Source organism: Oncorhynchus nerka, linkage group LG20 (assembly GCF_034236695.1).
Source record: "Oncorhynchus nerka isolate Pitt River linkage group LG20, Oner_Uvic_2.0, whole genome shotgun sequence".
NCBI classification, from domain to species: Eukaryota; Metazoa; Chordata; class Actinopteri; order Salmoniformes; family Salmonidae; genus Oncorhynchus; species Oncorhynchus nerka.
In genome coordinates this window covers 81,096,254-81,168,342 of record NC_088415.1, presented here as the reverse complement: position 1 = coordinate 81,168,342, position 72,089 = coordinate 81,096,254, and the positions used below count along the sequence as shown (strand labels likewise).

General features: G+C 42.3%; 3 protein-coding genes across 4 annotated transcripts; all 3 read left to right on the top strand.

Moving 5' to 3' along the window:
• The first annotated feature begins 8,216 nt into the window (after positions 1-8,216).
• nmnat3 (nicotinamide nucleotide adenylyltransferase 3) lies at positions 8,217-17,007 on the top strand. Its single transcript, XM_029624035.2, has 5 exons — positions 8,217-8,281; positions 9,612-9,757; positions 10,727-10,910; positions 12,541-12,626; positions 15,784-17,007. Exons 2-5 carry the CDS (start codon positions 9,649-9,651, stop codon positions 16,197-16,199), a joined length of 795 nt encoding a protein of 264 aa, XP_029479895.1. The 5' UTR covers positions 8,217-8,281; positions 9,612-9,648; the 3' UTR covers positions 16,200-17,007.
• A 20,875-nt stretch (positions 17,008-37,882) lies between these two features.
• LOC115103232 (retinol-binding protein 1-like) lies at positions 37,883-42,352 on the top strand. The gene is made up of 4 exons (XM_029624036.2): positions 37,883-38,164; positions 38,642-38,820; positions 40,717-40,818; positions 41,644-42,352. Exons 1-4 carry the CDS (start codon positions 38,092-38,094, stop codon positions 41,692-41,694), a joined length of 405 nt encoding a protein of 134 aa, XP_029479896.1. The 5' UTR covers positions 37,883-38,091; the 3' UTR covers positions 41,695-42,352.
• Positions 42,353-50,989: 8,637 nt separating this feature from the next.
• On the top strand, positions 50,990-68,636 carry LOC115103230 (coatomer subunit beta'). 2 transcript variants are annotated; one of them, XM_029624034.2, is made up of 21 exons: positions 50,990-51,098; positions 57,429-57,566; positions 57,685-57,771; positions 57,920-58,046; positions 58,167-58,315; positions 58,439-58,585; positions 58,921-59,020; positions 59,216-59,358; positions 59,593-59,792; positions 60,101-60,211; positions 60,381-60,469; positions 60,687-60,793; positions 61,014-61,157; positions 61,266-61,396; positions 63,310-63,517; positions 63,755-63,865; positions 64,208-64,422; positions 67,071-67,347; positions 67,544-67,627; positions 67,894-68,058; positions 68,217-68,636. In XM_029624034.2, the coding sequence occupies exons 1-21, from the start codon at positions 51,096-51,098 to the stop codon at positions 68,310-68,312; spliced, it is 2,832 nt and encodes a 943-aa protein (XP_029479894.1). In that variant the 5' UTR covers positions 50,990-51,095; the 3' UTR covers positions 68,313-68,636. The 2 variants fall into 2 exon arrangements, with proteins under 2 accessions (XP_029479894.1, XP_029479892.1); XM_029624032.2 differs by having other exon boundaries at positions 67,891-68,058.
• The last annotated feature ends 3,453 nt before the right edge of the window (positions 68,637-72,089 follow it).

The following is a 72,089-nucleotide window of genomic DNA, read 5'->3' as shown; positions in this document are numbered from 1 at the left end:
TCACCTGTTAATATCAGTAGACATGTATACCTCTTTAAAAGGATTATGTATACTGTAACTTGAGCATTTAATACATAATATGGCAGTAACTGTTTTACCTGCTTTTTGTACTTTATCTTTTACTACCATCAAATGCAAAGGCCCTTGTCTTTCATCCCCATAGTCCCATGTGGTTGCCCCATTATGTATGTTTAGGCGGTTATAGGTTGCAGCTACGCCTGTCTCTGTTATGGAAGTCTATAATTAATTCAAGTTTTTTTATCGTATGAGGGCAATCTGTTCAAGTGAAGGCTTTGGCAGGGAGATCTCTTTGTGTTCCATATGCTGCAGTAAATGTATTCCATTGAATTATTGTTAATCTCCTCTCCTGTGTTTTCTTTTTCTCTATATATATTTCATACTGTTTCGTTTGGATATTCAGCACCATGGACAGCGTTCTGAGTTTGGTTGCAATTCATCATATTCTCCACAGGGGGTCAGATCTAAGTCATTTTAAAAAAAACTAAAAGCTCAATGGCAAATACAAGGGGTTAAGCAGTAAAAGGGAAAAACGATTTAATTTGTCCATAATTATTGATGAGAATGTCTCTGTATATATTTCATTCACAGTGAACTTCCAGCTTGTAGTTCAGCAAAAATAATTGTAATAACAACTTGTAAAGGATATTGTTATAACAACTTACATTGCACTTTAATGATATTGCTAGTGTGTGTGTGTGTGTGTGTAAGATAATAAGAAACCTTCCATTCTTCCTGTAGGTTGCACAGCTATGTTTAAAAAAACGTTTTTTATAATGCACGAGTAACTGAGATCAGAGGAGACCTGAAGGAGACTGCCGCTATGACAGCTGTAACCCAGTGTGTGTGTGTGTGTGTGTGTGTGCGCGAGTGAGAGTACGAGTACACATGAGAGAGAGAGAGAGACAGAGACAGAGGAGAGATGCAGGAAGAGAGAGAGGTCATGATCAGATGAGCTCCCGTATTTTTCAGCATATTCTTAAAAAATATAAAGTTAGAGTTAGATAAACTTGGATCTCGATACCACAACAGAACAGTCCACACCAGACCCTGACCATAGTGTCGACATCACAGCAGAACAGACAAATGAAGAACCCCAAGCCCAGGGGATCTCACCCCCTCTGAGCACCCCCTGTCAGCCACCCTGATAGCCCTCCTGACAACCCACCCACACCCACTGAGGACATACACAAGACACAGATTGTACTCCTTATGGACTCAAATGGGAAATATAAACAAGAAAAAAAACTTTCCCAAACACAGTATGTCTAAACTCTGGTCTCCAAACACCCAGCGCGCCCTAGACCTTCTGTCTGAGGACCAACTAGGTTCACCCAGCGCGCCCTAGACCTTCTGTCTGAGGACCAACTAGGTTCACCTAGCCACATAATAATGCACACAGGCACCAATGACCTGAGAACACAGCAGGAAAGGGTGGCCACAGCACTGAAGAGAGTGATTGAAAAGCTTATTCTAATGCACAACTGGTTATCTCCATCTTGCTACCACAAAAAGACTTCCACCCTGCTACCACACAGCGGGTAAACGCAAGTATTTCCCGTGACTGTGCCTCAAAACCAAATACTTTCATGGCCCACCACTCCACCCTGGACTTGAACAGCCTATGACCAGGTCCACGCAGCAGTGCCCACCTTTGCCCGGACTCTAAAGAACATCTCTCTCAAACGCAGCCCCAACACTTTACACAGGAGCAACAGATCAATAGACACCCCGCCCAGACCAACAAGACACTCTCCCAGACCTGCAGGGACACACCCCCCCCCCCCCCCAGGCCGTGAGTGGTCAAACAGGCCAAACCCCCAATCTTACACTAGCCCAAGCCAATAGCATGTACCAGATGCTCAGCAGGCTCTGCTCACACTTACTGGCCTGAGGCCAAACCACCAACTACATTGGACACTTTATGGAATACAAAGTTTTCACTATCTCATCCTGGAATATCCAAGGCCTGGGGTTATCTGCCTTTGGCCTAAAGAGCAGGAACCTGGACTTCATCAAAGAAATCGGAAATACAGACATTGTCATCCTACAAGAAACCTGGTATAGAGGAGACGGGCCCACTGGTTGTCCCACTCACAGAGAGCTGGTAGTCCCATCCACCAAACTACCAGGTGTGAAACAGGGAAGGGACTCAGGGGGTATGCTAATTTGGTATAGAGCAGACCTAACTCACTCCATTAAATTAATCAAAACAGGAACATTTTACATTTGGCTAGAAATTCAAAAGGAAATGATCTTAAAAGAGAAAAATGTCCTCCTGTGTGCTACCTATATCCCCCCCACTAGAATCCCCATACTTTAATGAAGACAGCTTCTCCATCTTGGAGGGGGAAATCAATCATTACCAAACCCAGGGACATGTACTAGTCTGTGGCTGTAACGGCTTTCTAATGGTGAAGGAGAGTCGGACCAAACTGCAGCGTGTCTATTGTGATTCATCTTTAATAAACAAACGTAACACACAACAAAACACTAACACTACAAAACGAACCGAAAACCGAAAACAGCCTATACAAGTGTCTACTAACCTCTAACCAGGACATCAAGACACACAGGACAATCACCCACAATACAACCAAAGAATATGGCTGCCTAAATATGGTTCCCAATCAGAGACAACGGTAAACACCTGCCTCTGATTGAGAACCACTTCAGACAGCCATAGACTCTCCTAGAACACCCCACTAAGCTACAATCCCACTATACACACATTCCAAAATCCCAAGACAAAACACACCACAATACAAAAACTCTATGCCACACCCTGGCCTGACCCAATACATGAAGAAAACACAAAATACTTAGACCAGGGCGTGACAGTGGCGACCTAAATGCCAGAACCGGACAATAAACTGACACTCTCAGCACACTGGGAGACAAACACCTTCCTGTTTGGTATTCCCCAAACACCTTCCTGGAGGCATTCCCTCCCCCATATGCCCCCTAAGCACAACTATGTCAACATAACCAACAAAAACGGGTCACAACTCCTGCAGCTCTGTTGCACGCTGGGTATGTACATAGTCAATGGTAGGCTTTGAGGGGACTCCAATGGTAGGTGCACCTATAGCTCATCTCTTAGCAGTAGTACTGTAGACTACATTATCACTGACCTCAACCCAGTGTCTCTCAGAGCGTTCACAGTCAACCCAATGACACCCGTATCAGACCACAGCAAAATCACATTCTACTTGAACAGAGCAACACTCAATCATGAGGCATTAAAGCCAAAGGAACTGAGTAATATTAAGAACGCTATAGATGGAAGGAATATAGTTTGGAAACCTACCAAAAAACTATTAGGCAACAACAAATTCAATCCCTTTTAGACAACTTCCTGGACAAAACATTCCACTGTAATAGTGAAGGTGTAAACTTGGCAGTAGAAAATCTTAACAGTATATTTGACCTCTCAGCTTCCCTATCAAATCTAAAAATCTCAAATAGAAAACCGAAGAAAATGAACAACAATGACAAATGGTTTGATGAAGAACGCAAAAATCTAAGAAAGAAATTGAGAAACCTGTCCAACCAAAAACATAGAGACCCGGAAAAACCTGAGCCTACGCCTTCACTATGGTGAATCCCCAAAACAATACAGAAATACACTACGGAAAAAGAAGGAACAACATGTCAGAAATCAGCTCAATGTAATTGAAGAATCCATAGACTCTAACCACTTCTGGGAAATTGGAAAGCACTAAACAAACATCAACACAAATAATTATCTATCCAAAATGGAGATGTATGGGTAAACCACTTCTCCAATCTTTTTGGCTCTATAACAAAGAACAAACAGCAAAAACATACATGATCAAATACAAATCTTAGAATCAACTATTAAAGACTACCAGAACCCACTGGATTCTCCAATTGCCTTGAATGAACTACAGGATAAAATAAAAACCCTCCAACCCAAAAAGGCATGTGGTGTTGATGGTATCCTCAATGAAATGATCAAATATACAGACAACAAATTCCAATTGGCTATACTAAAACTTTTTAACATCATCCTTAGCTCTGGCATCTTCCCAAATATTTGGAACCAAGGACTGATCATCCCAATCCACAAAAGTGGAGACAAATTTGACCCCAACAACTACCGTAGGATATGCATCAACAGGAACCTTGGGAAAATCCTCTGCATTATCATTAACAGCAGACTCGTACATTTCCTCAGTGAAAACAATGTACTGAGCAAATATCAAATTGGCTTTTTACCAAATTATTGTACGACAGACCACGTATTCACCGTGCACACCCTAATTGACAAACAAACAAACAAACCAAAACAAAGGCAAAGTCTTCTCATGCTTTGTTGATTTCAAAAAAGCCTTTGACTCAATTTGGCTTGAGGGTCTGCTATACAAATTGATAGAAAGTGGTGTTGGGGGAAAAACATGACATTATAAAATCCATGTACACAAAAAACAAGTGTGCGGTTAAAATAGGCAAAAAACACACATTTCTTCCCACAGGGCCGTGGGGTGAAACATGGATGCAGCTTAAGCCCCACCCTCTTCAACATATATATCAACAAATTGGCGAGGGCACTAGAAAAGTCTGCAGCACTCGGCCTCAACCTACTAGAATCTGAAGTCAAATGTCTACTGTTTGCTGATGATCTGGTGCTTCTGTCACCAACCAAGGAGGGCCTACAGCAGCACCTAGATCTTCTGCACAGATTCTGACAGGCCTGGGCCCTGACAGTAAATCTTAGTAATACTAAAATAATGGTGTTCTAAAAAAGGTCCAGTCGCCAGGACCACAATTACAAATTCCATCTAAACACCGTTGACCTAGAGCACACAAAAAAACTATACATACCTTGGCCTAAAAATCAGCGCCACAGGTCACTTCCACAAAGCTGTGAACGATCTGAGAGACAAGGCAAGAAGGGCCTTCTCTGCCATCAAAAGAAACATCAAATTTGAAATACAAATTAGGATCTGGCTAAAAATACTTAAATCAGTTATAGAACCCATTGCCCTTTATGGTTGTGAGGTCTGGGGCCCGCTCACCAATCAGGAATTCACTAAATGGGACCAAACACCAAATTGAGACTCTGCATGCAGATTTATGCAAAAAAATCCTCTGTGTACAACGTAGAACACCAAAGAATGCATGTATAGCAGAATTAGGCCGATACCCACTAATTATCAAAATCCAGAAAAGAGACGTTAAATTCTACAACCACCTAAAAGGAAGCGATTCCCAAACCTTCCATAACAAAGTCATCGTCTACAGAGAGATGAACCTGGTCCCCTAAGCAAGCTGGTCCTGGGGCTCTGTTCACAAACACAAACACACCCCACAGAGCCCCAGGACAGCAACACAATTAGAGCCAACCAAATCATGAGGAAACAAAAAGATAATTACTTGACACATTGGAAAGAATTAACAAAAAAACAGAGAAAACTAGAATGCTATTTGGCCCAAAACAGAGAGTACACAGTGGCAGAATACCTGACCACTGTGACTGATCCAAACTTAAGGAAAGCTTTGACTATGTACAGACAGTGAGCATAGCCTTGCTATTGAGAAAGGCCGCTGTAGGCAGACCTGGCTCTCAAGAGAAGACAGGCTATGTGCACACTGCCAACAAAATGAGGTGGAAACTGAGCTGCACTTCCTAACCTCCTGCCCAATGCATGACCATATTAGAGATATATATTTCCCTCAGATTACACAGATCCACAAAGAATTCAAAACAAACCCGATTTTGATAAACTCCCATATCTACTGGGTGAAATACCACAGTGTGCCATCACAGCAGCAAGATGTGTGACCTGTTGCCACAAGAAAAGGTCAACCAGTGAATACAACCCATTGTAAATACAACCCATATTTATGCTTATTTATTTTCCCTTTTGTACTTTAACCATTTGTACATTGTTACAACACTGTATATATACATAATGTGACATTTGTAATGTCTTTATTCTTTTGGAACTTCTGTGAGTGGAATGTTTACTGTTCATTTTTATTGTTTATTTCACTTTTGCATATTATCTACTTTTGCAATGTTAACATATGTTTCCCATGCCAAGAAAGCCCCTTGAATTGAGACAGAGAGAGAGACAGAGACAGAGACAGAGAGAGAGAGAGAGTGTATTTTTAGAATGTAGTATTTATTCGGATCCCCGTTAGCTGCTGTTAATGCAGCAGCTGCAGTGCCTTCAGAAAGTATTCACACCCCTTGACTTTTCCACATTTTGTTGTGTTACAGCCTGAATTTAAATTTGCTTAAATTTAGATTTTTTTTAGGTCATTGGCCTACACACAATACCTACACAAATACCTCATAATGTCAAAGTGGAATTATGTTTTTCCAAAACTATCCTAATTAATTAAAAATGTAATGCTGAAATGTCTTGGGTCTATAAGTATTCAACCCCTTTGATATGTCAAGCCTAAATAAGTTCAGGAGTAAAGATTTGTTTCACAAGTTACATAATAAATTGCACGGACTCACTCTGTGTGTAATAATAGTGTTTAACATGATTTTTGAATGACTACCCCATCTCTGTACCCCACACATACAATTCTCTGTAAGGTCCCTCAGGCATCCTTCTTCCTAACTCAGTTGCCAGAGAGGAATGAAACCACTCAAGGATTTCACCATGAAGCCAATGGTGACTTTAACATACAATAGTTACAGAGTTTAAAGGCTGTTGTAGGAGAAAACTGAGGATGGGTCAACAACATTGTATTCAGTCCACAATGAAGGACGACTGTACAGAATAAAAATATTCCACAACATGCACAATGTTTGCAACAACTCACTAAAGTAATGTGGCAAAGCAATTAACTTTTCGTCCTGAATACAAACTGTTATGTTTCGGACAAATCCAATACAACACATTACTGAGTACCACTGTCCATATTTTAAGCATAGTGGTAGCTGCATCATGTTTTGGTTATGCTTATAATCATTAAGGAGTGGGGAGTTTTTCAGGATGAAAAATAAACAGAATGGAGCTAAGCTCCGACAAAATCCTAGAGGAAAACTTGGCTCAGTCTGCTTTCCACCAGACACTGGGATGAGATTCACCTTTCAGCAGGACAATAACCTAAAACATAAGGCCAAATCTACACTGGAGTTGCTTACCAAGACAGTGAGAGTTAGAGTTTTGACTTAAATCTACTTGAAGATCTGAAAATGGTTGTCTAGCAATGATCATAACCAATTTGACAGAACTTGAAGAGTTTTGAAAAGAATAATGGGCAAATGTTGCACAATCCAGGTGTGCAAAGCTCTTGGAGACTTACCCAGAACGTCTCAGAGCTGTAATTGCTGCCAAAGGTGATTCTAGCATGTATTGACTCAGGGGTGTGAATAATTATGTAAATTTGGTATTTCTGTATTTAATTTTCAATAAATGTGCAAACATTTCTAAAATCATATTTTCACTTTGTCATTATGGGAATAGTTTTAGGGAGAAAAAAATACATGTAATCCATGTTGAATTCAGGCTGTAACACAACAAAATGTGGAATAAATCAAGGGGTATGAATACTTCCTGAAGGCACTGTACTCTTCCTGGGGTCCAAACAGGGTTCAAATAGTTACATCACACCAAAACACAACCAACAGCCTACATCATAAATAAAACAGTACATTATACAACACATTATTACTCTAATATTACAAATGTACTATGTAAAATAATGCAATACCACAACATTTCAATGTGTGTGTAAGAGTGTGTGTAAAAGTGTGTGTGCGTATGTGAGTGTGTTTGTGTGTCTGTGTATCTTTACGGTCCGCGTTGTGCCGTGAGGTGTTGTTTTATCTGTTTTTACTAATCTGATTTTAGTGCTCGCTTAAGTTACTTGATGTGGAAGACAGTTCCTTGCATGGCTCTATGTAGTACTGCATGTTTCCCAGTGTGTTCTGGACTTGGGGACTGTGAAGAGACCCCTGGTGCCATGTCTTGTGGGGTATGTATGGGTGTCTGAGCTTTGTGTCAGCTGTTTGAACAGAAACAAACACATTTTTACTTCCTTGATGTGTAGAACTTTGGCATTCAGTTTCATGTGAAGAACCCAAACCTCAAACACCTTGTGTTCTTTCGACATTAAAAAAAATAACATAACGTCAGTTCTCTATTTTTGCCACTAGTTGTCACTATCGTACCATACCACTACAGAACCTTTATACAACGTTTTTCCAAGCTGGGGAAGACAAAAAGTGTAACACAAGAACCTTACGCAAACAAAGTAGTACAAGTGGGAAAAGGTAACGATGTTATTGGTTGTAGCTACCATTGGCGTTAAAATATTTGAATGAATATGTCATTTCTTTGTATTATATAAGATAGCATAATCATAGTAAGACATTCGATGTGTGTATTATAGCTAGCCTGGTTACTGCTAGCTAGCCCGCTATCAATGTCAAATCACCTGTAGCCGCCTGATACATACCGCCAACTACCCTTTATATAAGGCGGACTAGGTAGCTACTAGTCTCGCGTTGCCATACCTCAAAGGTTCTCAACGATGCTGGGTAGCAAGAAAAGACTAGTTAGATGTTGAAAATAGTTTTGACTGTTATTGTAGCTGAATAATCAGTCGTGTTTTCCGGCATGTGCAGTTTAAATTAGAACAAATTAAAACTATCATAGAAGTTGTACGTGAGGGGTCTTCGGTGTAGCCTTGCGAGACTACCTGTAAAGTGCCTCGTCAATGTTTTTTGACGCGTTCGGTAGTATTCGTTGGAAAATGTACCTTGTATGTAGCTATGTCACACTCAGTGGTGTAAAGTACTTAAGTACAAATACTTTAAAGTACTAAAGTAGTTTTTGGGGGTATCTGTACTTTACTATTTATACTTCACTACATTCCTGACGAAAATATTGTACTTTTTACTCCACACATTTTTAGACCCAAAAGTACTTGTTACAATTTGAATGCTTAGTAGGACAGGAAAATAGTCAAATTCCCGCACTTATCAAGAGCACATTCCTGGTCATCCCTTCTGCCTTTGATCTGGCACACTCACTAAACAAACACAAATGCTTCATTTGTAAATTATGTCTGTTGGAGTGTGCCCCTGGCTATCTATAAAAAAAAAAAGATAATGGTAGTGTCTGGTTTTGCTTAATATAAGTAAATGGAAATTAGTTATACTTTTGCTTTTGATACTTAAGTATATTTTATCAATTACATTTACTTTATATATATTTAAAAACCAAATACTTTTTACTCAAGTAGTATTTTAGTTATTTTCTATTAAAGGTATCTTTTACTTTTACCCAAGTATGACAATCGGGTACTTTTTCCACCACTGGTCACACTCCAATTCAATATAGCTAAATGCTATATAGCCACTACCTCAATAAGCCAAATATCACATCATAGTTACCATGATTCATACCTCAAATTTTGTCCACACTGGTAAACCTCCTTAATGTCAATTTAAGCCCTTCAGTACTTTGACCACCTATGAGAGATAATCTGCATCAAGTATTCTGTTTATTCAGGCATTGCTACAGTATATTATCAGCATTGCTGGTGTTATTGAATACATTTCCCATTCATCTGTAATTCTGTGTTCTGCTGCTTTTCAGTGTTCTGTGGGGGTGACCATGGTTTGAGACAATAAAGATGTCTGCCCGCATTCCGCTGGTCCTCCTGGCCTGCGGCTCCTTCAACCCAATCACCAACCAGCACATGCGGCTGTTCGAGCTGGCCAGGGATCACCTGCACCAGACAGGTCGTGCACCATAGAGACCCTATATTAATTTGCTATGTTCGTGTTGCCTCCTAGACTTGTATTATGCACCTGTCTGTTTATTTCGTCAGTGTGATTACAGGACAGTGGAAGGTAGAAGTCCCCCAAAGGGTTTCTGTGAAGCTTTCACGAGCATTTACATTGTGATCAATTGTCATCTGTACAGATAGAGCTGTGCACACTACTTTACACCTTGTGCCTTGACATGAGCCTACACATTTAGTCTATTTATATAGACCAAATAAACAGTACTGCACTTCAGTTGGAATAAATAATGTTCTTATTTTCCCATGGACCCTGGGGGCATAAGATGTCAGCTGACCTGTGAGAATGTAAACATTGTACAGAATAAGCTGTATAGTATTAAATTGCGTGGTGACTAAAGCTTTGTTATATTTTCCCATGTTGTAGACTTGGGAAAATGGTGCAATAAGGAAGACAATATAGCCTTGAGGGGATTCAATTAGGTGTGTTTTGCACCGGGTGAAAGTTCATTGCATTCATTCTGGAACCGGGCTGCGTCCTGGGCTTGAGCCAGGTGCCCCGTTCAAAACACAAGGTGAAGTGGGCTCAAAACAAAAGTGACGTAAATTAAGCACGTCGAGTAATGAGTAGGATTCTGTGTTTTCACATGCAAAAGTGATTGCTTTAGATAAAGACGCTTTAGCTGCCTTCTCAATGAAAACTATTTTAACATTTTCAAACATATTTTTATGGAAAAGATATGTTGTATGTTTCTGGATGATGCACCGTGCTTCCTTGTTGACAACATGACCGAGCGGCGCAGATTACTGTTAGATTTGAGGAGGGCGCTCCTCAGTCACTGCTTTTGCCCGTTCACGTCACGGGCCATAGACCGGTGCCCCGTGACTCAGTATAATCCAATCTGCCCAATGTCAGAGAGTGGGGAGAATCAAGAGTCTCATCAACCAATGATTCACCCCTTTTCAGGTCAGTTCCAGGTGGTGGGCGGGATTGTGTCTCCGGTGAGTGACGGCTATGGCAAGCAGGGCCTGGTGTTGGCCAAGCACCGCATCGCTATGGCGAGGCTGGCACTGCAGAGTTCAGACTGGGTCTCCGTTGACGATTGGGAGAGCCAGCAGCCCGACTGGACAGAGACAGTGGTCACAATGAGGTGTGGAGTCACACATTTTCACAGTTTCAACCTTTAAACTAATTGATTAAGTAACTACTAGTAAATCACAGCCCCAAAATGGCTTCGTTTTGAGAAGTTTATTACTGCTTTGATGAGCAGTGAACTACAGTACACTAAAAATGTATGTTATTAGAGATTTTGTGGAATCAGCATTGCCTTGTGATGCCACTGGTCATGTGCACCACAGTCGTCACTGCAAGTTAGCCGCTGAGTGTAACCCTTTCATAACGTTAAGTGTTTTTGTTAAAAATAACACAATAGGATTCAGAGCTTTTATCTAAGATCTGATAGGTCAGGATTCCACCTCAAACATTAGTGTTTACAAGTGGTCAATACTAACCATGGTATCTTTTACTGGATGTTTTTTATTTCCAATAATAGGGTTTTACTTACAAAATCCTTCAATTCAGTTCCAATTTATTCATGAAATAATCACGTTGTAAAAATGTTTAATTCCCTTTGTAAAGCATCTCAGCATGCAGAAAGACTTAATTGAATCTGCCAGTCAGAGCTTCATCCTCCTTTTCAGCCAGACAGATCCCGTCTAGACCTGACATTAAAAATAACTTTGATAATCCTATCACAAATTATTTAGACAATCTCATTAAGGGCTTAGTTTGCATCCACACCCTGTATTAAAATGTCTCCCAACATGATGTCACATCATGCCTCAACTGTCCACGTTCATGATCAGAATTTCCCACTTCATCTGAAGACCGTTACAACTACATTTACATGACTGTTGTGGTCCATCAGATCCGATCACAATGCATGTACTCTATTCTACACGTGTCCATAAACATCCAATTCTACTGAATACGAACAACATCCAATAACATTGTAATACCAGGTGTACACTGGTCCGGTGCTGCTCCACACCAAATGTTCTTTGTGCCAGAAACCACATCAGATTTAAGACTGCGATGCCAGAGATTCCAGGGATATTGCGGCAACATGGGGCCCATACCAAGTCTGGGTCTTTCCTGGGGTCAGACCCCTTGCTGCTGGTTGAGTTTGTTGCTATTGTAACATGTTGCCATAGTGATTAAGTGGATGTGGGACACAGTTGCATTTGATATTGATCAACCAGTTGAAACTATACAGAAAGTTACCTCCACTTTACATGCGTGGGATATTGAGTGTTTATCTCCCACAATGGCACTCACTATTGATTTGATTTACAAGTCACATAAATGGACCAGCAACCTTTCATTTAGGGTTACACATAAACATGACATGCATTTAGTTATATGTACTCAACGACTATGTGCAGCCGTGCGAACGTAAACACACACACCCACCCACACACACAAACATAAATGCACACGCAGCTGAAGTGCTGTTCCCACTTGTGATGCATTATACAACCCTCTCCTTGTCCCCTCTGCTCTGACAAATTCCCTTGTTGAGCGAGCCGTCTGATTAAAGCCATCAAGTGGTCTGTTGTCCACATTGGAGCAGGGCTGTTGAAACCTATGGGATCACGTAACCCAAAACACAAATCTTCTAGAACATCTGTAAGAGGCTTTTGCTCTCAACAGCATATTCCTTTATTGGTTTTCTTTGCATTTGTCATATGTCATCTCCCTTTGCATTGTCCTGCTGGCAGGTACCATTATGGTCGGATACTGAAGCAGTACCAAGAGGGCACAGGGAAGGACAGTGGTCCAACCACAAACCCCCATCATCTCACAAGTAAGACCCTCCTTGACCTTGCACTCTGTAGCATAGGCCCATTCTAGCCCCTTCTCCTTTTATGTTCAAAGCTCTAAAAGGATTGGAGAGGTCAGAGGTCTGCAACGTGTGGCTCTGGAGATGCGTGCTGCTCTTTACCTGTCCCTTTGTGGGCCCATGGTGATCCAAGTAGTATTTTGAAGTTATCAATCAACTATAAAAGTAGTTGAAAGAACAAATCAAATTAGCTGTACTCACACTTGAACAACCACATGAGACGTATTTAACAACAGTTGAAATTGGCCTTCAACTCTCAACACAATTCTGTTTTATGGGAAGTGGACTGAAATGGAACTGGGCCTCTCTCTCTCGGCACCAGCTGAGCTGCAAATCAAATCAAATTGTATTAGTCACATGCACCCAATACAACAGGTGTAGTAGACCTTACTGAGAAATGCTTACTTACAAGCCCTTAACCAACAATGCAGTTCAAGAAAAAGAGTTAAGAAAATATTTATAAAATAAAGTTTAAAAAATAAAATAAAAATGAACACAATAAAAAAACAATAACGAGGCTCTATTCAGGGGGTACCGGTACCGATTGAAAGTGCGGGGGCACTGGTTAGTGGAGGTAATTTGTACATGTAGGTAGAGGTAAAGTGACTGCATAGATAATAAACAGCAATCATCCTCTATTAATTATAAACCTCCACCTTGGCACTGGTGTCCTTTACTCACTCGTTAAAAGCCTAGTTTCAATCTTATTAAGGTTGAAATATGTATAGGATCTGTTTTTTCCTCTTAAAGCAACTAAGTAATCCTTTATCCCCTTTACACATTCAGCTCTATGGAAGCAGCATGTTCATTAAAGCTGATGAGGGGGTTGGTGTGGCATGAACAGATCATTATGAAGGTTACAGGGTGGACCAGGGAAGACCGTGTAAATGGAGCCAGTCACACACACGCACGCCATTCCTATCAAAGGCTGGTGGATATATCAGAAAGAACTCTATCAGAATTTTCCTAATCCCAGAGTGCTGTAGCATCTTCTCCCCAAAGATGAGTGTTGGACATTATGTTGAAGTGTAGCAGGGAATAAAACATAAATGGTAAACCAATGCCTATCCCCCTCTTTTTTTTAAAGTGCAAACGCTGAAGAGGTGCAAGCGCTTCATAAACCTGGACAAAATGGAGGCAGAGCTCTAGAAGTTTAGGTAAGTCATGAGCAGCTTTCGGTCTGACCTGGAACTACATAAACCACACATGAAATGCATTAACTAATTGAGATACCACACATGAAATTCATTAACTAATTGAGATACCACATGGAATTCATTAACTAATTGAGATACCACATGAAATTCATTAACTAATTGAGATACCACATGGAATTCATTAACTAATTGAGATACCACATGAAATTCATTAACTAATTGAGATACCACATGGAATTCATTAACTAATTGAGATACCACACATGGAATTCATTAACTAATTGAGATACCACACATGGAATTCATTAACTAATTGAGATACCACATGGAATTCATTAACTAATTGAGATACCACACATGAAATGCATTAACTAATTGAGATACCACATGAAATTCATTAACTAATTGAGATACCACATGGAATTCATTAACTAATTGAGATACCACATGGAATTCATTAACTAATTGAGATACCACATGAAATTCATTAACTAATTGAAATACCACATGGAATTCATTAACTAATTGAGATACCACATGGAATTCATTAACTAATTGAGATACCACATGAAATTCATTAACTAATTGAGATACCACATGGAATTCATTAACTAATTGAGATACCACACATGGAATTCATTAACTAATTGAGATACCACACATGGAATTCATTAACTAATTGAGATACCACACATGGAATTCATTAACTAATTGAGATACCACATGAAATTCATTAACTAATTGAGATACCACATGAAATTCATTAACTAATTGAGATACCACATGGAATTCATTAACTAATTGAGATACCACACATGGAATTCATTAACTAATTGAGATACCACACATGGAATTCATTAACTAATTGAGATACCACACATGGAATTCATTAACTAATTGAGATACCACATGGAATTCATTAACTAATTGAGATACCACACATGGAATTCATTAACTAATTGAGATACCACACATGGAATTCATTAACTAATTGAGATACCACACATGGAATTCATTAACTAATTGAAATACCACATGGAATTCATTAACTAATTGAGATACCACATGGAATTCATTAACTAATTGAGATACCACACATGGAATTCATTTACTAATTGAGATACCACACATGGAATTCATTAACTAATTGAGATACCACATGAAATTCATTAACTAATTGAAATTAGTTACTGAGTTCCATGTGTGGTGTATGTAGTTCCAGGTTAAGACCGAAATCTGTAGTTCTCATGACAAACTAAACTTTTATATTAAACGGTTTATTTCTTTGTTCATTGTCAGTTTAATCATGAGACTGATCTACTCATGAACTGTCTGTCATTCCAGGGTTTGGTCAACACGTTGTCAATACATACATACAGGTTACCATGGTTTATCTGCACAAATCATGACTCCAAATCCCAAAATTCATGTCCTGTCACTTTTTTACAACTAGCTCTTACACAAAGAAGGGTAATGGATTTTCACAATCCCATATAGTGTGCCTGTGCTAAACGTGTGCACTGTGTTATTACACTGCAGTGCTAGCGAACGCAGATAAAGAGCATTAGCTTTTGTTCACGCGCACTTCGGATCGGAAGGTTTGTGCCACGGGAAATACAATATTGAATTAAATGGATTTAGGGATGTAATCCGAATGCTCAGTTATGTCGTACTTTGTTGGTGGTCAGCTGGCATGGGGTTACATCTGGTTAACACCTATATTTATGAAGAAAATGGCTCATTCTAGTGAGGGATGGATTATATGGTTTACCGCAGTAGAAAAAAAGAAATCAGCAAAACAAATGAATTAATAACTAACTCTCAGCAAACCAATTAAAACATTGGCTTTCATGTTTACTTCAACATAATGGCCACATCCAAGTCTCTTTTGGGTGGAGACCAGGGGAGACATCAGTGTAAAGGCCGCCATTCACCAACGCTTCCTTTTCTTGACCCTCTCTCAGGCTCCTCTCCCAGGCTGAAGCTGCTGTGCGGAGCTGACTTCCTGGACACCTTCAAGGTGCCGGGCCTGTGGCTGGATGACCACGTGGAGGAGGTGGCGGGCCGCTTCGGCCTGGTCTGTGTTAGCCGGGGGGGCCTGGAGCCCGAGCTCGCCGTGCACGAGTCGGAGACACTTTCACGCCATTGGCGAAACATCTTCCTAGTGCGCGAGTGGGTCCGCAACGAGACCAGCGCCACGGAGGTCCGGCGGGCCCTGAGACGAGGCCTCAGCGTCAAGTACCTCCTCCCAGATTCTGTCATCAAGTATATCCACCAGCACAACCTCTATACCGGGGATAGTGAGCTGAAGAATAAGGATGTGCTATTGAGGCCGCTTACCAAGCAGACAGAGATGCCTGTAAAAACTCTGGATGATTAACTGAGAGACTGCCATTGGCCTTCATTGATGGAAGCAAGCATATAATGTGCCAATAGCAGATACATCTACTGACTGCAAGAACAGGCCATGTGGCCCATAACTAGTTCACTTCTGTCATCTCAGTTGAATATGTGGCACACCACACGCACAATGTTTCTCCATCAGTGGGTGCCTTTTTTATAAGCAGATTTATACACATTTGTTAGTGTTGGCAAACTTGATGTAATAGCAAAGACATTTGTGCAGCAGTGCAGATGTCTAGAGAGACCAGATAAGAATTGTGATTGACGCAGTGGATTGTAGTAAGCTGGACTAGTTTAGGATGCTCCTAAACTATTGCTGACATGTAATCTGTTTTGGAAGAGATGCGATCATCACCCCCAACAGCCCGTAGATACAGTGCGCGTATGTGCTGGTTGGCTAGTCTACATGATCAGATTATTATGGATAAGAGCGAGAATATTTTTTGGGGCAAAAGGCAGTCAAGCATCGATCATCATGACGCCAGAATAATATTTATTGGAAATTACCATCAAGCTCATCACCGTGCACTTTCAACACCCTGTGAAGCTCATCATAACTAGCCTAATAAACTGTATGCTTTCTCGAGTCGTAGTGGGAGGACCACACACCACTCCAAGTTTACTTCGTTATGATGATGATATCACTATTGGCACATGAAGGCATTTCCTCCACATTCCTTGCGTAAATCATTTTGAGGATACAAAAAGATCCCACCCACCATGTCGAATGAACAAACTATTTGTCGGTATTCATAAAATTGTACCGAAATGTTCTGTTTCCATCACGGCTGTCATTACTTTTTTTTATACAGTATGACTTTACTCGCATGAAAACTGTGGATGGAAACGTGGTTTATGTTACCGATAGGCCAACACTTAGCACTGTTTTATATGGCCACTGTGCAAATGCATGTCAAGACTGGTTGGTCAGCTTAAAACACGGCTAGGCCTAATCGAATTAGCAGAGTTGTACAATTTATGGTGTCATTTTTTTTTTAAATGCACCCCCCGCCCCAACGTAAAAATATTTTCAATAATGTTTATGCCCACAAATAACAAATGTAGCAACCCTGTGTTTATAAACGTGGATATAGACTTTGACACTTCAGCATGCTTTTGTGGCACAGTCGATGCCACGCAGGTCTATGGGCCAGAAGGTTGAGGGTTCACCGAGAGGAACCACAGAGGAGCTCACTCTCCCTGCACGTTTTATCACTGGTAGGCCTAAAACATTCTTCCTCACCTCAAGTTCAACTGTCTGAGTCATTTGGAGCAACTGCCTTCATATCATAGGCTTGCAGTAGCTGAAGCTTAATAATAACCACATCAAACCTTCACAAAAGTTTGTAAACTTGAGTGTAATATCAAAAGTCAAGCCATTGTTTATAGGGAATATAAAGTAAGAACAGGCCATTATATTGCAGCAAACACCATAAGTTGGAACTTAATTTGGCCTAAGAAAATGTCTCAACTGAATGAAATACAACAATTGTGAACTGGTTTAAACCTTATTGCCGTAATTACCAAAAAAGGCAAGTGCATACTATACACAACATTTACAGAAATAGAATCATATATATCATATACAGACCTACATATAACCTAGCTTAAACTAAATATGGAGCACACAATTAAAAAGACTGATAAAATGTCATTTAGCCAATAAATGTCTCAACAGAATTAAACAAAACAGGTTTTGCGTATTTAAAATAAATAATAAAAAAGTGTTCTATTAATAAATAGGCTTACAATAATTTATATACAATAATAAGGACAAAACAAGTTATTAGAAATACATTTAAGTTTCAAATTGCATCCTACCTGAATAGGGAGTTGCCACAGTAGCCTCTATTTGGCCATGCCAACGTTCTTCTCATCTTCCACTACAATATTAAAACTAATATATTAAATTCCCCTTGTAGACTTTTCACTATAGGTGTACTCTTTTTCCTCTAACTTTTGTTTTACTTCAATGAAAAAGCCATCTATCTTCACAATCAACAGTGGCCGCACACAGTCTACATATCAATACATACACAAACTATCTAGGTCAAATAGGGGAGAGGCGTTGCTTAATCTGTTTTTTGAATCCAGGTTTGCTGTTCATTTGAGCAATATGAGATGGAACAGAGTTCCATGCAATAATGGCTCTACATAAATCTGTACGCTTTCTTGAATTTGTTCTGGATTTGGGGACTGTAAAAAGACCCCTGGTGGCATGTCTGGTGGGGTAAGTGTGTGTGTGTGTCAGAGCTGTGTGTAAATGGACTATGCAAACCATTTGGGATTTTCAACACGTTCATGTTTTTTTAATAAAAAGAAGTGATGCAGTCAGTCTCTCCTCAACTCTTAGCCAAGAGAGACTGGCATGCATAGAATTTATATCAGCCCTCTGATTACAATGAAGAGCAAGACATGCAGCTCTGTTCTGGGCCAGCTGCAGCTTAACTAACATTCTCAACTAACATCAAGGCGGTGGCCCGTTCCTGTAGGTTCATGCTCTACAACATCCGCAGAGTACGACCCTGCCTCACACAGGAAGCGGCGCAGGTCCTAATCCAGGCACTTGTCATCTCCCGTCTGGATTACTGCAACTCGCTGTTGGCTGGGCTCCCTGCCTGTGCCATTAAACCCCTACAACTCATCCAGAACGCCGCAGCCCGTCTGGTGTTCAACCTTCCCAAGTTCTCTCACGTCACCCCGCTCCTCCGCTCTCTCCACTGGCTTCCAGTTGAAGCTCGCATCCGCTACAAGACCATGGTGCTTGCCTACGGAGCTGTGAGGGGAACGGCACCTCAGTACCGCCAGGCTCTGATCAGGCCCTACACCCAAACAAGGGCACTGCGTTCATCCACCTCTGGCCTGCTCGCCTCCCTACCACTGAGGAAGTACAGTTCCCGCTCAGCCCAGTCAAAACTGTTCGCTGCTCTGGCCCCCCAATGGTGGAACAAACTCCCTCACGACGCCAGGACAGCGGAGTCAATCACCACCTTCCGGAGACACCTGAAACCCCACCTCTTTAAGGAATACCTAGGATAGGATAAAGTACTCCCTCTCACCCCCCTTAAAAGATTTAGATGCACTACTGTTCCACTGGATGTCATAAGGTGAATGCACCAATTTGTAAGTCGCTCTGGATAAGAGCGTCTGCTAAATGACTTAAATGTAAATGTAAAACTGCTCCAGCTCCTTCAAATCAAATGTATTTGTCACATACACATGGTTAGCAGATGTTAATGCAAGTGTTTCTGAAATGCTTGTGCTTCTAGTTCCAACCATGCAGTAATATCTAACAAGTAATCTAACCTAACAATTCCACAACAACTACCTTATACAGACGTGTAAAGGAATGAATACGAATATGTACATAAAAATATATAAATGAGTGATGGCCGAACGGCATAGGCAAGATGCAGTAGATGGTATAGCGTACAGTATATACATATGAGATGAGTAATGTAGGGTGTAAACATTATATAAAGTGGCTAGTGATAAATTGATTACATCAAGTTTAGTTGAGTCAGTATGTTGGCAGCAGCCACTCAATGTTAGTGATGGCTGTTTAACAGTCTGATGGCCTTGAGATAGAAGCTGTTTTTCAGTCTCTCGGTCCCTGCTTTGATGCACCTATACTGACCTCGCCTTCTGGATGATAGCGGGGTGAACAGGCAGGAGCTTGGGTGGTTCTTGTCCTTGATGATCTTTTTGGCCTTCCTGTGACATCGGGTGGTGTAGGTGTCCTGGAGGGCAGGTAGTTTGACCCTGGTGATGCTCTCTGGAGAGACCTGCGGCTGCGGGCGGTGCAGTTGCCATACCAGGTGGTGATACAGCCCGACAGGATGCTCTGAATTGTGCATCTGTACAAGTTTGTGAGGGTTTTAAGTGCCATGCCGAATGTCTTCAGCCTCCTGAGGTTGAAGAAGCGCTGTTGCGCCTTCTTCACCACACTGTCTGTGTAGGTGGGCTATTTCAGTTTGTCAGTGATGTGTATGCCGAGGAACTTGAAATGTTCCACATTCTCCACTGTGGTCCCGTCAATATGGATAGGGGGTGTTCCCCCTGCTGTTTTCTGAAGTCCACCATCTATTTCTTTGTTTTGTTGATGTTGGGTGAGGTTATTTTCCTGGCACCACATTCCCAGGGCCCTCACCTCCTCCCTGTAGGCCATCTCATCATTGTTGGTAATCAGGCCTTCTACTGTTGTGTCGTCTAACAAACTTGATGATTGAGTTGGAGCCGGGCATGGGTGTACAGGGAGTACAGGAGGGGAATGAGCACGCACCATTGTGGGGCCCCTGTGTTGAGGATCAGCGATGTGGTGGTGTTGTTTCCTACCTTCATCACTTGGGGGCGGCCCATCAGGAAGTCCAGGACCCAGTTGCACAGGGCGGGGTTCAGACCCAGGGCCCCGAGCTTAATGATGAGCTTGGAGGGTACTATGGTGTTGAATGCTGAGCGATAGTCCATGAACATCATTCTTACATAGGTATTCCTCTTGTCCAGATGGGATAAGGCAGTGTGCAGTGCAATGGCGATTGCATCGTCTGTGGATCTATTGGGGCAAATTGAAGTGGGTCTAGGGTGTCAGGTAAGATAGAGGTGATATGATCCTTGACTAGTCTCTCAAAGCACTTCATAATGACAGATGGTCATTTAATTCAGTTACCTTTAATTTCTTGGGTACAGGAACAATGGGGAAAGTCTTGAAGCATGTGGGGACAGCAGACTGGGATAGGGAGAGATTGAATATGTACATAAACACTCCAACCAGCTGGTCTGCGCATGCTCTGAGTACTCCGCTAGGGATGCTGCTTTGACCGCCAGTCTTGCAAGGGTTAACATGCTTAAATATCTTACACACGTCGGCCACGGAGAAGGAGAGCCCACAGTCCTTGGTAGCCGGCTGCATCGGGGGCACTGTGTTATCCTCAAAGCGGGTGAAGGTGTTTAGCTTGTCCGGAAGCAAGACATCGGTGTCCGCGACGTAGCTGGTTTCCCCTTTGTAGTCCGTGATTGTCTGTAGACCCTGCCACATATGTCTCTTGTCTGACCCGTTGAATTGCGACTCCACTTTGTCTCTATACTGACGTTTTTCCTGTTTGATTGCCTTACAGAGGGAATAACTACACTGTTTGTAATCGGCTATATTCCCAGTCACCTTGCCAAGGTTAAATGCGGTGGTTAGCGCTTTTAATTTTGTGTGAATGATGCCATCTATCCACGGTTTCTGGTTAGGGTAAGGTTTTAATAGTCACAGTTGGTACAACTTCTTCTATCAACTTCTTGATAAACTCAGTCACCATATCAGTGCATTCATCAATGTTATTCTCAGAGCCTACCCGGAACATACCCCAGTCCACGTGATCAAAACAATCTTGAAGCGTGGATTCCGATTGGTCAGACCAGCGTTGAACAGTCCTTAGCACGGGTACTTACGGTTTGAGTTTCTGCCTATAGGAAGGGAGGAGCAAAATGGAGTCATGATCAGATTTGCCGAAGAAAGGGGGGGGGACTTGTAGGCATCCCAGAAGTTGGAGTAGCAGTGGTCGAGTGTTTTAGCATCAAAAGGACTTGAGTTCATGTATGTTATCACAAACACACCATGAGTGGTTAATCATGAAACATACACCCCCGCCCTGCTTCTTCCCAAGAAATATATATATTCCTGTTTGCGCGATGAACTGAGAACCCAACTGGCTGTACGGACAGACAGTATATCCCTAGAGAAGCATGTTTCTGTGAAACAGAGTATGTTACAATCCCTGATGGTTCCCTGGAAATCCTCGCCTTGAGCTCGTCAACTTCATTATTCAGAGACTGGGCTAATAACATAAGAAATAACACATAAAAAAATGAAATACTGCAAAGTTGATTTGGAGCTAGAAGCACGGCCGCCCTTATCTGTGTGCAACATTTTCATATACAGTGGGGAGAACAAGTATTACAAAGCATGTAGAGGTCTGTAATTTTTATCATAGGTACACTTCAACTGTGAAAGATGGAATCTAAAACAAAAATCCAGAAAATCACATTGTATGATTTTTAAGTAATTCATTTAAATTTTATTGCATGACATAAGTATTTGATACATCAGAAAAGCAGAACATAATATTTGGTACAGAAACCTTTGCAATTACAGAGTCATACGTTTCCTGTAGTTCTTGACCAGGTTTGCACACACTGCAGCAGGGATTTGGGCCCACTCCTCCATACAGACCTTCTCCAGATCCTTCAGGTTTTGGGGCTGTCGCTGGGCAATACGGACGTTCAGCTCCCTCCACAGATTTTCTATTGGGTTCAGGTCTGGAGACTGTCTAGGCCACTCCAGGACCTTGAGATGCTTCTTACGGAGCCACTCCTTAGTTAGCAGAAAAGCATCCCCAAAGAATGATGTTTCCACCTCCATGCTTCACGGTTGGGATGGTGTTCTTGGGGTTGTACTCATCCTTCTTCTTCCTCCAAACACGGCGAGTGGAATTCAGACCAAAAAGCTCTATTTTTGTCTCATCAGACCACATGACCTTCTCCCATTCCTCCTCTGGATCATCCAGATGGTCATTGGCAAACTTCAGACGGGCTTGGACATGCGCTGGCTTGAGCAGGGGGACCTTGTGTGCGCTGCAGGATTTTAATCCGTGACGGCATAGTGTGCTACTAATGGTTTTCTTTGAGACTGTGGTCCCAGCTCTCTTCAGGTCATTAACCAGGTCCTGCCGTGTAGTTCTGGGCTGATCCCTCACCTTCCACATGATCATTGATGCCCCACGAGGTGAGATCTTGCATGGAGCCCCAGACCGAGGGTGATTGACTGTCATCTTGAACTTCTTCCATTTTCTAATAATTGCGCCAACAGTTGTTGCCTTCTCACCAAGCTGCTTGCCTATTGTCCTGTAGCCCATCCCAGCCTTGTACAGGTCTACAATTCTAGCCCTGATGTCCTTACACAGCTCTCTGGTCTTGGCCATTGTGGAGAGGTTGGAGTCTGTTTGATTGAGTGTGTGGACAGGTGTCTTTTATACAGGTAACGAGTTCAAACAGGTGCAGTTAATACAGGTAATGAGTGGAGAACAGGAGGCCATCTTAAAGAAAAACTAACAGGTCTGTGAGAGCCGGAATTCTTACTGGTTGGTAGGTGATCAAATACTTATGTCATGCAATAAAATGCAAATTAATTACTTAAAAATCATACAATGTGATTTTCTCTCACAGTTGAAGTGTACCTATGATAAAAATTACAGACCTCTACATGCTTTGTAAGTAGGAAAACCTGCAAAATTGGCAGTGTATCAAATACTTGTTCTCCCCACTGTATATGCCAATCAGATGCAGGCCATCAGTCCACAAGTAATACAACAGATGATCCATTACCAGTGTCATCATACACCTACAATTTTGAAAAATTATTTCAAAATGGTCTGAGAAGTACAATATTGGCAGGGCAATTCATGCATAGCCAATATGCAGTGATCATCTATTGGTTCTATAGCCTACTGCACAAACCTCATCGCTACAGAACAGTTTTTATTTGGTTAATGTTTTATAGGCTTATATTTAAGTCATGTTTAAAAAGGAAATCTGAGCGGTAGATCTCAGCATGCATTTTGCCTCAGAAAGGGTTCTTGGTGACTGATCTAGAGTATAGACCTTTTGCACATACCCTTTTCCTTTTTTTGTACATAGTATAGAGCACATAAATGAGGAGAAATTTCGTTTTAAGGTCATTTAAAGCATATGGCTAATAAGTGTTGATCGTGTATTAGGTGTTATTGGTTTTATAGCTATCCTATATCTGACTGTTTAGGCATTAGGCTTGCATATCTGTCATATCTTTGTTTTCATTTTCTTCATATTTTCCTCTTTACCCACCCTTACTCATCAAGTCTGCTAACTTAATTGTACAGATCTGATTTGGTTACTTATATTGTTTTAGTTTATTATAATTAATACAATTATTATTTTATACCTTAAGACCAAAAATGTGCTGCTTAATAAGACACTCCATATGAGCGTCTTCTGGGTGGGGAGCGACCAATGTGTGGGTTTCCCTGTGCGTCCTACTTTTTTTTGTGGAATTTTAAAGGTCTTAACAGTCCTATCAAACATTCCAGCTGTCTTGATATTCTAGAAATAAACTATTGTGAACGGATCAGCTTGTCCGAAGCACCCTAACACAGGCGGGAGACATAAAATGAACAGACCAGAAGCAGTGGTTCCTTTTCTTTTGTATCGTTTACTAAACAGGTCTTCTTTCAAAATAACTCCAGTACAGGGAACGTCCAACACTGAAACACCAACATAACAAACCAAATAAACAAACTAAGCCGTTGACCAAAAGGCTGTGGCCAAAAAGAGAAAGCAAAACAACAAACGGCTACTCCTGTTTTAGACTATAATCTAAATGTAACAGTTACAGGAGGAACGCTTCTCTCTGCCTAAAGCCTGCCTTGGTTAACAGAGAGACAAGGTGCCCAGTCACAGAAGCTTTCTCTGAGGTAGGAAAAACCGTCGTCCTCACAGGTCCCTGGCTCTACTCCCAATCCTCCTCCAGCTCCTCTCCTGGTACACCTATATAGGAGGAAGACACAAAGCAATTAGTGGGCCCAGCTGTGTACTAATTGGCTTTACACTGAGTACCTATCCCCTGAGGAGGGTGTTGTCGTGTCGTCTTCCTCCGGCTGGTCATTGAACTCTCCGATTTTTCATAAGCACCAAACAAAACTAAGTGTGTAATAATAATGATACATAAGAAACTCAATATCACCACCCTTGATAAAGGCGAAAAACCAAGAAGGTAGAATGAATTTCCTTAAATGTGTCCATAATGGAAAGAAAATTGCCTTATTAATGTGTATGCTTTAAGTTCATATGATCTAAGTGTTTTGATTCTCTGAACCGCATATTGTTAGAATTAACCAAATTCCAAATGGTTATTGGGATGACATGAACGCCGTTCTGGACATGCGGGACACATTTAATAAGACCAACTACAATTCACAGGCAACCAAGCCTCTCCAACATATACTCTCTGATTACCACCTCATTGATGCCTGGCGAGCTCAAAACCCTAAAGAAAAATAATGCACTTTCTATTCAACCAGACACAAAACATTCTACCGAATCGATTTCGTACTATTATCTACCCCTCTATTTTCTTTCATCAAGAAATTAGAAATTCGACATACGAACCTACAGTATCTGATCATCATGCTTACTACTGCCAGATACAGATTCCAGAATCTCCTGAAAGAGCCACAAGATGTCACTTTAATGTTTTCTTACTACAAAATCCTATTTTCTGTGAACAATTTGAAATTGAATTGAATGAATTCATAATGATTAACCAAAAATTCAGTTGATGATCCTCTGCTTTTATGGGACACCATCAAAGTTTTTATAAAAAACTATGCAACTGCATTTGTATCTGGGCTGAATAAATCACAATTAAAAGAAGATTTCCAGAATTGGAAAGGTTGTTAACTTCTTCCGGGTTTGGGGGCAGTATTCGGAAGATCGGATGACTGAGGTGCCCAAAGTAAACTGCCTGTTACTCAGGCCCAGAAGCTAGGATATGCATATAATTGGTAGTATTGGATAGAAAACACTCTGAAGTTTCTAAAACTTTTAAAATAATGTATGTAAGTATAACAGCGCTGATATAGCAGGCGAAAGCCCGAGGGGAATCCATCCAGATAAATTATTTTTGAGGTGTCTTCCCATTCAAATGCTTGTTTATGGGAAAATCAAAGAAATACCTCCCAGATTGCAGTTTCTAGGGCTTCCACTAGAACATTCAAACAGTCTTTAGAAAGCATTTCAGGTTTGTTTTTTGAAAAATTAGCTGGAATTTGTCGTTTTTCTAGGTGGCTCTCATTTGGACTGTAGTCTTGTGGCGCGCGTGGATGATGGCGCGCACTTCGTTATTTATCTTCTTAAATTTTATCGTTTATTTACATATTAGGTTACCTGAGGATTATTTAGAAACGTTGTTTGACTTGTTTGGACCAAGTTTATTGATAACTTTTGGGATTCCTTTTTTATCCAATTTGAACGAGAGGAACAGGTGGATTATTTTAATTTTACCTTTATTTTACTAGGCAAGTCAGTTAAGAACAAATTCTTATTTTCAATGACGGCCTAGGAACAGTGGGTTAACTGCCTGTACAGGGGCAGAACGACAGATTTGTACCTTGTCAGCTCGGGGATTCGAACTTGCAACCTTTCGGTTACTAGTCCAACGCTCTAACCACTAGGCTACCCTGCCGCCCCGAATCAAGCGTGCCAACTAAACTGACTTTTTTGGGATACAAAGAAGGACTTTATTGAACAAAACGACCATTTGTTATGTAGCTGGGACTCTTGGGATTGCAAACAGAGGAAGATCTTCAAAGATAAGTGATCTACTTTATCGCTATTTCTGACTTTCGTGACGCCTCTGCTTGTTTGGAAAATGTTTTTAATGCTTGTGTACGCGGGGCACTGTCCTCAGATAATCGTCATGATATGCTTTTGCCATAAAGCCTTTTTGAAATCTGACAAAGCAGCTGGATTAACAAGAAGTTAAGCTTTTAACATTTTTGGGGCAGGCTTTCCGCTAGTGGAACCCCTCTACAACATTCTGCTGAAAAGCGCGCAAAATATTTTTTAGAAATATGTAACTTTCACACATTAACAAGTCCAATACAGCAAATGAAAGATACACTTCTTGTTAATCTACCCATCGTGTCCGATTTCAAACAGGCTTTACAGTGAAAGCACAACATATGATTATGTTAGGTCATAGCCAATTAAAAAAAAACACTCAGCCATTTTTCCAGCCAAAGATAGGAGTCACAAAAAGCATAAATATAGATAAGATTAATCACTAACCTTTGATGATCTTCATCAGATGACACTCATAGGACATCATGTTACACAATACATGTATTTTTTGTTTGATAATGTGCATATTTATATCCAAAAATCTAAGTTTACATTGGCGCGTTACGTGCAGTAATGTTTTGATTCCAAAACATCCGGTGATTTTGCAGAAATACTCATAAACATTGATAAAAGATACAAGAGTTATTCACATAATTAAAGATAGACTTGTCCTTAATGCAACCGCTGTGTCAGATTTCAAAAAAACTTTACGTAAAAGCATAATCTGAGTACGGCACTCAGAGCCCAATCCAGCCAAAGAAATATCTGCCATGTTGGAGTCAACAGAAGTTAGAAATAACATTATAATTATTCACTTACCTTTGATGATCTCCCAGGAATCCCAGTTCGACAATAAATGAATGATTTGTTCCATAAAGTCCATCATTTATGTCCAAATAGACACTTGTTTACATGTACATTTAAGTCATTTAGCAGACGCACTTATCCAGAGCGACTTACAAATTGGTGCGTTCACCTTAAGACATCCAGTGGAACAGCCACTTTACAATAGTGCATCTAAATCTTTTAAGGGGGGTGAGAAGGATTACTTTATCCTATCCTAGGTATTCCTGAAAGAGGTGGGGTTTCAGGTGTCTCCGGAAGGTGGTGATTGACTCCGCTGTCCTGGCGTCGTGAGGGAGTTTGTTCCACCATTGGGGGGCCAGAGCAGCGAACAGTTTTGACTGGGCTGCGCGGGAACTGTACTTCCTCAGTGGTAGGGAGGCGAGCAGGCCAGAGGTGGATGAACGCAGTGCCCTTGTTTGGGTGTAGGGCCTGATCAGAGCCTGGAGGTACTGAGGTGCCGTTCCCCTCACAGCTCCGTAGGCAAGCACCATGGTCTTGTAGCGGATGCGAGCTTCAACTGGAAGCCAGTGGAGAGAGCGGAGGAGCGGGGTGACGTGAGAGAACTTGGGAAGGTTGAACACCAGACGGGCTGCGGCGTTCTGGATGAGTTGTAGGGGTTTAATGGCACAGGCAGGGAGCCCAGCCAACAGCGAGTTGCAGTAATCCAGACGGGAGATGACAAGTGCCTGGATTAGGACCTGCGCTGCTTCCTGTGTGAGGCAGGGTCGTACTCTGCGGATGTTGTAGAGCATGAACCTACAAGAACGGGCCACCGCCATGATGTTAGTTGAGAACGACGGGTGTTGTCCAGGATCACGCCAAGGTTCTTAGCGCTCTGGGAGGAGGACACAATGGAGTTGTCAACCGTGATGGCGAGATCATGGAACGGGCAGTCCTTCCCCGGGAGGAAGAGCAGCTCCGTCTTGCCGAGGTTCAGCTTGAGGTGGTGATCCGTCATCCACACTGATATGTCTGCCAGACATGCAGAGATGCGATTCGCCACCTGGTCATCAGAAGGGGGAAAGGAGAAGATTAATTGTGTGTCGTCTGCATAGCAATGATAGGAGAGACCATGTGAGGTTATGACAGAACCAAGTGACTTGGTGTATAGCGAGAATAGGAGAGGGCCTAGAACAGAGCCCTGGGGGACGCCAGTGGTGAGAGCGCGTGGTGAGGAGACAGATTCTCGCCACGCCACCTGGTAGGAGCGACCTGTCAGGTAGGACGCAATCCAAGCGTGGGCCGCGCCGGAGATGCCCAACTCGGAGAGGGTGGAGAGGAGGATCTGATGGTTCACAGTATCGAAGGCAGCCGATAGGTCTAGAAGGATGAGAGCAGAGGAGAGAGAGTTAGCTTTAGCAGTGCGGAGCGCCTCCGTGATACAGAGAAGAGCAGTCTCAGTTGAATGACTAGTCTTGAAACCTGACTGATTTGGATCAAGAAGGTCATTCTGAGAGAGATAGCGGGAGAGCTGGCCAAGGACGGCACGTTCAAGAGTTTTGGAGAGAAAAGAAAGAAGGGATACTGGTCTGTAGTTGTTGACATCGGAGGGATCGAGTGTAGGTTTTTTCAGAAGGGGTGCAACTCTCGCTCTCTTGAAGACGGAAGGGACGTAGCCAGCGGTCAGGGATGAGTTGATGAGCGAGGTGAGGTAAGGGAGAAGGTCTCCGGAAATGGTCTGGAGAAGAGAGGAGGGGATAGGGTCAAGCGGGCAGGTTGTTGGGCGGCCGGCCGTCACAAGACGCGAGATTTCATCTGGAGAGAGAGGGGAGAAAGAGGTCAGAGCACAGGGTAGGGCAGTGTGAGCAGAACCAGCGGTGTCGTTTGACTTAGCAAACGAGGATCGGATGTCGTCGACCTTCTTTTCAAAATGGTTGACGAAGTCATCATCACTTGTTGATAGCGTGTTCAGCCCAGTAATCCATCTCCATGAGGCGCGAGCACTTCGTCCAGACAAAAACTCTAAAAGTTCCGTTACAGGTCATAAAAACAAGTCAAACGATTTATGGAATCAATCTTTAGGATGTTTATAACATAAATCATCAATAAGGTTCCAACCGGAGAATTCCATTGTCTCCTGCCATATGTGTTCTGTTATACTCACAGACATCATTCAAACAGTTTTAGAAACTTGAGTGTTTTCTATCCAATAGTAATAATAATATGCATATATTAGCATCTGGGACAGAGTAGGAGGCAGTTCACTCTGGGCATGCTATTCATCCAAAAGTGAAAATGCTGCCCCCTATCCCAAAAAGGTTAAATGATGTAAGACACTTGTATTTTCATGAATGTTTATTATTACGATTTTTGTATTTTGAATTTCGCGCTCTGCAATTTCACCGGATGTTGTCGAGATGTAGTTTCCATCAACTTTGCGCGCAAATGTAGATATCAAAGAACACTGCAGTTCGCGGGTAGAGAGGTGGGTGAAATCATTCACTTCAGGAAAAGGTGTGATATAAATAAAATGTCCTTTCATTATGTGTTGTCAATATTCATACAAATATTTGCTGCAATACGAGAGGTCTTCGGACTTAACATTTTTTGTATTATTTTCTTTGAAAGAACAACTAGTGGGTTTGGAGTGCTTCTGCCCTATTTGGAAAGTTGGTCTGCCTGCTCTTCAGTCTGAGATAGATATTCTGAGAGCAGGTTTGTGTCTTCTTCTTCTGTGCACACAATTGTGTCTTTAGAAAACGGGTTCAAATTCAATGACTATGTAAACTCAGCAAAAAAAAGAAATGTCCCTTTTTCAGGACACTGTCTTTCAAAAGATAATTTGTAAAAATCTAAATAACTTCACAGATCTTCATAGTAAAGGGTTTAAACACTGTTTCCCATGCTTCTTTAATGAACCATAAAAAATGAATGAACATGCACCTGTGGAACTGTCATTAAGACACAAACAGCTTACAGACGGTAGGCAATTACGGTCACAGTTATGAAAACTTAGGACACTAAAGAGGCCTTTCTACTGACTCTGAAAAACACCAAAAGAAAGATGTCCAGGGTCCCTGCTCATCTGCGTGAACGTGCCATAGGCATGCTGCAAGGAGGCATGAGGACTGCAGATGTAGCCAGGGAAGTAAATAGCATTGTCCGTACTGTGAGACGCCTAAGACAGAGCTACAGGGAGACAGGATGAACATCACACCTGCGGGACAGGTACAGGATGGCAAGAACAACTGCCCGAGTTGCACCAGGAATGCACAATCCCTCCATCAGTGCTCAGACTGTCCGCAATAGGCTGAGAGAGGCTGGACTGAGGGCTTGTAGGCCTGTTGTAAGGCAGGTCCTCACCAGACATCACCGGCAACAACGTGTCACAGCATCATCGGACTGAGCTTGTTGTCATTGCAGGCAATCTCAACGCTGTGCGTTACAGGGAAGACATCCTCCTCCCTCATATGGTACTCTTCCTGCAGGCTCATCCTGACATGAACCTCCAACATGACAATGCCACCATCCATACTGCTCGTTCTGTGCATGATTTCCTGCAAGACAGGGATATCAGTGTTCTGCCATGGCCAACGAAGAGCCCAGATCTCAATCCCATTGAGCACGTCTGGGAACCTGTTGATCGGAGGGTGAGGGCTAGGGCCATTCCCCCCAGAAATGTCCGGGAACTTGCAGATGCCTTGGTGGAAGAGCGGGGTAACATCTCACAGCAACAACTGGCAAATCTGGTGCAGTCCATGAGATGCACTGCAGTACTTAATGCAGCTGGTGGCCACACCGGATACTGACTGTTACTTTTGTTTTTGACCCCCCCTTTGTTCAGGGACATATTATTCCATTTCTGTTAGTCACATGTCTGTGGAACTTGTTCAGTTTATGTCTCAGTTGTTGAATCTTGTTATGTTCATACAAATATTTACGCATGTTTGCTGAAAATAAACACAGTTGACAGTGAGAGGACGTTTCTTTTTTTTGCTGAGTTTATATATTTATTTTACCGTTGATGTATTTAAGGCCTATTTCAGCAAGTTAACCATGTTTTTGCTGGCTTAGCTAGCCATGTTAAGGATGAGCTAACTAGCACCGTCAGTCAGTGCACTGTAATGTCACGCTAGCAGGTGATTTATCGAAATACTAAGTGAATGTTTATTTTCTTACCACCTTAAAAGGTTTATATAAAAAGGTTTGTACTTGTGCTCTGTATTTATGGATTAATTTCACTTCACATTGAGGGCATGTATCATTACTGTTGCTCCTATTTAAAATATATATTGTGTCCTTCCTAACCAGTGAATGTGTGGCTGTGACTGTCCTGTCAATGACTGTCATCACTGTTTGATATTTTGCTTTTACTGCAGATAAAAACCAAGTCAACCTGAAGTGTGGGTGTCTGTGTGCCTTTCTTCTGAAGGGCTATGTGAAGTTGGTTACATCAGCAAACACTTTTTCAGACCAAGTAGTGACTATTCAAGACAGAGTCAAGACAAAGCCAAGACAGAACTAAATCTATTGATAAGACAGAGAGCAGAATTTGCCACTCATCGCGTTAGACTAAACCTTTACTTCCATGGTAATCGACCCAGTCATCTACTGGCTAACAAGCTTCGCACTAATGATCAATTAGCAGATATTGCAACTATTGAATCTGAATCAGGTGAATTACTATCAGAACTCAAGTTAATCAACCAAAGATTCTCCCATTCTATAAAGAATTGTACACCTCTGATTGTAAATCCAAACCAAAGCTAGATTGAATTCTTAAAAAAAATATATACACACATAAATAAGAAGTTCTGTTCTCTCAATGGAGGAAGCCGGCTTGCTGGGAGCCCAAATCTCTCTCCATGAACTCAAAAGAGCATTGGATAACATGAATAAAGGCAAATCACCTGGTTGAGGTCTATTTAACATTTTGGAACTGTTACTGGTCCACTGTTACTTGAAATGATTTACACAACCGTTCACAAAGATTCATTTTGAAGGGATGTACCTTTTTTTTGTGTATATAAAAAAAGGTAAGGACTCCACCCAGTGTTCTCACCATCGCCCCCTATCTTTGATAAACACAGTCTCGTAACTTACTTAACCAAATCGGTACATCCGGACCAAATCCGTGTTTGTTAAAACACAGTTCTTCTCAGATAACCTCCGTCGTCTGTTACATATCTTACATGCTTCATCAGAAACCAAAGCTCCCTGGGCAGTTTTATCTCTCGACGCAGACAAAGCTTTATGTCAATCTCTCAACCATAGTAATATAATAAGCAATACCTGCTCTGTTCCGTTCAGAATAACTAGAAGTAGTGTAACAGTACTCTTCTTGCGTTGTGTTGTGAACGATCATCGACAAGGACTCCAGCATGTAGCACCATTCAATAGTGTATTATCTGATAGGGAAACAGCACAGACGGCGAGTTTATTATCTGATAGGGAAACAGCACAGACAGCGACTTTATTATCTGATAGGGAAACAGCACAGATAGCGAGTTTATTATCTGATAGGGAAACAGCACAGATAGCGAGTTTATTATCTGATAGGGAAACAGCACAGACGGCGAGTTTATTATCTGATAGGGAAACAGCACAGATAGCGACTTTATTATCTGATAGGGAAACAGCACAGATAGCGAGTTTATTATCTGATAGGGAAACAGCACAGACAGCGACTTTATTATCTGATAGGGAAACAGCACAGATAGCGACTTTATTATCTGATAGGGAAACAGCACAGACAGCGACTTTATTATCTGATAGGGAAACAGCACAGACGGCGAGTTTATTATCTGATAGGGAAACAGCACAGATAGCGACTTTATTATCTGATAGGGAAACAGCACAGACGGCGAGTTTATTATCTGATAGGGAAACAGCACAGATAGCGAATTTATTATCTGATAGGGAAACAGCACAGACGGTGAGTTTATTATCTGATAGGGAAACAGCACAGATAGCACATCATGCAATACAGTCACCACAGATCACTCTACTCTCTGCATGCCCTATACAAAATACATGAAACAGCCCCTGACACAGTGAATAACCAGCTAGCATTAGCTGAAATTATATTCAAAGGAAACACCACACATCTGATCTACAATATTCAAGCAATATTTACAAACAAATTGATATAACTTGTACATTCCAATCTGCACTTAGGAGTATAAAGAATACTTAAATTATAAGAGATCAATGTAAGAAGATAGTGATCAAACAACTAGAAAAACTGGATCTAAAAAATAACAGTATTGCTATTAGTCAGATTCATGAATTGTAGTGTCCAATTTTTTTTTTTTACTATTCAAGTCACAGCTGATTTCTCTTTGTATCTGAATAGTCCACTCTTACCTTTTGTATTGACTGCTCATCCCCAGGGGATTTCAAAAGTTAGTGGCATGGTGATTACTCATGTAAGCCCCTGAAAGTCACATATTGAATTAAATGGATTATGGAATGGATTCAGAATGCTCGGGGTTAGTTGTGTAGTACAGTGTGACTAGAATTGCAAAGGGAGGGTATATTCCTGCACTGTAAAAAAACTATCTGTTGATTCAACATACCATTGAAAGGTAACCAGCTGCAAAAGGATTGTGAGTTTGCTCACTAGTTGGGCATAAATCTGAACCAGCATACTGTAGATGTACATTCTTATGTTTAATTGTATCACTCAATTTTGAATTTTAGGTTGAGGGAACATACAATTCAACTTGAGAATTTATTATACCTTATCTGCATATTTCCCAGCATGCCTTGCTTTTTGTTTGAATTATAGTTGCCAGTGTTATGATATGGGAGGAAGGTTAGTGTTAGGAGATTAACAAACACACTACCCTGATACACTTCCACACTCCAGGTGGCAGCAACAACTGGGTGAGGGCTGTGTTCTTCCAGGAAGCCTAGATAATTCCGAAGGTGCAAGCAATCGAGATGATTGGGCCTCAGTGTGAGAGAGGTGTCAGGAAACCTATCAGCCAGACTTTTGTTTGTTTCTATGTGTTAGTTAACCTCTTTAGTTGGGCATGCCTTTTTGTAGTTTGGTTTTTGTACAGATTTATTTTGTCACCATGAACATATGAATAATGTGATCAGGTGCATTCAACACCTGGTCACACATTTAAGTCTCACATTTATGCACACATCAAATAAGGTTACAGACTATGTAGCTTGGCCTAAGACCCCTAGACATAATGAGTGCAGCAAAATCAGGCTAGTTATTGGTTTCGTAACACCCCCATGACTATCGGTTAGTGACAGAGTAGGGCTGTCAAAGTTTATGTGAGTGACATGTTAATTGACTTACATTTTTTTGACAGCCACAATGTTATATGCCTCTCCTATTTCTATAATTTCTCTTCTTAAAATGTGATTTTAACCCATACTTTAACCCTAACCTTAAATTAACACACTGAACAAAAATATAAATGCAACATGCAACAATTTCAAAGATTTACAGTTCATACTGTATAAGGAAATCAGTCAATTGAAGTAAATTCATTAGGCCATAACCTATTTATTTCACATGACTGGGAATACAGATATGCATAGGTTGGTCACAAAGACCTTATAAAAAAGGTAGGGTCGTGGATCAGAAAACCAGTCAGTATCTGGTGTGACCACCATTTGCCTCATGCAGTGTGTCACATCTCCTTCGCATAGAGTTGATCTGGCTGTGGATTGTGGCCTGTGGAATGTTGTCTCACTCTTCAATGACTGTGCGAAGTTGATGGATATTGGTGGGAACTAGAGCACGCTGTCGTAGATGTCGGTCTAGGGCATCCCAAACATGCTCAATGAGTGACATGTCTGGTTAGTATGCAGGCCATGGATGAACTGGGACATTTTCAGCTTACTTACAGATTCTTGCGACATGGGGCCATGCATTATCATGCTGAAACATGAGGTGATGGTCCAAACACACCAAAAAAGTTGTGAATAGGGCACGGCAATAGCTTATCCCCCTCAGGAGACTGAAAGGATTTGGCATGGGTCCCCATATTCTCAAAAAGTTCTACAGCTGCACCATTGAGTGCGTCCTGACCGGTTGCATCACTGCCTGGTATGGCCACTGCTCGGCCTCCGACCATGAGGCACTACAGAGGGGAGTGCATGCGTACAGCCCAGTACATCACTTTGATTTGTCACGTACAGTTTACAGCATGTATAAAAGTTGCAGTGAAATGCTTGCGTGCTAGCTCCCTCAACATTGCAGTACAATAATCAGTATCAATAATAAAAAGTCCAATAGAAATGATCAAATCATTAGAAGGTAGTATTGAATGACAAGTAATAAACAGATATGTACAGTATAGATGATGAATGTGCTATGTCAAGTATAACTCTATTTACAAATATAAAGTGGGTAGTGTATTGGTCACGCAGTTAAATAAATAGTATATAATAGAACAGCGGTGTTGAGTGTGTGTGTGTGTGTGTGTGAGTGAGTCGGTGTAAATAGTCTCCAATGTTCCGATACCCCTTGCCAGATGGTAACAGAGTGAACAATCCGTGGCTTGGGTGACTGGAGTCCTTGACGATCATCCAGGCCTTCCTCATACACCGCCTGGTGTAAATGTCCTGAAGGGCCGTCCGCACAACCCTCTGTAGAGCCTTGCGGTTGAGGGCGGTGCAGTTGCCATACCAGGCGGTGATACAGCCGGTCAAGATGCTTTCGATGGTGCAGTTGTAGAACTTCTTGAGGATCTGAGGGCCCATGCCAAATTTCTTCAGTCCCGAGGTTGAAGAGCCGCTGTTGCGCCTTCTTTGTGTGATTGGTCCATGTCAGATCCTCTATGATGTGCATGAAAAGGAACTTGAAACATTTGACCCTCTCCATTATAGCCCGTCTATGCAGATGGGGGCATGCACATGCCCTTGTTTCCTGTAGTCCACGATCAGCTCCTTGGTTTTGAGGGATGTTGAGGGAGCGGCTGTTTTCCTGGTAACCCCTCTGCCAGGGCTCTAACCTCCTTCCTGTAGGCTGTCTCGTTGGCGTCGGCAATCAGGCCCACCAGCGTTGTATCGTCAGCAAACTTAATGATGGTGTTGGAGTTGTGAGTACAGTAGGGGCTGAGCACACAACCCTGGGGGCCACCGTGTTGAGAGTCAGCGTGGCGGAGGTGTTGTTGCCTACCCTCCTCACCTGGGGTCTCCCTGTCAGGAGGTCCAGGATCCAGGACCCTGAGCTTAATTTACATTTAAGTCATTTAGCAGACGCTCTTATCCAGAGCGACTTACAAATTGGTCTTAATGATGAGCTTGGAGGGGACTATGCTATTGTAAGCTAAGCGCAGGTCAATAAACAGCATTCTCATGTAGGTATTCCTCATCCAGGTGGGATAGGGCAGTGCAGTGGCGATTGCATCGTCCGTGGATCTGTTGGATTGGTATGCAAATTGTAATGGGTCCAGAGTATCAGGTAAGGTGGAGCTGATATGGTCCTTAACCAGCCTCTCAAAGCACTTCATGTTGACAGAGATGAGGGCTGCAGAGCAATAATCATTTAGGCAGGTTACCTTTGTTTGCTTGCTTACAGGGACAATGGTAGACATCTTGAAGCATGTGGGGAAACTATTACATTTTCTCTCCGCCCCATGGCAAAATTAGTAGAATTGCATGAAATTAGTTTTAAAACTGCAACGTTTTGAATTGCAGAAAATGTACTTTACCACTACAAAAAAACACACTGGCAGTCGTTAATTAATTGTATATTCTGTTGGTTCAACGTAATTTAATTGAAATGTGGAAACAACGTGTATTCAACTAGTGTGCGCCCAGTAGGAAAAGTATCCATTGCCAAGAGTGGGTGGCACCAACCAAATATCACTTAGGGCCCCCATTTATTTTACCTTTATTTAACTAGGCAAGTCAGTTAAGAACAAATTCTTATTTTCAATGACTGCCTAGGAACAGTGGGTTAACTGCCTTGTTCGGGAGCAGAACAACAGATTTTTACCTTGTCAGCTCAGGGATTCAATCTTGCAACCTATGGGTTACTAGTCCAACGCTCTAACCAGTAGGCTACCTGCCGCCCCATAAGGTTAGGCACCTCTCATGGAACAGATGGATTTTCCATTTAATTTACTTTGTCATAATAAATAATGCCACGTGGTGAAGAATAAATAAGTAGCCTAAATATTTGAAGAAATTCTTGTCGTCTTTCTCTGAATATGAGTCAGCAGGAGACCGATTTTGCATCTCTATTCTTCCTCTCAATGTAAGCAGGTGCCTCTATTCTGGCAGAACACATTGAGCAATTCATTTACTCATTCTATATCCTTCTCCATTTGATGTCACACTGGGTGACTCAGAGCTGTCAGAGCAGTCGCCCACAACAGCGAGAAGTACTTTCAAGTAAGCACTCTAAAAATAGCTCATGCGTTAATTGTTAATTGGTGTAGGCTCTTCACCCAAATGCACAGATTGGACAGGGACGCATAGGTTGGATTGGGGGTGAGATGAGGTAGTGGATCAGCGACAGAGGAAGGGAATGAATTAGCCCAATTCTTCAAAAAAGTAATTGGATTAAAGTGGTTCTGGTTAAAATTGGAGGTAGGACAGTGGTCCGACATTCGATCGCAAGTTAACAGCGGTATCAGATCTCCTTTACCCTTTTCACTGGAAGTAAGGAAACTAGAAACACAGACAATATGCCAGTTGACCTGAATGGGTATTGGAAAATGATCTCCAATGACAACTTTGAGGAGTACATGAAAGCCCTCGGTGAGTTGTGCCAGCATCTTTCATGGAGTTGTGGTGTGCGGGGACTCGAACGTGGATGATTCTTCGAAGATACTGGCACTGCGGTCAATATTTGGGCTCTAGGCATCAATCAAAACCTAAACCAGGCTTATAGCTAACATTACCACACTGAATATACTGACAAATATAGAGGGCTATAGCTGAAAATTGGTTTATGAGCACTGGTAGATACGTACGGTTACTGACATATTGGTTGTCATTTTGAATCCTCTCCAAAATGTTAGTTAAAAAAAAAAAGGATGCCCAAAAAGAGGACAGCATTTACTGAGTTGGATCCATTTATATGTTGGATCTTACTGAATAGTGCCTACTTCTCACTTAAAACATATTTTTTTTAAAGGGGTAGGAGAGAATGAGTGTGATGTTTGGGGAGCATTTCTGGTCATTAGTATTAAACTCTCTCTCTCTTCTTTCCTTGGGTACACATCCATCACACAGATGTAAATGTTGCCATTAGGAAAATTGCCAACTTGTTGAAGACTGACAAAGACATCAGTGTTGATGGTGATCACATGGTCATCAAGACCCTCAGTACCTTTAAGAACTACAACATGGATTTCCATGTTGGCAAGGAGTTTGAGGAGGATCTGTCAGGGGTCGATGACAGAAAATGCATGGTGAGTTGACAAAAACATGGTGAGTCTGTTGTACATTCAAACTACATTTTTATTTGGACAAAACATCTTTCTGGATATAGACTGCATGAGAACAAAGAGTAAACGTGATGTCTCAGTATGATTTGATCAACCAAATGCCCTCTCAGATCCAAATGGCAGTCTATGTGCTTACCCACACATGACTGAATTACAACTGTGAATACAAACGGTAGATTGCTGCTTCAGAGGGAATCAGTTGAATAAGGCTAAAGAGGGTGGGTGTAATTTGTGGAACGTTCCAACAGGAATCTGTTCCAAAAACTTCGTAAAGTACAAGGTTGCCAACAAAAAACGCATACAAAGTAGCATGATCACTTCACCTAGCTAACTAGCTGCAGAATAGGCATCAACTCACCACGTAGCTTATTCTTAATGTTTGTCCACGGGGTACCAGAGTGAGGACAGACATTTTCAGAATAAACGTGGTGAGTGAAAAACTTAAATGAAATGGCCCACTCCCTACCCGGTATCTTATTCTGCCACTATACAACTTTGTATGCGTTGTTTGTTTGCAAACGTGTTATTTACAACGTTTTTGGAACGGATTCCTGTTGCAACATTCCACAAATGATACCCACTGGAGTGCTGGAGAACACTTATGCCTATAGGGCCAAGCCGAGTTGCACTAAGGTAGCCTGGTTGAGCACCCACCATAGTTGCTGGAACTGCTTAAAAGGACAGCGTGAAAGGAAACATATCCAAGTCAGTACAGTACAGTTAGGGTCGGCCTCAGTGCATCCGGCTATAGAGGACAATGTTAGAATGCTAGTCAGGATCTGTGAATTGATTCTGATCTGCATATTCTTCGCCTCAAAAAGAACTGCCCTTGTAAATTTGTAGGCAAATTACTTTCCAAGCCCATTACATGCTGACTAGATCGGGCACGCAAGTGCGGCATCGTGCGCATGTTGATTTTACCCATCCACACCAGACGCGATCAGGACAACCAGGTTGAACTCTGAACCAGCTATATTAATTTGGCAACAGGTCAAAACATGAAACATTCATGGTCATTTAGCTAGCTAGCTTGCTGTTGCTAACTAATTTGTCCTGGTATATAAACATTGGGTTGTTATTTTACCTGATATTCACAACGTCCTGTTTTTAGAAATTTAACCCATTTAGAGTCACACAAAATTGTGTGTTCTCTACTCCGACAATTAATCCACAGATAAAAGGGGAAACCTAGTTCGTTTCCAGTAATCTCTCCTCCTTCAGTCGTCTTCTTCTTCTGTGGACTTTATATGGCAGATGGCAACCAACTTTAAGGGTCATTACCACCACCAATTGGACTGGAGTGTGGACCTCAGTTCTTTTTCAATCACTGACGTGGGTATATGTTCCTAAAAACCAATCAGGGGGTGTGAGAGTTGGAACTTGCAGCGAGCCAAGCGTCAAAAATAGAACCGAGTTTGGATCAAATGATTGAATAACATGTATGTATACATTTAGTTTGCAACGCTCCCAACACTAACGCCAGTGGTGTGGTCAGCATGTTAGCCATCACCTTGTGCGCTGCTGCGAGTAGGCTACAATCAGGGAATGAAATGACGTCATCTGTTATTGATCACTGGGATAACTATTTCATGTTCTAATTGACCATTTGTGAGTCAAATTCATAAATTCTTTACTATACCTTTATGACTATTTACAATTAACACCTGACTTGTTTATGTCATGAAAGAGCTGGTGTGTATAATATCTGGTCAGTATTGTGTGTGTATATATATATATGTGTGTTCCCTGTACGTTGTTCTACATATGGTCATGCACCCTCTGTGTGTGTGTGCGTGTGGGTGGGTCATGCTCCTAACTGACAGTAGAATGCATAATGGTGTCTCTCCTCTCTTCCCGTAGACAACTATCTCATGGGAGGGGGACAAGCTGGTGTGTGTTCAGAAGGGAGAGAAGGAGGGCCGAGGCTGGACCCATTGGATGGAGGGAGATAAGCTTTATTTGGTAAGAGAGTCTATTCATGTCATTTGAATGCAATTCTACTTCCTCAGTTCCTGGTTTCACTTTTTGTCACAACATATCTCAGATCAGGTGATAACATTTTTTTTAAATGATATAGATGGATAGACTATAGAAAAAAATAGCAGAGATGAAAACTTGCATTGTTTTTGTATGATTCAGTTTTGTTCAAATATAGCTGGTTTCTGGCTTTGGTAACCTCATAAACAAGATTTGAACAAAACATGAACCACCGGGGGAAATACTGCATGATTAAATTCAGATTTGTGGATAGGATTCGAGTCTAAGGACCCTTCAGAGAATTGGCCCTTTTATTGTGCACCCCTGGTCAACCCATACACCAACATTAGTACATTTACTGACCTCTACAATTACTTCATTACCTTGTCATTACCGATTTTCATTCTATGATTATTGTCATTAAAGCTAAATAAAAGGCATTTGACTGCCAACTTATTGAGTCACAGTGATTTCAACAGATGTTCGCAATCTTTGGCCATTAAATTATTCATTAGCAAAGCGCGCTCCCTGGAGTCACTAAACCCCGGATCACTGAACAATCGCGGCCTCTGGTGGTTAGAAATATAACTGCAAGTACAAGTGCTTTGCGTATGGTTATTCTCCATAGAGGGGATTGATTTACTGCAACCATTTTTGATGTCTTCACAGCTGTTTACCTCCAATTAATGATGATAATGATTTATTTGTCTCTCTCTGCACAAACAAATAAATAATTAATCAAAGGGATGTATTAGAAATCCTGTTCACTCTCTCGGTGGAACATAATTTTACCTTCTGTTCTCTCTGCAGGAGCTGAGAGTTTGTGGAGTTGTGTGCAAGCAGGCTTTCCAGAAAACCTAAACCAGCACTGGAACAACAGAACGGCGCACCCGGCCTGAGAGGGCAAGACAGACATGAACATGACCCGAGCCTGCGACAGAGAACCCCTATTGTAATCATCTGTCTGCCCATCCATCCATTCTTCCTTATTTCCATCCACCCTTTTACATTTAATTCCATCAAGACTGTTACAGTGCCCCACTCAAACTATCCACAACAGGGGAGATGTAACAAAAAGGAAAACAACTGTTCATCACTGTACTGTAACTCTGTCTCAGGGCGGGTGCTCAATTGATTAACATGTTAAATGTGTGTGTACGCATTTGCACTGCAGTAGGTGTGGTAGGCTTTGTGATTAGTGCCTCAATCTCTGATGATGCACCGGACTGATAACTGGTGGTAAGCTTGACCACTACCAAGGAAGGTTTCAGTGTAAAGTCAACTAATATTTGGGCCATGAGAGAAGCAGTGAAATGAATTCAAACACACAAACTTTGGATGCTACATTTTAGGATACATAAATAAATGAAAAATCTGTATAGAAAATAGTGAAGTAAATAATAAATGTAAGAAGATGTGATCATGTAACCAGGAAAGCTGGATATGAAAAAGACAAGTGGATTATTAGTTGGATTCATGAAATTGAACGTAAAAAATGTAATTAAAAAAATCCACAGTTTGTCTCTTTGTGTCTAAAAAAATCCACTCTTACCTTTGATCATCCCGAGGGATTTTAAAAGTACCCTTTCCCAATCCCAGTGACAGATAGACCTCTGGAGACAGACAGACAGACATGGAGAGAGAAGAAAAAAGGTAATCACTCATTTTGGCTAAACCAATCAAATCAATACATTTGAATCTATAAAGCCCAACAGTTATCACAAAGTGCTGTACGTGGTCTATTCCCACAAATTCTGGTTTACATAATCAATCATTCAATGAGCAGCCCATTAAGCAATCTATCAAACAGTTATCATCACTAGCCTTCTCATACCTTTTTACTTTGCTTAGTCAGCTGCACTGGCGATTTTAGCGTGTAAATCTTGGTGGGGCAAAAAAAAGAAGGTGGGATGCATGCCAGCAAAGCCACTATAACTGTGACAAACGGTGCCCACAAAATGTTAGGGCCTACATAAAGCTGTCCCAACACCTTACCACCGCTACACTTGGCTTTCAGCGGAGCCTTGTCTGGCAGCAAAATAGTAAATTCAGCCTCATTTATTGCCTTTTAAAAAACATAGCTGATATGGCTGACTTGCTTAAACAAATGTAGTTTCTTATGAAAATTGAGATGTACAAACTAAGGCATAAGGGAACGACATATAATATCCAACAAGTAATCAAACAATTCCACAACAACTACCTAATACACACAAAACTAAAGGGATGGAATAAGAATATGTACACATAAATATATGGCTGAGCGGCGTAGGCAAGGTACAATAGATGGTATAAGGTGCAGTATTTACATATGATATGAGTAATGTAAGATATGTTAACATTATTAAAGTGGCATTGTTTAAAGTGACTAGTGATCCATTTATTAAAGTGACCAGTGAATTGAGTCTCTATGTAGGCAGCAGCCTCTGAGTTAGTGATTGCTGTGTAGCAGTCTGATGGCCTTGATGCGTGGTCAACAGTCAATATAACTATTTGTTCAGCACTTTTGAAATGTACACAGATAGGATTCCGAACATGGGCCTTTCTTACAGTGTACTCCCTGTACAACAAGTCAGAACCGTAGGGTAAATAAAGGAGGCATATAAACGGACAATGAAAGCTCTTACAATATTCGATGATTACATTTCTCTAAAACAGAATATAGGCTACATGTGCACCACCAATTTAGAACAGTAGGTGAAATTAAGAGGTGAAAATAGACCAAATTATTAGGGTGAGGCACATTGAATGCCGTTCGGTTCTTTGCCTGTCAAAAACGATACACGTCATGTTAAATCATATTTTAATTTGACTCGTCAAATAACACAATTCTATTATAGAATTTTAAAAAAGCGGCCCACGCTTGGATTGCGTCCTACCTGACAGGTCGCTCCTACCAGGTGGCGTGGCGAGAATCTGTCTCCTCACCACGCGCTCTCACCACTGGCGTCCCCCAGGGCTCTGTTCTAGGCCCTCTCCTATTCTCGCTATACACCAAGTCACTTGGCTCTGTCATAACCTCACATGGTCTCTCCTATCATTGCTATGCAGACGACACACAATTAATCTTCTCCTTTCCCCCTTCTTTATTTTTTTATTTTATTTATTTCACCTTTATTTAACCAGGTAGGCTAGTTGAGAACAAGTTCTCATTTGCAACTGCGACCTGGCCAAGATAAAGCATAGCAGTGTGAACAGACAACACAGAGTTACACATGGAATAAACAATTAACAAGTCAATAACACAGTAGAAAAAAAAACATGGGCAGTCTATATACAATGTGTGCAAAAGGCATGAGGAGGTAGGCGAATAATACAATTTTGCAGATTAACACTGGGGTGATAAATGATCAGATGGTCATGTACAGGTAGAGATATTGGTGTGCAAAAGAGCAGAAAAGTAAATAAATAAATAAAAAAACAGTATAAAAACAGTGTGGGAATGAGGTAGGTGAAAATGGGTGGGCTATTTACCAATAGACTATGTACAGCTGCAGCGATCGGTTAGCTGCTCGGATAGCTGATGTTTGAAGTTGGTGAGGGAGATAAAAGTCTCCAACTTCAGCGATTTTGCAGTTCGTTCCAGTCACAGGCAGCAGAGTACTGGAACGAAAGGCGGCCAAATGAGGTGTTGGCTTTAGGGATGATCAGTGAGATACACCTGCTGGAGCGTGTGCTACGGATGGGTGTTGCCATCGTGACCAGTGAACTGAGATAAGGCGGAGCTTTACCTAGCATGGACTTGTAGATGACCTGGAGCCAGTGGGTCTGGCGACGAATATGTAGCGAGGGCCAGCCGACTAGAGCATACAAGTCGCAGTGGTGGGTGGTATAAGGTGCTTTGGTGACAAAACGGATGGCACTATGATAGACTGCATCCAGTTTGCTGAGTAGAGTGTTGGAAGCCATTTTGTAGATGACATCGCCGAAATCGAGGATCGGTAGGATAGTCAGTTTTACTAGGGTAAGCTTGGCGGCGTGAGTAAAGGAGGCTTTGTTGCGGAATAGAAAGCCGACTCTTGATTTGATTTTCGATTGGAGATGTTTGATGTGAGTCTGGAAGGAGAGTTTGCAGTCTAGCCAGACACCTAGGTACTAATAGATGTCCACATATTCAAGGTCGGAACCATCCAGGGTGGTGATGCTAGTCGGGCATGCGGGTGCAGGCAGCGATCGGTTGAAAAGCATGCATTTGGTTTTACTCGCGTTTAAGAGCAGTTGGAGGCCACGGAAGGGTGCTGTATGGCATTGAAGCTCGTTTGGAGGTTAGATAGCACAGTGTCCAATGACGGGCCGAAAGTATATAGAATGGTGTCGTCTGCGTAGAGGTGGATCAGGGAATCGCCCGCAGCAAGAGCAACATCATTGATATATACAGAGAAAAGAGTCGGCCCGAGAATTGAACCCTGTGGCACCCCATAGAGACTGCCAGAGGACCGGACAGCATGCCCTCCGATTTGACACACTGAACTCTGTCTGCAAAGTAATTGGTGAACCAGGCAAGGCAGTCATCCGAGAAACCGAGGCTATTGAGTCTGCCGATAAGAATATGGTGATTGACAGAGTCGAAAGCCTTGGCGAGGTCGATGAAGACGGCTGCACAGTACTGTCTTTTATCGATGGCGGTAATGATATCGTTTAGTACCTTGAGCGTGGCTGAGGTGCACCCGTGACCGGCTCGGAAACCAGATTGCACAGCGGAGAAGGTACGGTGGGATTCGAGATGGTCAGTGACCTGTTTGTTGACTTGGCTTTCGAAGACCTTAGATAGGCAGGGCAGGATGGATATAGGTCTATAGCAGTTTGGGTCCAGGGTGTCTCCCCTTTGAAGAGGGGGATGACTGCGGCAGCTTTCCAATCCTTGGGGATCTCAGACGATATGAAAGAGAGGTTGAACAGGCTGGTAATAGGGGTTGCGACAATGGCGGCAGATAGTTTCAGAAATAGAGGGTCCAGATTGTCAAGCCCAGCTGATTTGTACGGGTCTAGGTTTTGCAGCTCTTTCAGAACATCTGCTATCTGGATTTGGGTAAAGGAGAACCTGGAGAGGCTTGGGCGAGGAGCTGCGGGGGGGGGGGCGGAGCTGTTGGCCGAGGTTGGAGTAGCCAGGCGGAAGGCATGGCCAGCCGTTGAGAAGTGCTTATTGAAGCTTTCGATAATCGTGGATTTATCGGTGGAGACCGTGTTACCTAGCCTCAGTGCAGTGGGCAGCTGGGAGGATGACCAGGTGGCGAATCGCATCTCTGCATGTCTGGCAGACATATCAGTGTGGATGACGGATCACCACCTCAAGCTGAACCTCGGCAAGACGGAGCTGCTCTTCCTCCCGGGGAAGGACTGCCCGTTCCATGATCTCGCCATCACGGTTGACAACTCCATTGTGTCCTCCTCCCAGAGCGCTAAGAACCTTGGCGTGATCCTGGACAACACCCTGTCGTTCTCAACTAACATCAAGGCGGTGGCCCGTTCTTGTAGGTTCATGCTCTACAACATCCGCAGAGTACGACCCTGCCTCACACAGGAAGCAGCGCAGGTCCTAATCCAGGCACTTGTCATCTCCCGTCTGGATTACTGCAACTCGCTGTTGGCTGGGCTCCCTGCCTGTGCCATTAAACCCCTACAACTCATCCAGAACGCCGCAGCCCGTCTGGTGTTCAACCTTCCCAAGTTCTCTCACGTCACCCCGCTCCTCCGCTCTCTCCACTGGCTTCCAGTTGAAGCTCGCATCCGCTACAAGACCATGGTGCTTGCCTACGGAGCTGTGAGGGGAACGGCACCTCAGTACCTCCAGGCTCTGATCAGGCCCTACACCCAAACAAGGGCACTGCGTTCATCCACCTCTGGCCTGCTCGCCTCCCTACCACTGAGGAAGTACAGTTCCCGCGCAGCCCAGTCAAAACTGTTCGCTGCTCTGGCCCCCCAATGGTGGAACAAACTCCCTCACGACGCCAGGACAGCGGAGTCAATCACCACCTTCCGGAGACACCTGAAACCCCACCTCTTTCAGGAATACCTTGGATAGGATAAAGTAATCCTTCTCACCCACCCCCCCCCCCTTAAAATATTTAGATGCACTATTGTAAAGTGGCTGTTCCACTGGATGTCTTAAGGTGAACGCACCAATTTGTAAGTCGCTCTGGATAAGAGCGTCTGCTAAATGACTTAAATGTAAATGTAAAATTATAGAATGTTGTGTGTGCTGAATTTGTACGTGCAAGCCAAGTGCCACCACTACTACCAGTAGCAATGTCAAAGCAGTAGAAAAAAGTTGGCAAACAAGCACACACCGGGCCACGAACGATGTGTTTACAGTACTGCGTTGGTGACCAAATTATTATGGTGAAGCACATGGTCTACTAACAGCTTACTACACAACATACACTTAGGATTACTTTCTTAGCTACAGTATACATATCTCCCTGGCATATTGCATTGTTTATGCAGCAGCAAACAAGACATTTTTGGACTCACCTTGTGAAGGTAGCGCAGCAGTCCTTTGTGGGCGAATTTTGCCATCAGACTTTGTCATTGAAGTCTGGCATTCTCTGGATTTATGGTGGGAACTCGGGGAAAAAACACACAGTCACTCCATTGAATGGAATAAGGCTAACGTTAGTGGTTGCTTTGCAATGCTTGCAGTTAGCCACTGATTCCTTCCGAACGACTCATTGTTGAATTTGCGATTTCCAACTTGTTGTGTAATCTTTATGTCCAATGGCCGATGAGCACCTATTCATGTTATCTATAATTTCTCTTCATTATTTCTCTTCATATGACAATAATTAAAAAGGATTTGGCAGTAGATTATTGACTTGATTCATGATGATGACTGCTAGCTAAGACTTTGAAGGTAAGATATTGACATGATCAGTCCAATAAGAGCTACTGTACATATAACATGCTTTGACTTCATTTAATCTGTGTCCAATGACCTTGAGGCTTCTTGGAAGGGCACTTGTAATATAACTCTATGGCAGGACCCAAACGGATGAAATTTTGGATGTCTACCCTTACTAAGCACTTAAACTTGGGAACGATTAAGTGTCCCCATGAGTGACAGAACACTGAGCCAATCACGGCGCAATGCTCCTTTTTTCTGCTGGCTCACCACCACAGAAAGCACTGAGCTAGGCGGAAACCCCTGCCTTTTGGAGCTGCCTTACTCAAGAAAACAAAAAAGAGACCATGTTTGTATGCGGCTTTATTAACTAAATTATATATATACAGTGCCTTGCGAAAGTATTCGGCCCCCTTGAACTTTGCGACCTTTTGCCACATTTCAGGCTTCAAACATAAAGATATAAAACTGTATTTTTTTTGTGAAGAATCAACAACAAGTGGGACACAATCATGAAGTGGAACGACATTTATTGGATATTTCAAACTTTTTTAACAAATCAAAAACTGAAAAATTGGGCGTGAAAAATTATTCTGTTTCAGAGGCCCAGCTACGATAGTCAGAAAGTTTATTTACGAGAGCGCTGGTCTGTTGAACAAAACAATTCATTTTATACTGGCTTCTCATGCACACACATTCACTCTAACATAGGCACACACATTCACACTAACATTAGCACACAATGTCCTGCTACCCGGCCGAAAAAGATTAGGGGAATACGTGAGACTTACTCCCCATCCTCCCTCAGGATAGGGAGACCCTGGGAAGTACTCTCAGTGGCCCCAGCCAAGGTCGGCACCGAATCTTGCTCAGACAGTCTGTTTTTAAGATACTATAAGAGACATAAACTATACACACGGATATATAATTCTACTGACTAAAACCACACACATCATTAGAATAATATCATGATTCTAATCAATTTCATACAATCATATGGTTTCAGGGTGGAATATTCTAATCATTCATATGAACATATAAATCCCATTATCAGTATCCCCCATTTGCCCCCTTTAAAAATGAGAGAGTCATTTTGATGGATGGCTTACTGGTGTGAACACTACCGGGGCAGTCAGTGGGGTAGAACATAGAATGATACAAAAAATGGCACCAATATCGTCTTACCAGTGATTTTGCCATATATCTTCTCTCATTAAAGCCGAAAGGATCAGGAGCGGACTGGCCATCTGTCGTCTCTTCCCCCCTATAGCCATAGCATTTGACTGTTTTAGCAATAGTACTCTGCCCTCAGCCTTGGCTGATATATAAAGAGACTGGGACACTTTACACATTCACATATGATTCAGCCAAAGGTTAACCATTCAACAGAACCAACACGCCAGCAGACTTCAATGGCAAATCAGAGTTGGAGAGCAGTGATAACTTTGAGGATACATGAAAGCACTGAGGATGATTATTTTCTCCATTATCTCCATGGATTACCACTATGGTATATACAGTATAATATTCTTCCATCCATCTGCAGAGAAGGATGAGAAAAAATGTCAAATATATTTTATTATCACATACATACTAGTGCCTGTACAGTGTGCACTACCACCACCAATATGCTGTATTGCAACTGTACAGTGTGCCAATATGCTGTATTGTAACTGTATAGAGTGCCAATATGCAGGTCTACTATATATTACATTTAGATACTATCTTCAGCAGTATTAACTGAAATATTCATGTAAAATAGATTCATAACATTGTAGTTACTCCACAATACTAACCTAATTGACAGAGTGAAAAGAATGAAGCCTACACAGAATACAATTATTCCAAAACATGCATCCTATAAGGCACTAAAGTAAAACTGCTAAAAATGTGGCAAAGAAATAAAGGAGGCGGACAAACTGTGTGCCCAGAAGGGGGAAAATGCCAACTGTGGGTGGAAGCACTGGAACGATCATGTTCATAATAGTTATGCTGTATAAGCAATGGCAGTATAGCATCTTTATCCTTAACATTGCAGATAGAAATATTAATGTGGACCTGAAATTATTCCATATTGTGCATGACAGAGAACATGTCACTTCTACTGTATCTGAATGTTATCGAAATGTTGCACCTTCCTCAGGAGCTGATGAACAGCACAGAGATATCGCCACCTGCAGGATATAAGTGGATGTGCAGCTTATTTTACAGACTGACAGGAGAACGCCATTCCAAGGTAGCATCTCAATGATTCTTTCCTTCGTTTGCATTGATCGACCAGGACAAGACCTAGACCTATCCTGTTTCTTCAAAGGGAATGAGATAAGTTGAGGAAGATGACAGCCCAAGCTCCCAATACAAAAATTGATATCTGACCTCAAACACTTTAGATGTATTATCTGAATTCACAGAAACTGACCTGTGAGGACATAGTCTGCTTGTAGGGGTTTAAACATTAAGAAAAAATAATAAAGGACATCTGGATATAAGTTACTGGATTCACCAATTTCTTTTGTCATACTGTTTCAAACTCATATCATAACACAAGCAAATCTGAATAAAGCATTGTTTATTGTTCCCTCTTTTCAGCCTTATATATGTTGTTTTTGTTGGGCAAATATTCCATAACTCTAATACAATGTTGTCAGTCTTTTCATAGAAATGAATCTGTCATGTGTTAGCCTAAAACCTCTCAAAGTTGATCATGGCAACCCACTATTATTGCTAAACGTCCCGCTGGCTGATCATTTATTAGACTCATTTGTATAGCCCAGTGTTTCTTAACCTCTGTGTCATTGGCCAGCGTCAGTCTGAGGGATGTGCTGAGATAGTTAATTTACAACGGAGTCAGTTTTACAGTTCTAGTTTTAATGTGAGCGGTCCCCCAAGCAGAAAAAGCCCTGACACAAGAGGGACCATAGCTTGCTGGTCCCAGCTGGCATAAACAACTTTGAGAAACTACTACCTGGTCAAAGACAATTCCATATGGCCATAGCTGATACACAGCGAAGACTCCTAAACCATATAGGATTAGGAACATAAACTAGTGGGTATGCTTTCTACCCTGGACTGAACACCAGTTTTACAAAGATACTGCAATTTGGGCCATCACAGTGATTCATTTAGTTCGGGAAATAACCGTCTGAACATGTTTATAAACTGCAGAAACATCTTAATGTGCACAACATGTATATGCTATGTTTGAAATAGTCATTTTAACAAAGTTATAGCTAAACTACAGCAGTGCACCTTGGAAAAAGTGCCACGACCCCAAACCACACGTCATCGATTAGCATCTCACGCAGTTTCAGGAAGTTTCATGGGTTCCACGTCACTACTCGACAGTCCGTCCACAGAAAACGCAGCACCGACTGTAATTATTCGCAATTCATTCACATAAAGAGAGACAATCCAGGGATAAAACATGGTGAGACAAGTTTACATTCGATGTTGAAAGTTATATATTACGTACAGATATGTAGTCTGAATTGTAATGTTTGGTGACATGTGACCAGTTTATGTCAGTAAAGACGGCGCGGTAGTGATTGAGACATGCTAGCTAAGGTAACGATAGCTAGCAAAACAAGCTAGGCCTGTTGCTAGTCAGTTAGCTCACAATTTGTCCACCTACTAACGGTAGTCAATTGTATTTATAAAGCCATTTTTACATCAGCAGATGTCAGAGTGCTATACATAAACCCAGCCTAAAACCCCAAACAGCAAGTAATGCAGATGTAGAAGCACGGTGGCTAGGAAAAACTCCCTAGAAAGGCAGGAACCTAGGAAAAAACCTAGAGAGGAACCAGGCTCTGAGGGGTGGCCTGTCCTCTTCTGGCTGTACCGGGTGGAGATTATAAGAGTATATGGTGTTCATAGATGACCTGCAGTGTCAAATAATAATAATCACATTGGTTGTAGAGGGTGCAACAGGTCAGAAGTTATATCACGAGTAAATGTCAGTTTGCATTTCATAGCCGAGAATTCAGAGTTCGAGACAACCGGTGCGGTAGTGCTGTTCGTCCTTGTGTCTAAACTATTCCAATGCATTATTATATTTTGGGAATGATGATAGCTAGCCAAACACTTGCTAAGTAGCAAGGATAATCAAGTCAAATCAAATTGTATTTGTCACATGCTCTGAATACAGAAGGTATTTCACCTTAGTGACATTTTTTATTTTATTTGACCTTTTATTTAACTAGGCAAGTCAGTTAAGAACAAATTCTTATTTTCAATGACGGCCTAGGAATAGTGGGTTAACTGCCTTGTTCAGGGGCAGAAAGACTGATTTTTACCATGTCAGCTTGGGGATTTGATCTTGAAACCTTTCGGTTACAAGTCCAACGCTCTAAATGCTTACTTACAAGCCCTTAACCAAAAATCTAATTTTATTGTTCACATACACATGGTTAGCAGATGTTATTGCGAGTGTAGGGAAATGATTGTGCTTCTAGTCCCAACATGTAACCTAACAATTCCACAACAACTACCTAATACACACAAATCTAAGGGAATGGAATAAGAATATATATATAAATATATGGATGAGCAATGACAGTGGCATAGGCAAGATGCAAAAGATGTTATAAAATACAGTAAATACATATGAGATGAGTGATGCAAAATATGTAAACATTAGTAGTGGCATTATTAAAGTGACTGGTGATCCATTTATTAAAGTGGCCAATGATTTCAAGTCTGTATGTAGGCAGCAGTCTCTCTGTGTTAGTGATGGCTGTTTAACAGTCTCATGGCCTTGAGATGGAAGCTGTTGTTCAGTCTCTCGGTCTCAGCTTTCATGCACCTGTACTGACCTCACCTTCTGGATGGTAGCGGGGTGAACAGGCCTTGGCTCAGGTGGTTGTCATCCTTGATGATCTTTTTGGGGTTCTTGTGACGTCGGGTGCTGTAGGTGTCCTGGAGGGCAGGTAGTATCACCAGGTGCCCCCGGTGATGCGTTGTGCAGACCGCACCACCCTCTGGAGAGCCTTGCGGTTGTGGGCGGTGCAGTGGCTGTACCAGGCGGTGATACAGCCCGGCAGGATGCTCTCAATTGTGCATCTGTAAAAGTTTGTCAAGGTTTTAGGTGACAAGCCAAATTTCTTCAGTCACCTGAGGTTGAAGAGGCGCTGTTGCGTCTTCTTCACCACACTGTCTGTGTGGGTGGACCATTTCAGTTTGTCTGTGATGTGTGTGCCAAAGAACTTAACTTTACACCTTCTGCACTGCTGTCCCGTCAATGTGGATAGGGGGGTGCTCCCTCTGCTGTTTCCTGAAGTCCACGATCATCTCCATTGTTTTGTTGACGTTGAGTGAGGTTGTTTTCCTGACACCACACTCTGAGTGCCCTTACCTCCTCCCTGTAGGCTGTCTTGTCATTGTTGGTAATCAAGCCCACTACTGTTGTTTTGTCTGCAAGCTTGATGATTGAGTTAGAGGCGTGCATGCCCACGCAGTCATGGGTGAACAGGGAGTACAGGAAGGTGCTGAGCACTCACCCTTGTGGGGCCCCTGTGTTGAGGATCAGCGAAGTGGCTAGCCTGTCTCAACAATGCAGTTTTAAGAAAAATAAGTGTCAAGAAAGTATTTACAAAAATAAAAAGTAAAAAATCTATAAAAAAATAAGAAAAATAACAAATACAGTTTAAACTCAGTTTTTCACAATTCCTGACATTGAATCCTAGTAAAAATTCCCTGTCTTAGGTCAGTTAGGATGACCACTTTATTTTAAGAATGTGAAATGTCAGAATTAGAGGTCGACCGATTAATCGGAATGGCTGATTTTGGGCAGCCTTCCACAAGCTTCCAACAGTAAGTTGGGTGAATTTTGGCCCATTCCTCCTGACAGAGTTGGTGTTACTGAGTCAGGTTTGTAGGCCTCCTTGCTCGCACACACTTTTTCAGTTCTGCCCACAAATTTTCTATGGGATTGAGGTCAGGGCTTTGTGATGGCCACTCCAATACCTTGACTTTGTTGTCCTTAAGCCAATTTGCCACAACTTTGGAAGTATGCTTGGGGTCATTGTCCATTTGGAAGACTCATTTGCGGCCAAGCTTTAACTTCCTGACTGATGTCTTGAGATGTTGCTTCAATATATCCACATAATTTTCCTGCCTCATGAAGCCATCTATTTTGTGAAGTGCACCAGTCCCTCCTGCAGCAAAGCACCCCCCACAACATGATGCTGCGACCCCCGTGCTTCACGGTTGGGATGGTGTTCTTCGGCATGCAACCATCCCCCTTTTTCCTCCAAACATAACGATGGTCATTATGGTCAAACAGACCAGAGGACATTTTTCTAAAAAGTACAATCTTTGTCCCCATGTGCAGTTGCAAACCGTAGTCTTGCTTTTTTAATGGCGGTTTTGGAGCAGTGGCTTCTTCCTTGCTGAGTTGCCTTTCAGGTTATGTCGATATAGGACTCGTTTTACTGTGGATATAGATACTTTTGTACGTGTTTCCTCCAGCATCTTCACAGGGTCCTTTGCTGTTGTTCTGGGATTGATTGATTTGATTTGCATTTTTTTTTTGCATTTTTCGCACCAAAGTACGCTCATCTCTAGGAGACAGAATGCGTCTTCTTCCTGAGTGGTATGACGGCTGCGTGGTGTTTATACTTGCGTACTATTGTTTGTAAAGATGAACGTGGTACCTTCAGGCATTTGGAAATTGCTCCCAAGGATGAACCAGACTTGTGGGGTCTCCAATTATTTTTCTGAGGTCTTGGCTGATTTATTTTGATTTTCCCATGATGTCAAGCAAAGAGGCACTGAGTTTGAAGGTAGGCCTTGAAATACATCCACAGGTGCACCTCCAATTGACTCAAATGATGTGAATTAGCCTATCAGAAGCTTCTAAAGCTATGACATAATTTTCTGGAATTTTCCAAGCTGTTTAATGGCACAGTCAACTTAGTGTATGTAAACTTCTGACCCACTGGAATTGTGATACAGTGAAATAATCTGTCTGTAAACAATTGTTGGAAAAAGTACTTGCGTCATGCACAAAGTAGATGTCCTAACCGACTTGCCAAAACTATAACAGTAGTGAGGCTATATACAGGGGGTACCGGTACAGAGTCAATGTGCTGGGGTACAGTACCAGTCAAGATAATGAACATCTTGCCTCTAACTCCATTATCTGTTCTCTGCTACTGACTTACTGTATATTTGACTCCATGCTAACTTTGATCGTACAAGTCGTTTGATGAGCATCAACAGATGTACTATTTACTAGGGTTTGGCTGTATCCATATTTGAATACCTTCATACCGTTCCTGTACCAGGACATACAGGTATTACTGGCAGTGCACACACACAAGGTGCTATTACTGTCCAAACGTAAAGAATAACAATAAAATAATAATATTTTTTTTAAGAACAAAACTCATTTGGGGATCTTGATCCAAGAGGGGATTGATTGTCTCTGATGTAACCAAGAAGCTTGATCTTGCAAGATAGCCACTTAGCTAGAAAGTTAGCAAACCAAACGCATAGCTGGAGCCCTGAGCTGGATATAATTTACAGTGCCAGTCAAAAGTTTGGACACACCTACTCATTCAAGGGTTTTTATTTTTACTATTATCTACATTGTAGGGTAATAGTGAAGACATCAAAACTATGAAATAACATATATATGGAATTATGTAGTAACTAAGAAAGTGTTGAACAAATCAAAATATATTTTATATTTTGCCTTGATGACAGCTTGGCACACTCTTGGCATTCTCTCAACCAGCTTCACCTGGAATGGTTTTCCAACAGTCTTGAAGGAGTTCCCACATATGCTGAACACTTGTTGGCTGCTTTTCCTTCACTCTGCGGTCCAAGTCATCCCAAACCATCTCAATTGGGTTGAGGTCGGCTGATTGTGGAGGCCAGGTCATCTGATGCAGCACTCCATTACTCTCCTTGGTCAAATAGCCCTTACACAGCCTGGAGGTGTGTTGGGTCATTGTCCTGTTGAAAAACAATTGTTAGGCCCACTAAGCGCAAACCAGATGGGATGGCACATCGCTGCAGAATGCTCTGGTAGCTATGCTGGATAAGTGTGTCTTGAATTCTAAATAAATCAACGATACTGTAACCAGCAAAGCACCATCGCACCTCCTCCATGAGATCACCTACTCTGCATCTCACAAAGACACGGCAGTGGGAATCTAAAATCTAAAATTTGGACTCATTAGACCAAAGGACAGATTTCCACCGGTCTAATGTCCATTGCTCATGTTTCTTGGCCCAAGCAAGTCTTCTTATTGGTGTCCTTTAGGAGTGGTTTCTTTGCAGCAATTCGACCATGAAGGCCTGATTCATGCAGTCTCCTCTGAACAGTTGATGTTGAGATGTGTCTGCTACTTGAACTCTGACACATTTATTCGGGCTGCAATCTGAGGTGCAGTTAACTCTAATGAACTTATCCTCTGCAGCAGAGGTAACTCGGGGTCTTTCTTTCCTGTGGTGGTCCTCATGAGAGACAGTTTCATCATAGCGCTTGATGGTTTTTGCGACTGCACTTGAAGAAACTTTCAAAGTTTCTCTTTGTTTATTTGAGCTGTTCTTGCCATAATATGGACTTGGTCTTTTGCCATAATATGGACTTGGTCTTTTACCAAATAGGGCTATCTTCTGTATACCAACCCTACCTTGTCGCAGCACAACTGATTGGCTCAACACAACTGATTGGCTCAAACACATTAAAAGAAGGAAAGAAATTCCACAAATTAACTTAACAAGGTACACCTGTTAATTGAAATGCATTCCAGGTGACTATCTCATGGAGCTGGTTGAGAGAATGCCTAGAGTGTGCAAAGCTGTCATCAAGGCAAAGGCTGGCTACTTTGAAGAATGTCAAATATAAAATATATTTTGATATGTTAACACTTTTTTGGTTACAACTACATGATTCCACATGTGTTATTTCATAGTGTTGACTTCTTCACTATTATTCTACAATGTAGAAAATAGTAAAAATAAAGAAAAACCCTTGAATGATTAGGTGTGTCCAAACTTTTTTGACTGGTACTGTACATGTAGGTAGAGGTAAAGTGACTATGCATGAATAATAATCAGAGTAGCTCCAGTGTTAAAATGGGTAGCCATTTGATTAGCTGTTCAGGAGTCTTGTGGCTTAGGGGTAGAAGCTGTTAAGAAGCCTTTTGTCTAGCTATCCTTTGGCAATGATGCTCTTGTCCTCGTAGCTAGTTAATTAAGCTAGTTAACGTTAGCTAGCTACAGTACATATCACATTTCCCTACTACCGTTACGTTGAGCAGTTTCAAGTTTAATGTCACATGCATAATTCCAGTGAAATGCCCTTTTTACACGCTCTAAACCCAACAATGCAGTAATCAATATCCAATATTGTAGTCAATATTTATCTAGCTAGCCATCTCTCTATATTTAGCATGTAAAATATTTTTATTTGATGGTACGGTAGCTGCATTGCTAGCCACTGTGCTGTGTTTACATTTTTGGGGATTTTGGAAGGATTAGTAATTGTGTACTAGCTAGAGTTGTATCACCATTAGCTTGCAAACTAGCTATGATCTGCAATCTGGGGTGTATTCATTAAGCCGATTCTGTTGCAAAACGTTTCTTTAATAGAAGCAAACGGAATGAAACGTGGAGGGGCCTACCTGAATTTGTCCAATATAGACTTTAGTTTTCGTTGCAAATTGCAACTGTTTGGACTAATGACTAATGCACTGCTCTGTCAGTTTATTTGGATTGACTTGACAGCATCTCATCTGTCTCACAGCCTCTCAGGCTGGACATCAAGCGGAAGCTGACAGCCCGGTCAGACCGTGTGAAGAGCGTGGACCTCCACCCGACCGAGCCGTGGATGCTGGCCAGCCTGTACAATGGTAGTGTCTGTGTCTGGAACCACGAAACACAGGTAAACAAACACACACGGTTCCAGTTTGATGTTGAGTACTTGCACCATGGAGATAAACAACTCAAAGCGAAACGTATATGCAATTAAAATGTACGATTTCTAAATATCTCCAATCCAGACCTTGGTGAAGACCTTCGAAGTGTGTGACCTTCCAGTGAGAGCATCGAAGTTTGTAGCCAGGAAGAACTGGGTCATAACCGGAGCGGTGAGTGATGCTGATTTAAAATTCAGGACAAGCATCTAGCTAATGAGAAACGAGAACTACTGATGGTCTATCTTATCTTCCACCACTTTGTGTTGACTTGTAGAATGGAGATTACGTGCTCACTGCATTTCCTCCTTCCTCTCTGTAGGATGACATGCAGATCCGTGTGTTCAACTACAACACCCTGGAGAGGGTCCACATGTTTGAGGCCCACTCTGACTACATCCGCTGTATCGCCGTGCATCCCACCCAGCCCTACATCCTCACAAGCAGTGGTGCGCAATCAGTAACTCTTCTTTTTCTTTTTTTGACTCCCGTCTTTTTATACTTTTTATACTCATTCTCTGTCACACAAGTATGATATTAAGTGACTGTTACTTCCTGTGTGTGTCCAGACGACATGCTAATCAAGCTGTGGGACTGGGAGAAGAAGTGGTCTTGCAGTCAGGTGTTTGAGGGCCACACCCACTACGTCATGCAGATCGTCATCAACCCTAAAGACAACAACCAGTTTGCCAGCGCTTCTCTGGACAGAACCATCAAGGTAACACCAGACACTGTGTGTGTGTGATGACTGCTTAACAAAAGTTGTGTGCTTACAACAACCATAGAGTGTCGATGTTTGTGAGTGTTGTTTTTTTCTGACACATGGTCTGTCTTATCCCAGGTGTGGCAGCTGGGCTCCTCCTCTCCTAACTTCACCCTTGAGGGCCATGAGAAAGGAGTCAACTGCATTGACTACTACAGCGGAGGGGACAAGCCATACCTCATATCAGGTGCTGATGACCGTCTGGTCAAGATTTGGGACTACCAGGTAAGACAGAGGTGGGATGAAACATTGTAGCCACTTCCAGATCATAACAAGCAGTGAAATGACATTCTACTGTAGTAGATTCAGATTTATATGTAGATGAGCATGGCCAAATTCTGTGTAACTCAGTAGTAAATGCAGTAAGACACTATGCAAAGCATCCATTCACTACTGCGTTACTAAGGGTGAGTGCTGTCCTGTGCCTCATCTACTCAATGGAGGCGGGGTTAGTGGACTGTGTGTTTGCGCATGACTATTTTAGTCTTGCTGACCGTTCTCGTCCCCTTGTCTCTCACCAAGAGAGTATCACTCTCTCTCTCTTTATTTCCTCCCATCAGAACAAGACGTGTGTGCAGACCCTGGAGGGCCACGCCCAGAATGTGTCGTGTGTCAGCTTTCACCCAGAGCTGCCTATCATCATCACAGGCTCAGAGGACGGTGAGGAAATTCCTGATACACACTATCATATTCCGATCGTCTGAAAGTACTTCTTCTGTTGCTGAGCAGATATATTTGCTCCACTCTGGATGATTTTACATATCGAAAAATACAAACGTTAAATAAAACCGTTAAATAAAAACATGCACGCAAGTCCCAAAAATATTTTTTAAAATCCATTCTCTGGTTCCTTAGGCACTGTGCGTATCTGGCACTCGAGTACATACCGTCTGGAGAGCACGCTGAACTACGGCATGGAGCGCGTGTGGTGTGTGTGTGGCCTGAGAGGCTCCAACAACGTGGCGCTGGGCTACGACGAGGGCAGCATCATCATCAAGGTGTTCAATAGAAACGTCAATGACTATATATTTGTGCATAAGAGTCAAACTCAAGAAAAATATATATATTTTCACACTGATGGGTTTCCATTGAGTTTGATAGAATTTCTGTTTGTACATATTGCACACATACTCTTTAACTACCTTACTATGTTGAAACAACTACTCAGTGACATCTCCTCTGCGCTCCTGAAAGCCTTGGTACTTTATTCCATCCTCTCCTGTGATTTGTAGCTGGGGCGTGAGGAGCCAGCCATGTCCATGGACACCAGTGGGAAGATCATCTGGGCCAAGCACTCGGAGGTGCAGCAGGCCAACCTGAAGGCCATGGGCGACACGGAGATCAAGGATGGAGAGAGGCTGCCGCTGGCCGTCAAAGACATGGGCAGCTGTGAGATCTACCCCCAGACCATCCAGCACAACCCCAACGGAAGGTCAGTCCGCACTGCATTGGATTCCCGTGTCAGCTATTCAGGGAATATATTCAAATGTCTTGCACAACAACTGCATATTTGTGTGCCACACTTTTAAAGGCAAAGCTGTTTTCAAATGTTATATCAAAAAAACAAATTTGTTAGAAAACATATGGACCCCCCCACACACACATACTTTAAAACGTGTTCAACATCTCCAGAAATAAATGTCTATTTCTCCAAACACACCTCAACTTCAGAGTCTGTTGAAAATCTGGAAGTTTTATAGAGCCCCTCTAATCCATATGCATTGTTGTTTGTGTTGTCAGGTTTGTTGTGGTGTGTGGAGACGGAGAGTACATCATCTACACTGCTATGGCCCTGAGGAACAAGAGCTTCGGCTCAGCGCAGGAGTTTGTCTGGGCACACGACTCCTCCGAGTGAGTCCCATCACACACACCCCTACAATTCATTCACAGCAATTGGGATTTAGCTTTATATAATTTAATTTAATAACCAATCAAATTGTGATTTTATTTATTTTCTTCTTCCAAGAATGGATGATTACTTTCTGTCACTCACAAATGTCCATGGTCTGTCTTGTCATAGGTATGCCATCAGGGAAAGCAACAGTGTGGTCAAAATCTTCAAGAACTTCAAGGAGAAGAAGTCTTTCAAGCCAGACTTTGGTGCTGAAGGTAAGTGGAAGAAGGCCGGCCCAGGTAGTTAGTAGTGTGAACAAAGATACTGCAAACAAATTGTTATGACAGTTTTGATGGAACCCGCCAGGTAATGAAAACAGAAAATGAAATGAACGTTCTTATTGGACAAATCCAGGTAGTCCATATGTGTTTCAGTATGTTTTCTTCCAACTGGTGCCCAATGAATATGACCCTGATATAAATTTCCCTGCAGGTATCTATGGAGGCTTTTTGCTAGGCGTCAGGTCAGTGAACGGTCTGGCCTTCTATGACTGGGAAAACACAGAGCTGATCCGCCGCGTCGAGATCCAGCCCAAACATGTGAGTACTGTTGAGAAAATAGCATCTTTATCAGAATATAGATATGTACAGGAGCATCCTAGCATGTACAAGGGTCTGTTTCGGTGAATGTTTGCTTTTCTACCCCATATCGTGTTGATAGAAATGTGCATATGACATTAACGTTTTCATCATCATGACATCAGGACCGTAAGCGAAGCATGAGAGAACACTGCATCCTCCTCTCTCTCTCTGTTTGTAGATCTTCTGGTCAGACTCAGGGGAGTTGGTGTGTATAGCCACAGAGGATTCCTTCTTCATCCTGCGCTACCTGTCAGAGAAAGTAGCCGCCTCCCAAGAGAACAACGAGGGAGTGACCGAGGATGGCATCGAAGACGCCTTTGAGGTGTGTGTGTGTGACAGGCAAATACTCTGGTGCCCTTGACAACATAACACCAGTGAACACCCGCCTCCCTAATCTGTCGGCCATTTTGTGTCTGTTTTGATCCTCCAGGTCCAAGGGGAGATCCAGGAGGTGGTGAAGACGGGCCTATGGGTGGGAGACTGCTTCATCTACACCAGCTCTGTCAACAGACTCAACTACTTTGTGGGGGGAGAGATTGTCACCATCGCTCACCTGGACAGGTACGGCGAACCAGGGTTATATTTATTAGAGCACAGCGTATCAATACGTTTTGCAACAGAAAACAAAACAAATATTTCTTATTGGGCAAATTGAGGTAGGTCCCTCTCTGTTTGGTTCATAGTGAATACGATCCAGGAGTAAGAGACTGGAGTTGAAGAATACGTGGAGCTTAGTGCTGCTTTGAGTGCGACCCTGTCTTGCTGGCTGTGTAAGCACTGGTGTTGGGGGTATAAGACCAGAAACAATAACCTCTGTAAATTTGCTAAATAGGCTAAATGTTTGTGTTATGTCAGCTAATGTAAAGCCAAAAGTCCCCACTAGTGTCCTCTTTAGGGACACGTTAACATTTGAATCAGTCAAGTCCTTTTGTGTTGAAAGCAGCATATGTGCTTGGGCTACATTGACATTCATTCTACAACAAGACTATCCAACAAATAACTGAACTGAATAAACGGGGGGGGGGGGGGGGGGGAGCCCACTAACTTACTCAACAACCTAAGTGTATTTTTTTGTTCTGGACAAAGATTAAAGTGGAACTAACAGCGTTTTAACTATTTTGCAGATATCAAACAGACAGTCATATCAGCCAAAAATATCAAATTCCCAGTTTATGCTACAAAACCAACAAAAACTTCCAAGACATACAGTAAGACATAGTTTGCAGAATAGTTGGATGTTGTTCAGAACATGATTAATATAATTCACCAATACATTCCTATCAGGTTATAAATGGAAGCTGGCCTGGTACATTGTTTGCTGCCTCCACCCACTCAGGATGCACTGTTTCACTTTCAATTACATTCATACGCTTTTGTCCCAAAAAATGTATTAACTAAGGCTGGGAATGTCAATATAATTAAACTAGCAAGGGCAATGATCACAAGTCAGTCATAACATGCCTAATAGGCAGGCGTATCTATTTAGGAAGCTAAAAATACAGAGACCAATGTTAGTTAGCTAGCTGCTGGGAGGATGTCATTGGACAAGTGAGTGAGTGACTGACTTTTTCCCCTCGCTGTTTTTCAGTGGCTACAGCTAAAGATGCAGGTGTCATTTGGTTAGCTAGCAAGAAATGTGAATTGCTTTGCTAGCTATGCTGACCTTGAACAACTCTTCTCCACAGAATGAATATCTCTTAGTTGTCAATCGTGTATTTGGCATTGATCAAATGGGCAGGCAGGCAGTTCCCATTCAATTGGCAAAATGTGGGTTGGGACAAGCTTGCATTGGCAGGCAAGCTGCAGAAGGGCAAGCTACTTTTCCCCATCGTTTATCAGTGCAATTTTGACGGCCAACTTTAAGCTGAAGAAGAGGGTTTGTCACTAGATTTGAGCTCATCTGGCTCTGGCTAACTTTTGTTGTTGATTTTAGGGAGGAAGAGAGCCTACACAGTCCAGTTGAAAGTGAGTGATGGCAGGCCCATATGGCTTATTTGCATACACGCCTATTGTAGTTCTGATTGTCTATGGCGCACCGGTCTGTGTAGAGTCTGGTCCAGGACAGAGCCGACATCTTTATTAGGTTTTATTTACTGCGGTGTCTATTAATTGTCCAAACGCACGGACGCTTTCTCACTATATATTGCTGTAGAATTTTCCCAAATGCCTTACTCTACATCATTCCCAAACATTCTATGAAAGTGCTCAGAAAATGGCCAATAAATAAGGGGGCATCATATTCTTCCCTGGTGTATATGAACAGATTTGTATCAGATTTCACGTTGCTAAAACGCTGTCAGTTACACGTTAAGCCTAGTCCTGGACTAAAAAGATCTTCCTTCATTCAGCATGCTTTTTAGTCGACAACTAGGCTTTATCTGTGCATTGGAAACCAGTCTTAGAACGCCATCTCAAAGTGTGATCAGTTTCCTTTTAAATCCCTATTACATATGGTCTATCTGCTCCATCCGTAGAACCATGTACCTCCTGGGCTACATCCCCAAGGACGACCGCCTGTACCTGGGTGACAAGGAGCTGAACATCGTCAGCTACTCCCTACTGGTGTCTGTGCTGGAGTACCAGACAGCTGTGATGCGCCGGGACTTTGGCATGGCCGACAAAGTGCTGCCCACCATCCCCAAGGAGCAGAGGACCCGCGTAGCACACTTCCTGGAGAAACAGGTCAGGAACTTCCTGTTCACAGAGGAAGTGAGGCGAATAGATGAAGTAAAATGTAGTATTTTGAACCTATGGTGTAGCCGGGGTGCAACGGGAATTCTAGCTAGACTATGGGATGCTTGCATTTCTGGGCTCTCCATTTCAAAACAAAAATTGTATGTGGCTGCTGTTGTGTGAACTGACTGTGTGACTGCATGAAATGTTACAATGTTTACTGATATGTTCTTGTTGGTCATCCAGGGCTTCAAGCAGCAGGCTCTGGCCGTGTCATCAGACTCGGAGCACAGGTTTGAGCTTGCCCTGCAGCTGGGGGAGCTGAAGATCGCCTATCAGCTGGCTGTGGAGGCAGAGGTGAGACCTACAGTACAGTAGGCTATGGAGAGACCACTGCACACACACTACAAGAGTTCAAAGACTAAATATGAATATATGTCAGTCATTCTACAATTAGTTATTCAATACTGAAGACTATCTTCTAAGTTTAAATATATTTAGTCAACATCTGATTTAGATCTGAATGGACTGTGTAGTTAAATTAATTAACCGTCCTTCAGCTAAGCTGCACTAAACGATGCTTAACTATGTAATTGTATTAGCTTGAAGTGAGGATTCAACTCCTACGATATCCGTCTAACTGACAGTACTGTATAACGTGAATGTAAACATTAGAACTGTTGTTTTCTCTGGTGGCAGTCGGAGCAGAAGTGGAAGCAGCTGGCAGAGCTGGCCATCAGTAAGTGCCAGTTTAGCCTGGCCCAGGAGTGCCTTCATCACGCCCAGGACTACGGTGGCCTGCTGCTGCTGGCCACCGCCTCGGGCAACGCCGCCATGGTGGGCAAGCTGGCCGAGGGCGCCGAGCGGGACGGCAAGAACAACGTGGCATTCATGACCTACTTCCTGCAGGGGAAGTGAGTACAGAAGAGGGGAACAGGCAGGTGGATGGAGCACATCATGTGATTTACATTGAACAAAAATATAAACACAACATGGAACAATTAACGTTTTTACTGAGTTACAGTTCATAAGGAATTAAGTTAATTGAAATAAATTCATTAGGCCCTAATCTATGGATTTCACATGACTGGGCAGGGGTGCAGCCATGGGTGGGACTTGGAGGGCAATAGGCCCACCCACTGTGGAGCCAGGCCCAGCCAATCAGAATGAGTTTTTCCCAACAAAAGGGCTTTATTACAGACAGAAATGCTCCTCAGCACCCCTCCCCCCACAGATGATCCTGCAGGTGAAGAAGCCAGATGTAGAGGTCCTGGGCTGGCGGGGTAACACCTGGTCTGCGGTTGTGAGGCCGGTTGGCCGTACTGCTAAATTCTCTAAAACAATGTTGTATTTATTTTGGATTCCCATTGCAGCTACTCTTCCTGGGGTCCAGCAAAATTAAGGCAGTTTATAAAATTTACAACATTAAATCAAATCAAAAGTTATTTGTCACATGCGCCGAATACAGGTGTAGACTTTACCGTGAAATGCTTACTATACAAGCCCTTAACCAACAGTGCAGTTGAAGAGTTCCATGTAGTCATGGCTTTTTGTAGTACTGTGCACCTCCAATAGTCTGTTCTGGATTTGGGGACTGTGAAGAGACCTCTGGTGGCATATCTTGTGGGGTAATGATGGGTGTCTGTGCTGTGAGCCAGTAGTTCAAACAGACAGCTTGGTGCATTCAACATGTCAATACCTCACATAAATACAAGCAGTGATTAAGTCAATCTCTCGTCCACATTGAGCAAGGAGAGATGGAGCTAATAATAATAAGCATGTCAAAGTCCTTTTTGTGGTATCTGACCACACGACTGAACAGTAGTCCAGGTGCGACAAAACTTGGGCCTGTAGGATCTGCCTCGTTGATAGTGCTGTTAAGAAGTTAGAGCAGCACTTTATTATGGCCAGACTTCTCCCCATCATAGCTATTGTTGTATCAATATGTTTTGACCATGACAGTTTACAATCCAGGGTTACTCCAAACAGTTTAGTCTCCTCAACTTGCTCAATTTCCACCTTATTTATTGCAAGATTTAGTTGAGGTTTAGGGTTTAGTGAATGATTTGTCCCAAATACAATGCTTTTAGTTTTAGTAATATTTAGGACTAACTTATTACTTGCCACCCACTCAGAAACTAATTGCAACTCTTTGTTAAGTGTTGCAGTCCTTTCAGTCGCTCTAGTAACTGACGTGTTGAGTCATCAGCATATATAGACGCTTTACTCAAAGCCAGTGGCATGTCATTAGTAAAGATTGAAAGAAGTAATGGGCCTAGACAGTTGCCATGGGGAATTCCTGATTCTACCTAGATTATGTTGGAGAGGCTTGGGCTCCCAAGTGGTACAGCGTTCTAAGGCACTGCATCTCGGTACTAGAGGCATCACTACAGACACCCTAGTTCGATTCCAGGCTGTATCACAACCGGCCGTGATTGGGAGTCCCATAGGGCGGCGCACAATTGGCCCAGAATCGTCTGGGTTTGGCCAGTGTAGGCCGTCATTGTAAATAAGAATTTGTTCTTAACTGACTTGTTAAATAAAACTACAACTCCAGCAGCAGACTATTGTTGATAATGTCAAAAGCCGCACTGAAGTCTAACAAAACAGCCTCCACAATTTATCATCAATTTCTCTTAGCCAAACATCAGTCATTTGTGCAAGTGCTGTGCTTGTTGAATGTCCTTCCCTATAAGCGTGCTGAAAGTCTGTTGTCAATTTGTTTACAGTAAAATAGCACTGTATTTGGTCAAACACATTTCTTTCCAAAAGTTTACTACGGGTTTGTAACAGGCTGATTGGTCAGTTATTTGAGCCAGTAAAGGGGGCTTTGCTATTCTTAGGTAGCGGAATGACTTTTGCTTCCCTCCAAGCCTGGGGGCACACACTTTCTAGTAGGCTTAAATAGAAAATATGGCAAATAGGAGTGGCAATATCGTATGCTATTATCCTCATTAATTTTCCATCCAAGTTGTCAGACCCTGGTGGCTTGTCATTGTTGATAGACAACGGCTTAGGCTGCTTATGGTAGAGAAATTAACATTCAATTATCTGGTGGACATCCCTGCAGTCAGCATGCCAATTGCATGCTCCCTCAAAATACATCTGTGGTATTGTGTTCTATGACAAAACTGCACATTTTAGACTCTCCTTTTATTGCGTAAGGTGCACCTGTGTAATGATCATGCTGTTTAATCAGCTTCTTGATATGCATTATCTTGACACGGGAGAAATGCTCACTAACAGGGATGTTGAGAAATAAGCTTTTTGTGTGTATGGAACATTTCTGGGATATTTCATTTCAGCTCATAAAACATGGGACGAACACTTTATATTTGTTTAGTTTTTTTGTTCAGTGTATTACCAATGGAATCTTTCTGTCACCGGCGCTATTCCTTCATCCATGACAGTGAGGCATCAGACTTACTTGTTATAGCTGTTAACAATGAGCAAAAATAAGCTCTTGGAAAGTACATAACTTTACTCTTTATGATAGAACATGTGATTAGTAGGAGTGTATTGGACCTCTCTCTGACACTGGTGTCTGGCTGTCTGTCCTCAGACTGGACCACTGTCTAGAGCTGCTGATCCGGACCAACCGACTGCCCGAGGCGGCCTTCCTGGCCCGCACCTACCTACCCAGCCAGGTGTCCAGAGTGGTCAAGCTGTGGAGGGAGAGCCTGGCCAAGGTCAACCAGAAGGCGGCTGAGTCACTGGCCGACCCCACTGAGTATGAGAACCTGTTCCCCGGGCTGAAGGAGTCGTTCGTGGCCGAGCAGTTCCTCCGTGAGACCTGCCTGGGCAACTCCCTGCCCGCCACCAACTACCCTCTCATCACGGTGAGTGGTGGGGGTTGGAGGTGGAGCTTTAATAAATGTGAATAATCTGACGTTCACATCTCGAATCTGAAAGATAGTTATGGATGCATATTTGCATCACAGAAGTTGTCCACTCTCTCCATCCTTATCTCATCCATTGCTGTCTTTGTCTGATCGTTGACACACAACACCCATTCCTCGTGTCTCTTTTCTCCAGCCCAATGAAGAACGTAATATACTAGAGGAGGCCACGGGCTACGAGCCCAAAGGAGCTCCACTCTCCCTCGCTACACCGGTACTGGTAAGTCTTCATTCTTCTCAGAAACCTCCACTACAAAGACTAATTGGTAGTCAACTTGATTAAAGGCTTTGTAGTTCTAGTTCTACACAGACAATATGTTTTTGATATCACAGACCTAGAAGTGGAAGAGTAGAGTTTCACATCTAGAAAAGCCCTCACATGTTGGCTGGATTAAAGATGGAAACTGGGGAGATGCTAAAAAACAGATCTCACACCCCTGGTGTGTGGAGTCCTGCTCATGTCTGTGTGTGCGCGTCCACCAGCAGGCTGAAGACAGCGGCGAGGAGACCATGCTGGCCGCAGGCGTGATGGCGTCCGTGTTGGCGGCGGTAGTGGCCCCCGTGGCTGCAGCCGTGATCCCCTCGGAGGCAGAGCCTGAGGTTGCACCTGAGGAGGAAAGCCCCAGCTCATCTGAGTCACAGAAGGACAAGGTAGGCAACAGCCTCCCTAGAAATAGACAAATGTTCAGTAGGTGAGGCGCTTTACCCAGTGAGAAGAAATCGAGATGTATGAATATACCCTGTTGCAATATCAGTACCATTAGCTGTGTTATGGGCCAGGTGTTAACGTTGTGTGTTTACTTCCCCAGGTCCTGGACGAACTTGAAGACGACCTGGACAACATGGAGCTGGACGACATTGATACCTCGGACGTCAACCTGGACGAGGACTTCCTGGATGACTGAGAACCCCCCCCCTTCTCTCTCATTCATGCTATCAATTTATTTAAGAGACCAAACCCACTTTTGTATTTTTACTTTACCTGTGCTATTTTTGTCCAACAGTGTTTGGAAGACTAAGTAGATTATGATGCTGATTCCCAGGCGAGGGAAAGAGGAGAGTTATACATGTCTTGAATCTTAAAGCAGATTTTTTTTAAACTTCATCCAGGACCTTCACTAATGATCTGTGCATTGAGTTATATATTTTCACCCCTGTATGTGTTCAACGGCAAATCAGTGTTAATTTACGCCAAATAAATTGCAAATGATGTACATGTATGTCAAACACTGGCGTTGTCAGTTTGACCTTTTTGATCCATCGGGGGTGTAATCATTAGCTGGCTTTTAAACTGACCTCTAAAAAGTTCAATATTTCATTTGTGCTGTGTTTATCAGTGTTCTTTCACAGTAGACTTGATAGTTGTTAGTTCCGTTTTTTAGCTTCATTTGTCGTTCCTCATGTATAAAACTAGCTGGTTTTGAATGTTACTTCAAATTGTTTTAAAGCAACCAATTATTATAACTTGCCAGTAAGCCATCATATAAAGTATGTTTTCGCTTTGACCAGTAGATACACTGCTTGACTTGACCAAGGGCTTACCGGAACCGAGTACCAGTACCTCACGTTTTCTACTGCTTGTTCCTGCACCTCTTAGAATATTAGCTGCACCTAAATATAAGCAGTACCGGCATCTATTTCAGTTCAGCAGGCCACACAATTGTGGAATATTCCGAAAATTTTGTAGAACACTAGCGTTATCATATTGTAATGACCTGACTAGATCATAAATGAACAATTGTCCAGACAGAGGCTTGAGTTTGCGAATTGACGGTTTATTGAACCAACTTTACACAGGCTACTGTTTGGGCCGTAGCACACGCCAAATAGATGACAGATAACCCACAAGCCAATCGTGACCTTCTCTTGTGAAGCCCAGACGTAAGAGAGAGAGAACAAAGGCTGAACCTGGTCTTAACTTCCAATGCCCAACCCCCCTCCACGCCACTCCGCCAACCACCAGGATGCCCGGCATCAGAACATTCCAGGCATTCCCGTGATTGGCAGATAGCAGGTTGATTGACATGTCGGACCCCGCGAACACCGGGTACTGGTCAGTACAACACAACCACCTCCTAGCCTAGCACATAACACACAGCTGTCTGTGCGGGTCGCTACAATATTTTTGTCTAAATCCCTCACGGATTCAACAATTAACCACGTCTAAAATAGTGTAGTGTGTGTCTGCGCAGCTCAACTGCAATGTAGTCTATCTCAAATGTTCCGTCTTCAAGTGACTCATCCTACACTTTCAGTAAACACGTGTAGCTTTGTCTGCTCTTGGCTTTAAGCACAATGGTCTCTTGGCGCGCTCTTTTATACAGAGCTTTTCAGGGTTATATTTTCGTTTTAATCTGAAAATCCGGTGTTTCTCAACAAGATAAAATCGTTCAAACAAGCTACCTTAGATATGGCCACAGCCGGAGTTTTACAGCCTACAGCAAATAAGGAGATGGCTTTATCTGCCTAAAGTAGCAACATTGTTTTCATTTTGTGTTCCTGCGGAGGCACAGGTAGCATTGGCTACCACTAGCTACAACAACAAGCGGAATAGCGGCCAGATCAGCGGCGAAGGGTTTGGCTTGCAATGTTCTGACATTAACAAGATGTCGAGATGACTTGGGATTTCATGGATGAGTGAAAATGGGGTTTGTGGTCCTTCTGTATGGGATATCATCTGAACTACTTAGGCCGGGGGTGTGTTTGTGCTGTTCCAGGTTGTGGCCAACGGCGGCCATGATGGAGCAAAAGGAAGTGGAAAAAAGAAATGGTGGTGTGGCCAAACGCACTTTTGTTGGATGCAAGAAGAAAAAGATGGTGGAGAGTTTTTGTGGACCAAATGTATCTAAAATACAATGGTGACTTCCTTTGGGTTTCAATCATTTTGCTCAGATGAATACTATCCATAGGTTGACTAAAACCCAATATGCACTAAATGGTATTTATCTACACAGGGACAGTAAGAAATGTCTAACTTTTTTTTTTTTTTTTTGTTGCTTTGGGCAGAGGGTGTAGTGTGTTTTTTTCCCCATGTTAACATTTGGTCTTTTGCAGGTTTTACTATATATTTTTATATTTTATTTAACTAGGTAAGTCCGTTAAGATCAAATTCTTATTTTCAATGACAGCCTAGGAACAGTGGGTAACTGCCTTGTTCAGGGGCAGGATGACAGATTTGTACCTTGGCAGCTCGGGATTCAATATAGTAACCTTTCGGCTACTGGCCCAACGCTCTAACCGCCAGGCTACCTGCCGGTCCCAGTGTCAGAACTTAAAATACAGCCAGACTGGGCTGCTACTGTGCCTTTCTCTACTTTATAAACTGTTCAGAGTAGACCCACAACTAATGCAAATGGAATGAAATCTAGAAAATCACAGGGCTTTTGTGTCATTATTCAAATGACAATTTCCCTGCAGTATACATGCCTAGAGTCAAATGTTGTACTCACCTGTAAACAATAGCCTTATTAAATTATTCATTGCAATAACCTAGGCTAGTCTAGGTAGGATAATAATCCCTAAACATGTATATCTCTCTCCTATTTCAAGGTGTTTTGGAACTTCCCTTATGCACTATGCTTTCCTGTCCGCTAACTATACCACACAGGTCAATGTAGTCTACCGGTACCTATCCTGCCCTCTATCCATCATTCTTAATGACAATAGTGGTAGGTGGGTAGTTGTCCAGATCTGCAATATCCTAACTAGTAATCATACCACATATGAAATCATTCAAAACTGCTCCAATATAAGTGGAGAGGCCATGGTGCGTCATTGAGCATGAAAGAACAGTGAAGACGTGAGATATGCAACTCAAAAAAGCTCCCTTATTGATCTTGTTTAGGGTGTAGGGTTTGAACATAGCCTCGAGAGAGAGGGGCAATTCCTCTTGCTGCTTTGTAGGCAAGCACCATGGAGTAGCGGGGTGACATGGGAGAACTTGGGAGGGTTGAAAACCTGGCGGGTTGCAGCGTTCTGGATACATTGCAGGGATTTGATTTGCCTAGTTGAATAAAGGTTAAATTAAACTAAAAATGAAATTGATGGCACACGCAGGGAGCACAGCCAACAGCGAGATGCAATAGTCCAGACGGGAGATGACAAGTGCCTGGGTTAGGACCTGCACCGCTTCCTGTGTGAGGTAGGGTTGTACTCTACGGATGTTGTAGAGAGCATGAACCTGCAGGAGCGGGTCACTGCTTTGATGTTTGCAGAGAACAACAGGGTGTTGTCCAGGGTCATGCCAAGGTTATTTGCACCCCACAAAAGACCAGTATACAAACAAACAAGAACAACAAATTACAGATAATTCAAAGGCCATAAAAGACGCACACATTGACTGTTTTTACAGCTTTCTTTGACCCGAAAGAACTGGGATGTATTCATTACACCGATTCCGTTGCAAAATGTTATCTTAAACGAAAGCAAACGGAACAAAACGGGGAGGGAACTACATGAAAACTCTCATTTTCGTTGCAACTCTTTGGACTAATAATTACACCCCTGTTCAGCAGGACGCAACGCTTTGGAACATTCAGATAGAAATAGGCTATGTAGCACAAACATGCCTCTCTGACATAGAATAAGGAATCACATCGGCTCTATTCATGTTATTTCAATCTGCAATGTTCAACAAAAATTTGAAAAGTGGAACATATAAGTAAATAATATGTAATGGTGGA

Excerpts from the sequence above, each read along its gene's own strand:
- LOC115103230 (XM_029624032.2), top strand. Across the intron at positions 59,793-60,100 it reads CAGCACAACCCCAACGGAAG|GTTTGTTGTGGTGTGTGGAG; the intron begins GTCAGTCCGCAC and ends TTGTGTTGTCAG. Across the intron at positions 67,628-67,890 it reads CCCTCGCTACACCGGTACTG|CAGGCTGAAGACAGCGGCGA; the intron begins GTAAGTCTTCAT and ends CGCGTCCACCAG.
- LOC115103232 (XM_029624036.2), top strand. The coding sequence starts at position 38,092 with ATGCCAGTTGACCTGAATGGGTATTGGAAAATGATCTCCAATGACAAC. Across the intron at positions 38,821-40,716 it reads TCGATGACAGAAAATGCATG|ACAACTATCTCATGGGAGGG; the intron begins GTGAGTTGACAA and ends CTCTTCCCGTAG. Across the intron at positions 40,819-41,643 it reads AGGGAGATAAGCTTTATTTG|GAGCTGAGAGTTTGTGGAGT; the intron begins GTAAGAGAGTCT and ends TTCTCTCTGCAG.
- nmnat3 (XM_029624035.2), top strand. The coding sequence starts at position 9,649 with ATGTCTGCCCGCATTCCGCTGGTCCTCCTGGCCTGCGGCTCCTTCAAC. Across the intron at positions 9,758-10,726 it reads GGATCACCTGCACCAGACAG|GTCAGTTCCAGGTGGTGGGC; the intron begins GTCGTGCACCAT and ends ACCCCTTTTCAG. Across the intron at positions 10,911-12,540 it reads GAGACAGTGGTCACAATGAG|GTACCATTATGGTCGGATAC; the intron begins GTGTGGAGTCAC and ends TCCTGCTGGCAG.